A 72,089-nucleotide genomic window follows, 5' to 3' on the forward strand; every position below is an offset into this window, starting at 1 on the left:
ATTTCTTCAAATACGTTCTCAATCTCTTGCTTTCTCTCTTCTCCTTCTGCTACTCCTATGATGTGAATGTTGTTACGCTTGATGTTGTCCCAGAGGTCTCTTAAATTCTCCTCATTTTTTGGATTCTTTTCTCTTTTTGGTGCTCCGATTGGGTGTTTTACTGCTACCTCATCTTCCAAATCGCTGATTTGATCCTCTGCTTCAGCTAGTCTGCTGGTGATATCTTCTAGTGCATTCTTCATTTCAGTTACTGTTTTCACTTTTGACTGGTTCTTTTCTATAGTTTCTGTGTCCTCTTTATGCTTGCTGTCTCTTTGTTGTAGTTCTCACTAAGTTCCTTGAGCATCCTTATACAATTGTTTTGAATTCTGTCTCTGGTAAGTTGCTTTGTTCCATTTTGTTTAGTTTTTTTTTTTTTTTCCTGGAGTTTTCTCCTGTTCTTTCATTTGGGATGTTTTTCTAAGCTTCCTCATTTTGGCTGCCTCTGTGTTCATTTCTATGTATTAGGTATGGCTGCTATGTCTCCCAGTCTTGCAGGGTGGTCTTATGTAGTAGGGTCTTGTGGGGCCCAGTGGCAGTCTCCCTGGTCACCTGCTTTGGGTACTCCAGGAGTGTCACTTGTGTGGATTGTGTGTGCCCTCCCATTATGGTTGAGCCTTGATTGCTATTGGCACATCAGTGGGTAGGATTGACCCTCACCTCTCTCGGGGGAACCTCCATGGTCGAGATATCCCTTCTGATTCTCAACTACCACACAAAGGTTTGGGGCCTGTTCTGCATCTCTGCCTCTCCTACCAGTCTTGATGTGGCTTCTTCTTTATATTTTTAGTTACAGGACTTCTGTTTGGCTAGACTTCAGGTGGCTCTCCAGGTTGATTGTTCTTTTTGTAATTTTTTCTGAGTTGTAATTTTAATGTGTTCATGGAAGGACACTGGCACATTATCTACTCTGCCATCTTGGATCTCTCCTCTCTCCTGCTGGTCTTGAAGAAGCAAAATCCATGTTGTGAGCTACTTTTCAAGAAGGCCATATGGCAGAGAGCTACACTGGCCTCTTGGTCCTGAGGGTGGTCTTCAGCTGATAGCCAGTAAGAAACCAGGGCCCTTGGTTACATAGATACAAAGAAATGAATCCTGTCAACAACTAAATGAACTTAGAAACAGATTCTTCCCAAGTTGTGCCTCTACATGAGCATGCAGCTTGGCTTGCACCTTGATTGCAGCTTTGTTAGACCCTGAGTAGAGAACCCAGTTACACTATGCCCAGACTTTTGACCCATGGCAGCTGTGAGATCATAAATGTGTGTTTTACGCTGCTAAGTTTGTGGTAATTTGTTATACAGCAAGATAAAATGAATATAATCTAGTACAGGTCAAAAAATTAAGGGTATGTCTACAACATATTAATTCTATGGCATTAGTAAAAATTTTTAATAAATCTGTCACTTGAGAGGAATTAAGTGTCCTAGGGGATGACTGAGGTTTTTCTACTCAAATGAATATTTTGCAGTTGTGTAGTCATAGTCCAAGGTTACTCATCTGGATGCCAAAGAGATATTTAGAGTATTGATATAACTAGTCACCATCAAAGTATTTCTGGTATCTGAAGGGAGGCATGGAACCTGTGAGCAGCAAAATTTGGGTGGGGCAACAGTTCACTGAGAAAGGATGGCTTTTAGGGATGGGTAGCAGTTATAATGGGAGACCAGAAACAACCACACAGGAAAGTGTATTAAATACTATCACTTATCTGAAACCAATTCTTTTCTCCACCTAGCATGCACCATCCTGGAAGGCATTCATAGAGTGTTCCGAGTTGTAAGGAGCTCCCTTGGAAAATTAAGTTTTGTTTTTGAAATGTATGAGTAAGATTCTGTTTGAGAATATACAGGAACAGAGTAGTAAGAGCATCAGATATGGAACTACTAAATGCTTTATATAAGACAGAGGAGAACTTGAACTAATACAGTGCAGTGGTTAAAATTACTCATTTTAGGGGAGGTGAAATTGAACCATGAGAGAATTTTTAAAAAGTACTTTATACTATAATTTTAAGACAGTTAAAATATCAGCTAAAACATTTTAAGACTTTGGAAAAGATTCATACTAATATAATTCATAACACTAATGGGAATTTTATTATCCATTATGAAACTATTTGACACCATTACCAATCTAAAGGAAGGAAAAGGTTACTTCTGAAATATAATTAACCTGTTTTCACTTGGGAAGAATAGGATGTTAAAAATAGAGTTATGATCCTCATCAGTATCTTTGAGCAGATTCACCTCATGAATGAATGGAAATTTCATAGAACAATGGAAGCTACCACATTACTAATTTTCTAGTAGAGCTGATGAAATATAGGTGGTCTAAAGTTCTGTTTGAATATAGCACCTATAAGGAAATCTAGAGTCCATGTGTAATTTTAAAGATTTTATTTTGAGTAAACTTCATTAAAGGTATTAAGGTTGAGTTAGTGACAGGGCATAGAGCAAACAATTGATAAACCCTTACTGGGTATGATGACAACAGATAATAAGGAAAAAGTGGATAGGGTGGTTGTTTCCCACCCTGAAATTTGGAGTTACTTGACACATCAGTTTCTATCTTAAGGCCATAGAGGTCTTTTCAAAATCCAAGTTGTTCAATGGAGCCTCCAAATTTAACAATTTAACAACAGCCTCCTGTTGTTAAAGTTCACGTGTCTCAGGGCGGCATGAAGGTCTGTCATCATCTGGTCCCCACCAGCCTCTCTGGCTTCAGAGCCTCCTCTAGCTGCACTGATTCCTCGGTCATCCCTCTGGTCATCTTTAGTTTTCCACTTCCAGCCCTTCATGATGTTGTTGCCTCTCACTGGAATATCTTTTCCATACTTTTTTGCAAAGCTTGCCTCAAATGTTGACTCCTGTAGGAAGCCTATGTAGAATTACAGTCCAATGTAAACATTTTGTTCTGTCTATGCTTCCCTTTGTCACAACACTTATGCTATAAGTAATGCCTGATTGAATATCTGCTTTCCTTATTAGGTTGTGATTTCCCTGAGGGCAGGATTACTCACTCAATTTTGTATTCCCAAGACTAGGATTATTTATTGAGTACTTTCTGTGTGTCAGGTACTATCCCCAAAGGTGCGTATTAACTCTTTTAATCCTTAACATACCCTTGTGAGGTAGGTACAAATTTAATCTCCGTCATATCAATGAGGAAACTGAGTCCCAGAGAAGTTAAGGAACTTAGTCAATGCTGCACAGCTAGTAACAGATGGAGTTAAGATATGAACACCCAGGCAGTGTGACTTTAGAACCTGTCCTCCTTACCACATTCTCTATTGCCTTGCCAGAGCTTGGCGTGTGGTGGGTCCTCAATGTATGATGGGGGAATGAATGACTCAGTGATAGAAGCAGGTGACAATGAGGCAGTGAGACCTGATTGTGAGCTTGCACACAGGTTCAGAGAGCAGTTATATAAGGTTCAATTATAATAGAGACAGTTGGGGCAGAGAGATTAGTTGGGGAAGCCATTATAATCTCTTCCAGATGCATGATATTAGTATCTTGTAGTTCCTCAGGGACTGTCCTTGAGGTCAGGAAAGGCTTCTGATATGTAGAAGGACATGAATGAAACAGTTGCAAGAGGGGAAAGCATGTCATTTCAAGAACTCACTGGTGTTTCAGGTATAGAATATTTTCACTAATTTACACACACACATGCATTTAGGCAGACAACAGGAAAATATTAGACACTTTCTTTGTACCCTGAACTGTTCTAAGTCCTGTGGGAGATGTGCAAAAAGGTGGAGGCAGTTCCTAAGTTTGACTGCAGTGCGTTACAGTGCATAAATAAAATCCTATTTTCACATTGAAAAAACATGTTATAATTGGGTATGTGCTTCATATTCAGCTCTGGGCACCAAAGCATTATAAACATTATTAACAATATGTAGCTACAACTACTATAAACATTTATGATCACTTAAAATAATAAAACTGCTGTAAATTAAAGGGCATAAATGTACCATATACTTTGAATGTAGTTGAGACTCTAATGTAGTATCAAGTATACATATAACACTTAAAAATATAATTCCATTTTATTATAAATTGGATTGAAAACTTATATGCCAGCCTTAATTAACATTAAATATTTAAGTAGCAATAATTTTCTATGCCTTCTTAGGAGTTGAGGCTTTGCTAGAATGATTTGGATTGCTAAAGTTCTTAAAAGCCCTGTCACAGAAAGTTCTGTTAATGCCATTTATTTATTTATTTATTTATTTATTTATTTATTTATTTATTTATTTTTGACTTGAATTTTGCTGAAGCAAGCAGAGTCACTGAAAATAATTCTACTCCTTTAAATTAGTCTCAAAGTACTAGTTACTGAAATGTTGAAAATTTTATGGTAATAAAACTGTGGTTTGTCCCACTGCAAAGCATTTAAGAAAAAGTTAGGGTTAACCTCACATTCTCCTCATCTTCTCTCATTGTTTCTACTCATTCAAAGTAATAAATTCATTTGCTCTGATTCAGACCCAAATAAGGTAATCAACACACAGTGAGTGCCAAGTCCTTCTACTTGACATTTCACTAACACCAATCAGAATATTGCAGGAAATTTTGAACTTCTAGCCTTAACTGCAGACCTAGATTCCACTGTCTGTTGGTTATCTCCACCTGGAGAACTCATAAGCATATTACCCAAACCTGAAATAACTATTTTTCCTTAGAGATCTTTTTTTCTTCTCCTCTTATCTATTCACTTAGCAAGTGAGCATCAAGAGTTAAGTGGATATATGAAAGAAATTAAAAAAAAATTACCAAGTCATTAATATAGACTTAAAAAAAAGAAAGCTGCATGGTATGAATGAGGTCTGACAATTAAGTTTGCGAACTTGCCACTGTGCGCTTACATGGGTAGCCCTGTACAAACAGCTTGGTAAGGTTTCATAACCTTGGTGTATCAGTGTTTCACAGCTGTGTTCGTGTCTACATGTGGCGGTGTCTTGCTGAGTGGAGTTCATTATTGTTGTTGTGTGTTTTTGTGTGCCATCATGAGAATGTCTGCACTTGAATTAGAGCAATGAACAAACGTTAAATTTCTTGTTAAACTTGGCAAGAGTGGAAGTGAAATCAGGGATGTGTTAGTCCAAGTTTATGGAGATAATTCCATGAAGAAAATGGCAGTGTACAAGTGGATTAAACGTTTTTCTGAGGAAAGAGAATGTGTCACTGATGAAGAGAGGTCAGGGCGGCCATTAACAAGCAGAATTGATGAGAACATTGCAAAAATTTATCGAATTGTGCATCAAAATCATCAGCTGACTGTGAGAAGCATAGCAGACCAAGTAAACATCGATAGAGAAACAGTTAGGAAAATCTTAACTGAAAATCTTGGCATGAGAAAGGTGTGTGCTAAAATGGTCTGAAGGAGCTCACCGATGAACAAAAGCAAAGGAGAATCAAAGTTTGCCAAGACCTTTTGGAGAGGCAGGACGATATTTTGGGCCGTGTTATCACTGGTGATGAAACGTGGGTGTACCAATACGACCCTGAAACAAACCGTCAAAGTGCACAATGGAAGTCAGCCAATTCTCATGACCAAAAAATTCCGTCACTTTAAATCAAGAGTCAAAACGATGTTGCTAAACTTTTTTGATATCAAAAGGATTCTTCATTATGAATTTGTACCAACTGGACAAACAGTTAACCAAGTTTACTATTTGGAAGTGCCGAAAAGGCTGCATGAAAAAGCTAGACGACCTGAACTTTTCACCAACAATTCATGGCTCTTGCATCATGACAATGCACAAGCTCACACGGCACTGTCTGTGAGGGAGTTTTTAGCCAGCAAACAAATAACTGTATTGGAACACCCTCCCTACTCACCTGATCTGGCCCTCAATGACTTCTTTCTTTACCCGAAGATAAAAGGAAATATTGAAAGGAAGACATTTTGATGACATTCAAGACATTAATGGTAATATGATGACAGCTCTGATGGCCATTCCAGAAAAAGAGTTCCAAAATTGCTTTGAAGGGTGGACTAGGTGCTGGCATTGGTACAGAGCTTCCCAAGGGGGAGTACTTCGAAGGTGACCGTAGTGATATTCAGCAATGAGGTATGTAGCACTTTTCTAGGATGAGTTCGCAAACTTAATTGTCAGAGCTCACAGCTCATTCAAGAATCACACAATCAGAAAACCTGAGACCCCTTTCCATTACTGTGATTCTGTTGTTCTAGGGATTTTAGGATTATAATCAGAAACACTCACTGATGTTTCAAGTCCTTATCTATAAGTCATTGAGATGTGAATATATGTTTTAAAATTTCTAAATATTGTTCCTGACATTTCTATTTAAAAGGTAAGATTATCTCAATTGAACAAAAGTGGAAACTGTAGCATGTAGGTAAATTTTGAAAATTTGGATATCTGCTTCAAATGTAGAAGTTGTATTTTGTTGCTTCACAGCTACCAAACCATTTGTTCCCCCCTCCCCACCCCCGCGCTCTTCCCCGGATTTCACAAGGGAGTGCCTCAGCAAACTGAGGCCCGATGGAATCATATCTGTCCCTCCCCTTCAATGAATCTCCTGGGGTTGTGCGTGTGTGTGAAGGCAAAGTACAAGCTGGAGCACAATGGGGACTTTCGGAAAGACAGCCAGCAGGCCACGTAACACACAGATCTTGAGATTAACAATCTTTACCTCCTCAGAAGTTAACCAAGAAAAGCTATGCGTTGGCTCGATTTGGGGTTCAGTCCTTGAGGCTTGAGTCCCTTGGCCCCGCTTGTACTCTACTCTTGGCTACTGTCTTTCTTAACCCTGCGCCGCCCATCTAGCTTCCCACAGCTCTTGTCGTGTAGGACGCGACAGTATTTTGTTATTCTGGCAGATGATATTGTAAACATACACTTTTTTCTGAATGAGGCTTCTTGTTTGATACAATGCATTATTTGGGTGAATGATATTTTTTGATCCATTGTAGGCTACTAACAGGACTATTATATTTGTTACACATGATTATATTGATTATATTTAACAGTGTCACAGGAAATTTTAATTTAATTTGTAAAGTGAGGACTGAGTTCAGTATGTGTTTTCTGAAGACTTAGGGTTTTTAAAAAATAGCTATTTGTTTTTAAATGATGGTCCTTTGCAGTTGTAAAGTGACAGGCAATCACTAAGCCGCATAACAATGACCATTCACTTTATTCATCATAATAGCATTAATACAATACCTTTGATTTGTATAATGCTTTATTAGCTTTCAGCATCCACAGAAACCATTACACATCACGTTGGCTGAGAGCCATTCAGCACCTCTACTGACAGATCTCTCTTTTCAGGGAGTGGGGTTTAGGAAAGCTTTCTAAATGCAATGATCCCACAGCAAGAAACAAGTACTTGTAAGACATTTATAAAGAGAAAGGAAGAAAGAAAGGCATGGGGAAAAGGCAAAGTGTTTTACTTCAACAAATAATGAAAATCAGTTTGTTTACATGCTTCTTTACATTCCTAACGGTTTAAAAGGCTTTGTTGCTTAACTGTAATTTCACAGTCAATTAATCTACCCCATACTGTATGCTATTTTCTGTAGGCTGCTCTTCTAAGTACCCAAATCTCACAACTACAAGTTTTTGCTACAGTTTTAGGTTGATTTAAACGTGACTGCTGAGAGTGGATACCACCTGATTTGTAGTGAAAAAACCCCAAACTTTAAAAATGGACCCAAGGAACAGAGAACCTTCTTCCAGAGATGGCTCCACATTCAATGTGGCCAGTCTTTGATTATGGGCTATCAGAATCTGGTATCTGGACCTTAGAGACCAGGTCCTTATTTCCCTTGCGGATGCTTTTATTAAAGTGTAGCATAACTCAGCTGAATTTCAAAGGAAACAGCATAAAAGAGTCACTTGAGTTTCTTTTCATAAAAGAGTCACATGAAAATCAATGGAGAAATAAATGGAACTTCTATTAGTTGATTGGCTTCTGAAGGAGAATAGAGGAAGAGTACTAGACTGTGCTTTGGGGTTCTCATATCCCAGATCCAGGTCTGCTAATGGATGGAGTGACCTTGCGTGAGTTACTTTACCTTCACCTGCGGGCTGTCAACTCCATATGAAAAGTGAGTTGACTGGGCTGCTTGATTGCTATGGCCTCCATGCTTCCTAATTATTATCAGAGAGGAGCCATGAAAATAAACACACTTTCAATTCAAAATATTTTGGAATGTATATGCAACACAGATAAAAACAATTTGGTAAGTAACCCTGGTCTCTAACAAGATTTTCTGCTGGGTTTGTGGACTGGAACTTGTAAAAATATTGATGTGTTGTGTTGGTGGCACTCATGCCTTCTCTAATCACTTTGGCTAAAAAAAAAAATATTTTAGGAAGTCATCATCCAGTGTTTTAGTTATGTCGGAATGAGACTGTAAACTTCACAGGACAGGGATTCTGTCTTTTGTATTTTATATTCTATAAAGTACCATATACATTTACACAGTTCTATAAATTATAAGAATAAAAAATAAGTGCTGATCCAACACATTCATCTATTTAATATTTAGCAGAATTTAGTGATGCCCTCACTATTTTATCCTCAGATATTTTACAGTGTTTGGAGTTTTTTACGGCAGTTTCTCAGAGACAGACTTTAAGTTTAAATTTTGCCTTTTGGAGAGGCATCAATTATGAATGTCCCTTCTGGGGCCCATTCTTTAGCCATTGAAAGACTCACAGCTGACTTAACCTCAGGAGTCTTTTAAAGGCCATTTTCTGTTGCATTAGTGAGCTCCCTTTGGGTGACATCCAGCACTTTTCATTGCTATGTATACTTTTCCAGTTTTACACAATTTATGGGAAGCTCTTTTCAGATGAATCTTCCTAAAACACTGACTTCATTATGTCATTTTCTGGCTTAAAAACTCACAATATTTCTAAAATTAAATCTCAACCTCTAAGCTTGGAATTCAAGGTCTTTCATCAACAGAGAAATATATTCTAGTATTTCCTACTTACAAAGCAAGCAAATATACAATCTAACAACAAATCTTTACCTCCTCAGGTAAAGATTACCTCCTCTGGTTACTTTATAAGCAAACTAACAATCTTTACCTCCTCAGAAGTTAACCAATAAAAGCTATGCGTTGGCTCTGGCTCGATTTGGGGCTCAGTCCTTGAGGCTTGAGTCCCTTAACCCCGCTTGTACTCTACTCTTGGCTACTGTCTTTCTTAACCCTGCGCAGCCCATCTGGCTTCCCACAGCTCTTGTCGTGTAGGACGTGACAGTATTTTATCAACAACAACAAAATACTTCTCTTGAAGTCACGTATCCTTTATCACTCATTGCTTTATCTCTGTTTCCTTTATAACAAGACTTCTTGGAATAGTTGGCTATTCTGATCCTTCTTTCTTGCCTTCTAGTCTCTCTTCACTTCATTTCAATCTGGTTCCTGTATTCATTACTGTACTGAAACTACTTCTTTTCATGGTTACCAACCATCTCCATTTGCCAAATCCAGGGGGCCTTGCTCTGCCCTCTCTAACATGACTTCTCAGCCGTATTCAGCATATTCTTCTGGTTTTCCTTTTGACTTTCTGACTGTTCTTTTTAACCTTTTCTGCTACCTCCTCTACTGGACCTCACATATTGAAATGTTTCAAGGCTCAACCTGGAGTCTTCTTCTCTTTCTTCACTTTTTTTTTTCTCAAAGTAATTGCGGTTTTTGCAATCTTTAAACTTTTAAACCACAATTACTTTTTTAAAAAAACTTTTATTTATTTAAGTGTGTTTCTCCAGGACCCATCAGCTCCAAGTCAAGTTTCAATCTAGTTGTGGAGGGTGTAGCTCACAGTGGCCCATGTGGGGATCGAACCGGCAACCTTGCTGTTAAGAGCACCGCGCTCTAACCAACTGAGCTAACTGGCTGCCCCATCTTTCTTTACTTTTTACTTAACTAATTTTACTCTGTCCTGTGGCTTTACATATCCTCTATAGGCAGATGACTATTTTCTTTTTCCATATTTATAACTACTCTCCTGGATTCCAGAGTCTTATAACCAACTGTCTTCTTTCAATTTGCACTTGGATATTGTGGCTCACACAGCTGGATACCTTCCCAGTACACTTTCCCCAAGAGAACCCTGATATTGTTTGGGGTAGCAATATGCACAGCTGGGAACTACCTTTCTAAACTTCTTTGGAGCTGTGGGAAGTCATAGGAAATGTCAATTCAAAGTCTTCTGGAGATTTCTGGGGAATTTTCAATCTTGATGTAGACATACGCTCTTCCTCATATTGCTCCCTTCCTATTCCTGCCTGAAACATGGACCACTTTCTGCTTTCTCACTGTGCACCGGCCACATTGGTCTTATTTCTGTCATAGAATATGAACATGAACTATTTTTCTCCTCAGGACACATGCTTTTGCTGTTTTCTCTGCCTGATTCCTGCAGGTTGACTCCTCATAATTTAGGTTGCAGCTCAAATACCATCTCCTCAGAGAGGCTTCCCTCGGCATCCTAAAGCAAGTAAGCAGCAGCAACTGATGTGGAATGTCTATCTTTTCATTCACCTCTAAATCAAATCAAGTCTACCTCAAGGCTTACATCTCCAGGAAGCCTTTGTTTGATTACTTCATTCCACAAAGATCTTTCTGTTTCTTGATTCCCATTGTACTTATCTGTACCACCTTTTCTAGAATATGACTGGAGAGTCTTTGCTGTTCACAAGTTGTTTTGGTATGCTTGCTTCATTTTCTCTAAGCAGAATGTAAGCCTTTTGCAAATGACAGATTTTGAATTTCCTTTAATAACTCTAGTGCTTGGCTTATAGCTGAAGCTGAAAAATATAGATTAATTTGATGATGTTCAGATTTTTGGTAAATGGTGCCTTAATCATCTGCTTTTGTCTTTACACTGCAGGGTTTTTTTTTTCAGAAATATTTCCCTGCTTGATTATAAAGAGGATCTCCTAATGTTTTAATTTTATCTTCTTTGTCCGTGGCTAAAATCAAGGTAGGATTCTAGTATATTCGAATATAAAGTATGTTTTGTAATAGTTTTCTTTCGGTTGAATTTAGAAGCTAAAGTAAAGATAGTTATGGTATTAATTGACATTACTCTCCTCTGTGAATGTGCACATATGATGGTGGGTGGGCAAAGCCTCACATGTGACAGTGAACTTTAGCTTTCAGAATTTTTATTTCAGTATAAGAGAAAAGCACATTTGTTTCTACTCAAAATGATGCATTGAATCATTTTTCAGTTGGGCCTGAAGTTCTGGGTTGATTTTTCCAAAAGTGGTTAGTGATTATGGATTTGTGCAGATCCACCCATACATCTTTCTTGGTATCCATGGCAACAAAAAATGATACATCTTCGAGAAGCTTAATGGGGGCAATCAAGGGAGATTTTCTTGGTGCAAAGCAAGCTGGTCCATTTGAGGTTCAAATCCCACTGCTGGTCTCATTAGGACCAGTCATTATCAGGAAATGAATAATTGCTCTGTAAGGATATCATATTCCTACTTTTATTTGAGATTTTGTAAGAGAAGTAATAACTTGCTTAAATTTAGTCAAGATTCAATAAACCTAGAACTAATAATCTCTTCTCAATTTGTTCATTTTTTGGGTCAATTGGGACAGCAATCCCACAGATGGACATTACTCAACCCTATTTAGATTAATCTTTAAATTCAGAAAAGTTCAGCTAAAATTTAAATTAAATCTATAATGAAAAGGATGAATCTTTTAATAATATGAAAGATCAAAACCCAGAGAAATGGAAATTTAAATTGGGGTTATTACAGAACACTCTTTCTCTGGTAGATTTACCATATTTTAAGGGCATTGTAAAATTCTCCATATGTTTATAAGGAGGATATGATGAGCAATAATCTCAAAACAGGCACTCAGGAAACGTTAAGTAAATTTAATGACCTTCCTTACTAGGAAAAATAAAGAAAAGCTTCATAACAATTTGAAAAATATGAAGGGAATATGTCCACACTATATTGTAAATCAGTAGAAACTGCTCTAAAATGATATCATGGTTATATTTCTTATAGAAAAGATATCTTTTAGAAAATATTCTAGTTTGGCATTTTAACTTTAATTGAGGTTGTATGAGAAAAAGAATTTTCTCTGTGGAAAGTATCCATTGATTTGGCATCCTATTTAATCCTGTGAGTTCTGTGTGTCTAGGCAATATTCTTTGCATATAAGTGGAAAAGTCATCTGCTATTAACAGCTCTTTGCCAAACTTCTGCTTATGTTTACTGCTTAGGTAGTAGAAGACTAGCGGATAATGTATTTGAATGTACTGGTGTTGATAGTTTTCCATGAACAGATGGCAAAAAGATAAACTAAAAACGTATGTATTGAATTGTAAACATTTCCTACTGAGTGATTTGGCAGACTGACAATTATTAGACAAGAAAAGTAAGGGTGTTTAGAGCCTTAGGAAAAATTTAACGCTTGAAAATAAAAGGTTATTTGCATGTTTAAAAGCAAAAAAGTAAGTTCTTCCAGTTAAGAGATGTTACTTTTGAACTCAACTGTGGAGGACTGATGATTAGTTTGTGGTTTGGTATCCTCTGTTAATTATAATTACTTGTGAATCTCCTACACAGGTTTCTTTGAGAATTTTGTTAGTTGGCTTATTTTTTCTGTCCTGTCTCAGAAAATTTTGAGTACTTTAATATACACTGCTTTGGGGATTTCCAAAGTAGGCCTTTCTTAAAGGAGCTTTCTGAAGTAGACTCAAGGAGGTGTGGAGAGACCTGGACCCTGCGTGTCATTTTTGTAACAAAAGCTTTCCAAAGGAGCAAAGGAAGGGACAGGTTCTGAAAGTGATTTCTCTGAACAACCAACCAGTCAAAGCAGGGAGGGTCATGTCCCCTGAAGGAAGACTATGACCCCGGTTTCTCTTTAAGTCAGGTCTTCCTCTGGGCAACTGGAGACCCCACCAATTAGTTCTGAGCTCCTTTGCAAGGTATCCTTCTGGGAAGACACTGAACACTTGGTTATCACAATCAGATCATCATTACTTTCCTGAGGACAACTTTGGCCGCCTCCCAGGAAGTTCTGTCTCTTCATGAAGAGCTCCCCGCTAGAGGATGGGTAAGCCATCTGTGTTCCGGGTCTTTTACAAGGCCACCTAGCATCACACAGTGTACAGGGTTCTGGTGACATGGGCATAAGAGTGACCAGTGGGACAGAATGAAAACGAATCCCAAGTAAACAAAATGATGGCCAAGAAGAAAGATAGAGGGTCAAAAACCACATGGGTAGATTCTCATGAGAAATACGATCTTTCTCAATTCTTTGGCACCCCATAATAGCGGTTGGGGGGTTGGGGGTGGTCCAAGTATCCACTTCAAAGTGGAAATGAAAATAATTTTTAAAACATTTATAGGCTGTATTTTATAGAGCAGTTTTAGGTTTACAGAAAATATAAGCAGAAAGTGCAGAAAGTTCCCACATACTCCACCACCTCCCCTGATGTCTCCTATTATTAACATTTTGCATTGGTGTGGCATGTTTGTTATAATTGATGAACCAATCGATGCACTATTAACTAAGATCCATAGTTTACATTAGAGTTCACTCTGTCTTATAAAGTACTATGGATTTTGCCAAATACATGTCATGTAGCCACCATTACAATATCGTACAGAATAGTTTCACTGCCCTAGAAATCCACTGTGCTCTGCCTATTTATTCTTCCTTCCCCTTCCCCTACCACTCCTTGGAAACCACTGATCTTTTAACTATCTCTATAGTTTTGCCTTTTCCAAATGTCATATAGTTGGAGTCATGAAGTACGTAGTCTTTTCAGATTGGCTTTTTTCACTTAGCAATATGTATTTAGGTTTTTTTTTTTTGTGGTTTAATAGCTCTGTTTATTTTTTGTGGTTTGATAGCTCATTTCTTTTTATTACTAAATAATACTTAATTGTATAGATGTACCACAGTTTATCAATTCACTATTGGTGATCAATTGGTTGCTTCTAATTTTTGGCAATTATGAATAAAATTGCTCTAAATATCTGTGTGCAGGTTTTTTGTGGATGCAAGTTTTCAACTCATTTGGGTAAATACCAAGGATTGTGATTGCTGGTGTGGGGACAAAGCCGCCAGAAACAGTTTCCAGGCTCTCGGCCTCACAATAGAAAGGTGCTGGCTCGGGTAGTAAATGGCCATCAACTGTGATCAGATGGCCAGCGGCTGTGGCTAGTTGGCCATCAGCTGTAACCCGTAAGACATTGGCCACTAATATAACGGCTGTGGCTACGCTAGCAGAAAAGGAATGGGGGCTAGCAAGAAGATGGTGGCTGGCAAGCGCGGACTGCTGTTAGGCAGATTATGTAGATCCTGCTTCTTGTGTCTCCAGCCCAGCTGCCAGCGAGAATATATTGGTTTGACTCCCCTATCTATGGCTTCGTGGGTGTTCCTTTTTGGCCTTACCGTGTCCTGCGTTCTTGGGCGGGGAGTGGGAGCTGAGACCCTGCACGACAAATGGCGCAGTGAGCAGGGTCCCCCCGCGCGACACATGGCATAGTCGGCAGGGTACGGTGCTGGAGAGAGCTCTCCGAAGGGCAGTGGAGCAGTTTGTGCGTATGAAAGCTCAGTCTGAGGAAGACCAGGAGGAGCAGCTGCTGGAGAGCTCGATTCCCGTGGAGGGGTGGAAAGACGTGGATGGTTCCCCAACCAGCAGAGGCCGGAGAAAGTGGAGAAAGCGAAGGTTGTTGCCGCCTTGTGGGCTGGGAAGTGCTTGCTGAGGCAGCCTGGATGCGGGACTTGTCCCAGGAGGAAACGCTTGCTGAGTCCTCCTTGGGAGATGAGGGTGAGGTCAAGGTCATCCCTCACCCCCAGGACAGCCCTGGCGAATGACTATGGACTATGAGGAATTGCCTTCTATCCCTGATTTAATGGACGCTTGACTGTTTGGGAACATACCACCATGTAGTGGGACTGGCGGATGTTTGCTTTTGTGTCTTGACTGGCCGCCATTGATAATATGTAAGTACCTTGATGTGAGCCACTGTTGGTCCAGCACAGTACCCCGCGAGGCCCAGAGAGAGAGTGGCAGTGCCCTGAGAAGCCCTGGCTGTGTCCAGGAAGTCTGGCTGTGTCCAGAGAGAGTGGCAGTGCCCTGAGAAACTCTGGCTGTGCCCGGGGAGACTGGTGGTACCCTAAGAAGCCCAGGAAGTCTGGCTGTGTCCAGAGAGAGTGGCAGTGCCCTGAGAAACTCTGGCTGTGCCCGGGGAGACTGGTGGTACCCTAAGAAGCCCAGGAAGTCTGGCTGTGCCCAGAAGTACTGTGGTGGTGCCCTGAGAAAACCTGGCTGTGCCCAGGGAAAACAGGTGGTACCCTAAGAAGCCCAGGATGTCTGGCTGTGCCCAGAAGTACTGGTGGTGCCCTGAGAAACCCTGGCTGTGCTCAGAGAGCCTGGCTGTGTCCAGGATATTGCATTCACCTCCAGGCTCCTCGCACAGGGACCCTTGCGGAAGACACTTGTCGCGTAGATTGTGAGGCGAGACCCTGTAGGGGTGGAGTGTGGGGACAAAGCCCCCAAAAACAGTTTCCAGGCTCTCGGCCTCACAATAGAAAGGTGCTGGCTCGGGTAGTAAATGGCCATCAACTGTGATCAGATCGCCAGCGGCTGTGGCTAGTTGGCCATCAGCTGTAACCCATAAGACATTGGCCACTAATATAACGGCTGTGGCTACGCTAGCAGAAAAGGAATGGGGGCTAGCAAGAAGATGGTGGCTGGCAAGCGCGGACTGCTGTTAGGCAGATTATGTAGATCCTGCTTCCTATGTCTCCAGCCCAGCCGCCAGCGAGAATATATTGGTTTGACTCCCCTATCTATGGCTCCTTGGGTGTTCCTTTTTGGCCTTACCGTGTCCTGCGTTCTTATGTGGGGAGCGGGACCTGAGACCCCGCCTGACACCCTGCACGACAGCTGGATTGCATGGTAAGACTATGTTCAGCTTTGTGGGAAACTGCCAAACAGTCTTCCAAAGTGGCCATACTATAATATTTTGATTTTTCACCAGCAATGAATGAAATTTCCTGTTGCTCCATATCTTTGCCAGCATTTTGTATTGTCAGTGTTTTGGATTTTAGCCATTCTGATAGGTATATAGTGGTAGTTCATTGTTTTAATTGGCATTTAAATTTGCAATTTAATGTTGAGCATCTTTTCAAATGCTTATTTGCCCTCTGTATATCTTCTTTGGTGAGGTATATGCTTGTGTCTTTTGCTCACTTTTTAATTGGGTTGTTTGTTTTCTTATTGTTGGTTTTTAAGAGTTCTTTGAATATTGTAAATATAAGTCCTTTATCAGATATGTGCTTGGAAAATATTTCCTCCAAGTGGATACATTTCTCCCAGTCTATGACTTGTCTTTTTATTCTCTTAACACTCCCTTGGAGCAGAAGTTTTAATTGGAAACACTTTTTGTGTGAGTTTTGCAATACGAGAGGTGCTGGAGTAATTGTGGTTGGTGAGGAAAGTGAAGGAGAGAGGAAACAGAAATTTTAAAAGAGTGTTTCTGCGACCTACATAATCCCTTCAGAATATTTGAGAAGTACAAGTAAAGACGTAGTTTGAACTGACTGTGTTGTTGAATGTGAGAACTCTGAGCATCTAAACTGCATGGGCACAGCTTTTCAGTACTCTGTGTGTGACCCCGGGTGGCTGGGATGAGTATTAATTGGGTAACATGTGAAAGGCATAATGGCAATTAGTGAGGGTATTATAAGTGTTAGTTCTCTTCTGTACAGGAATATTGGGGGTGTGTGTGGCTGCCTGAGAGCAGGTCCGACACAATTAAATATCATCCCAAGAGGCAGCATTGCTGTTCTTGCTCTCACTTTACTACTCTTTGCACTCCTCTGCTTTGGGAAGGAAAGAAAGGGATGACCCTCCTCTGCAATTGTACTACAAAGGCTGGCTTAGTATTTTTCCTCTTGGTAGCATAGTTTTCAAACTTCACAAATTCCACGTACAAGAGAGAATTGTGGTTTGAGGAGTCTGAAAGAGTTTCAGCCACTTAACTGCAATTGTAATTAATTCAGAAGCTACATATTCTACATTTGTGATCACCAAGACAGAATATTTATTGAAGTGCACTATCTGTGATATAAAGGATTTTCTTCTTCTAGGTAAATGAATAGATTAAACATGATTGCAAGAGATAAGATTTTCTCACTTTAGAAAATATAATCCCCACAAGACAATTGATTGGATTCAAATCTTGTCTTTTCCACGTATTGGCCAAGCATCACCCCTTTGAAACTTTCAGCTTCCTCAGCTTAAAACAAGGTCAGTGATACCCATACTTGCAAGGTTGTGATGGATAAGCGAGATGGGCAGGTAAACCTCCGGATATGACTGACACATGGATGAGGCTCAGCACATGTTCTTTCTACTTCCTTCCCTTTGTGCTACAAGTGCTTCTTCTAAACCCTCTGCTGGAAAAACGTTTGAGCTCCTGCCTCTGTAATTTTCCTTCCTTTATTCACTCAATCTTGAATATATTTCCCGCTCCCTTTCAACTGTCCATCTAGAATGGCTTTCCTGATTCTTTTCTAGAAGGCTGGCTGCTTTCACCCTTGTGATATCCTTGGATCATTATGGTATTTAGTTCCTCCTGCAGTGTTCTGCCTTGTGTTGTTTTACCTGCACGTGCCTTTTAATCACCTCGATCGTATCCCTGCAGCATCACTTATTTTGTTGGGTCCTTCACAGTACGTATCTAATGTTAGCAGTTTGAACATAGTAGGGATCACTGAATAATTGATGTTTGGATTACAAATCATCTCTGAGTTTCTTTAAGCAGTTGCCCAAGGACCTTCTTCACCTTGCAATGCTTTCTATCTGAATTCCTTTGCAAGATTTTCATTTCTTTGAAAACATTTTTAATTCTTTTAAAGTATCTTAGAAAAAAGAAAAGAGTTAAATAAATGATCACACAGAGGATGTTTATGAAGATTTTTAATAACCCAGAGAAATGCTTGGGTTGTCATGAAAAATCATGCACATGTCATTTTTACAACTATATAATCACTTAAAAAACTATGAAACTCCTAATAATAAAGAAAATCAGGTCCAAGAATAAGTACTGACTTCTTTTTTTTGAATCAACAACCTTATCATTTTCTTCTAATTTCATATGTAGACAGAGAATGAGTTTGCCCACAAATGCTTGGTGTTTTACTGTGCTTGCAGAACGATTCTGCGTCATCCCACTAGAGGTCACTGTGGTTCTTTAGTTATTTTTTTCCATTTGGCATCTCCGTAGGGGAAAAAGCATTCTGTCATGGTTATTATTTTTAGCAAAGTTAAGAGAAATGTTAAAACGATAGCCTCCTTTTTTAAATACAAAGAAACATTTTCCAGAGCAATTGTATTTCTTTTTCAGATTCCTTATTCCAGACCATAACTATCAGAAACATCTCTATTTTACATTGGCTACCCAAATTTAATTTATTAGTGTGAAACATTATCACTGTACCATTTATCCTGCTATTAAAACAGAATTGCCCCGTACTTTCTATAGTGTGAAAATAATAGAAGACTAACCTTCTCTTTTCCTGGTTCAGTTTTTTTAAAAATGTTGTTTCCCAGCAGTACAGAAATATGGCTTCTAGGAGAACTCAGTAATGAAGTATTAAGATAAATGAATGACATATGAGATGTGCACATATAAGGACCATTGCTAAGGTGACTACAGAGACCCAACAAATTCTACTGATACACTATGGCGTCTTTAAAAGAATTTCTGCCTGATAAATTTAGCAGGTTTATAGACAATGTTTTTCTGTTTGAAAAATGATAAAATATTAAGAATTAGAAAAAGGAAATATAGCCCCAATGGTAATAGGGTGCATGCTGAGTATAACATCATCCAAAATGCTTAACTGATATGATAGTTTAGCTTTCCTTCTAGAGTCTCACATTCATTTGACTATAAACCCAGAAGCTCTAAATTTTATATTGCTCTATTGCTTTGAAAACCTCATCTTTTTCTCTCATCCTCTTTTTACTATTTGCAGCCTTGAAAAGTGGTGTCACAATCACCTCACAAAATCATATTTATTTTTCACAACCTGGGTCGTTTGGTTCCTTGTGTATTCTTATTCCTATAGCATTACTGTTGGATTCACAGAAATTTTCCCCAGCTCAAAATGTATCTCAATGATTCTCAAAGTTGATTATCCATTATTTATCATGGGCCCTAAATTTAGCAGGATTGGAGAGATCAGGGTGTACTGGAAACCCACTGCCCACTCCAGTAATTTACAGTATCCTTAAAAAACGTGTACGATTTTTGCTCCCATCTTCTGACTAATATGGATAGCTCCATTTCCCTAACTTTGCTGAAAGCTCTGCTGAGGCTGTGAGCAGCAGGCAGGGCTGAGTGTAGTGGGCAGTCCTGCTGTGCTATGAAACCTTTCTTTCTCAGATGCATTTCTTTCAAACCCAATCTCCATCCTTGCTTTGGAGGCCACTTTCACAATTGGGTCTCTTTATAGTGGGGCGATGAATGGTTGTCTTGACACAATTAATAAAGAATAGCTGGCTGGCTAAGCCTTTTTTTGAAAAGCACTTTCCTTGTTTTCTTTCAAAGGATGTATTCACCTTCCTGTCTGTAATCCAGAATCCTCCAAAGCTATTTAGAAATATTTTCTTCAGGCTCTCCCCACTTGGGGCTTCCATCATTTAGTTCACTGTTTCTCAAAGTTTTAAATCATACCCTTGGAAATGCATACTTTTGACAGGGAAAGGAGTATGTCATAGTGGTTTTGAAGTCAGAAATAAAATGGATATGAGCTCTAGTTCTACCACTTACTAGCTGTATGACTTTTAAGCCCCATAACCTCCTTGAATTAATCTTGAGATCCTCTTCTTTAAAATGAAGATACTAACAATGGTAAATGAGATAATGCATATAAAATAAATAGTATTCTATCTGGTAAATGGTAAGCACTCAACATGTGCTAGGTACTACTGCTGCCGCTGCTGCTACTGGTAGGAGTAATAGCAATAGCAGTAGTAGAAGTAATAGATATTCCTGGCTGTCAGTATTAAATGTACCACAGTGAAGGTACATTTAATTTGGGAAAGTGGGCCAAAGTTAAAGCCGTGTTCTCTGAAGAAAGCCAGCTCCTGAGGATGACATGTGGTGCAAGCAGACTGATTCGTTCAGGGACTACTTGAGTCCTTATGAGGAGCCAGGCACCATTCTAGGTCTTAGGTTTGCAACGGTGAGAAAGATGAAGTCCTTGTTCTCATGAAGCTGACTTTACAGTGAGGGGAGACAGATGATAATCAAGAAACCTGCAAATAGTGGAAAGTGCCATTTGGAAAATATAACCGGGTGATAAAATTGAGGGGCTGGGAGTATGTGCTTGAGATTGGGTGGTCAGGGGAGGCCTTTTTGAGGAAGTAGCATTTGAACTGGGACCTGGTGATGGTAAGAAGCTGGCCAGGTGAATACTGGAGGTGTGGGAATGTTCCAGACAAAGGGAGCAAATTGTAAGGCTTTGAGAGGAGCAAGCTGGCTATGTGCAAGGAACAGAAGGTTGGTGAGGCTTGAGCCAGAGTCAGGTCAGGTAGGGCCTCGTATGGCATGGTGAATAGGAATGGAAGTACCCCTGTAAGGTGTTCCCTGTCCTCTAATGGGAGCACGTGGCTTTCGTCTCTGAGTGTGCCTGTCATGATTGGTGAAGCATGGTGCTGACATTTTTCCAGCCAAACTGGACTTTGATTCCTCTCACATCTTTTTCCTTCTCTTCCCTTCACCTCACCAGCCACTTTCCAAATTTCGCCAAACCTAGCTTATCAGTGTCCCTTGACCACGACCTCGTTCCACATTCTTCCCTCATCTTCCGTCAGGTTCCCATACTGGGCCTGGCCAGTAGCTGTGAGCTGGTTCCCTGGCTCTCTGTCACCTGTTTCCTCTGGTCTATACACTGCTGTATAGACCAGTGTATATTAGCTGTATATCTGCAGCACACTCTCCCCTGCAAACCACATCTGAGTAAGCCACCTCTCTGTCTCATGCCTCCTTATGGCTCCCTCTTGTCAGAGGAATACCAGATTAAATCTTTGTCCTTGCTTTCTCTATTCCTCACCCAATTTTCCAGCCACGACTTCTACTTCACATTCCTTCAGCTTAACTGAACTACTCCTAATTCCATAATGATGCTGTGAGATTTGTTATTATTATTATTTTTGTTATTATTATTATTATTTGTTGTTCTCTTGGATGGCAGGTCCTGCTCTCCAAACCTACTATTTGTTGAAGACCCGCCCAGCTCATCTGTCACCTTCTTCATGAATCTTTCCCTGACCCCCAAACCTGACAGAACATCTCTCTCTGAACTCTGGAGGCACTTTGTGCCTTTCCCATGGTGTTTATCTCCAAAACTTCTGGTAATTACCTATGTACGTATCCCAGTGTTCTTTATTTCTAACTGCAGACTCCTCCAGATCTGGAAGTAACATTTACTCAGGCTAGTTTCCTTCAAGTGTTCAGCCACTACCTAGTACATACTTCATATTGACATAAGAATAAAGAATTAAATAATAAGTGTCAGAGGAGTATTACCAATAGGAGAAAAAAAAGGCAGCAGGAGTTCTCCTTGGGGTGGTCAGTGTAGACAGTTTCATGGAAGGAATGAAGCAGGGGTGATTCATGGGGAAAAGTTGTATCGGCCAACTCCTGGACCTGGTTAGAATGCAGTGCCAGGAAATGAGCAAGGTTTTCCAGTTTTTTGACCTGGGGTAAAATTCCAGCTGTTACTTAGTAGTTTGATCTTATTAACTTATTAATCATGAGATTATTAAGAGGATTAAAGAAAATAGCCTATGTAAATTAGCTAATATTAAGCAAACTTTGAGCACTGAGCTCATCTAATACTCATAATGACTCAGTGAGATAATCATCCTTCCCCTCAGTGTGACTGAGATAAGGCACGCATGGCCTTTGGCTTTGTGCCTGGTCTGTGAGACTGGTCAACAAATGGCAGCAATTATTTTCTTGTTGATATTTATTAAAAGGCAGCCAGCAATTAGCATGCAAATGTTGTCTCAAGGAGATTGAATAGCATTTGCCTTCCAGCCATATGATAAAGCCACAGAATAAATGGGGAGCATCAACTTGTACGTGTATATGTAGGACTGATGGGGCAGCGGGTAAGTTTGAATTTCTGTTCTCATAAATGTTTTGGGATAGAATGTACAAGAAAGCCTACTAAATCTACCTTTTTTGTGTTGGCCGATTTTGTCCTTTCTTGACAACTCAAAGAGTACATGACTGGAAAATTGGTACATATTATTTTTGTGTTATCAGGAAACTTTTGGCTATTAGAGAATTGGTTACATCAAAATGAACCAGACATTCTGTTTTGGGAGAACATATGCTAACTTTATTGGTCCCGAGGGTGAGTGCAAACTTTCCAGGACTGAGGCTCTAAATTGGCCTTTGCAAAATCCCACAGCTAGTCATTGAAAAATGAGTTTTGTCACCTTATGAACTGGTGTTTTTGAACTTCTAATTATTCCAAATAAAAACAAAATAAAATAAAAAAACCAATTGTGTCCCACATATCAGTATGACTTCTTGTCAGAGTTGCATTGGATCAAATATTTTGTTTATGCGTGGAGAAAAATGAAAATATAGACAATTAATTTTGTCTAGATTTAAATAAGTAATTTGACATATTAAAGTTTCTTGAAAATTTGAAAATAGACATATTATGGATTAGACAGTAGAATCCACATCTATGTTTAAGATTTTAATAAATGTTAAATTAAACTTTGGACTTATTCCATTTTAGGCTACTCTCCCAGGCCCTGGAGGGTGGGGTTTCATCTTTTTTTTTTTTTTTTTTAAGTGAACCATTTTAGAAATAATAAATCTTAAGTGTTAAGATGTTATTAGCTCTTAACACCTTATCTTTTTTTTTACATTTTATTTTATTTTATTTTTACTTAGGCTTTTATCATTTATATCCCTCACACTGTGTGAACCCCCTCCCCCCATCCAGTATCCCTCTGACATTGCACAGAGCTATTTAACACCTTATCTTGTATCAACCTTATCAGTTTTACAGCACAGAGAATGGGAATAGAGAGGCACAGACTGACTGGGCTTGGCTGGAGGGAACATGGGGATTGGTCAATCCTGAGAAGACAGGGCTCTTCTGTGGAGGTACTGGGAAACGAGCATCAGCAAAAGAATGGCCAGGGACTCAGGATTTGCTTTGCAGGTTTTCCCTGTGCTCATCATATCATCCTTCACCTAAGACAGGCCCTCACATAACTGCAGGGTGAAATGGGCTCATATTCATTTCCCCCCACTCTTCTTTCCTCTTCTTCTCATGATGTCTTCTTCCCACCACTATGATTTCATGAGGCTGGTTGCTCCAGGATTAGGCACTGGATGTAGGTCTACTATTTAATAGATTCTTAAAGGTCTTTGGATGCCACATGGTCCAACCTCCTTGTTTTCTACATCTTTCCAAACTAAGCCATCAGAGCCATCTTCATGACTGTGTGACCTGTACAGTTGCACAGGGCTCTGCATTTAGAAGGGCCCCACATTTGACATTTGGCTTTAATGCTCTGCTGTCACAATCTTGAAATCCTAAATTTTTGAACAAGGGGTTCTACATTTTCATTTCATATTGGACCCCATTATGTATGTTGCTGATGTGCTTGTGACTTAATGAATCTTAAGACAACTGGATTTTAAGAAGAGTCTTAGGTGGTGTGAAAAGGATGAGTGATGGAGGAGTTTGAGAACTCCCTAAAAGCCAGCAAGAGAGATAAATTTGTGGGGCAGCAGGAGCTTTCCTGGGAATCTTCAAAACACCACATGTACCATGGATTTGTCCCACTTGCAGATTACACTAGTTCTGTCTTAAGATAGTAATTTATTCCTTCTCTATTTGGAATCTCCATGTTTCCTCTTAAAACCTAGTCCCTTTTGTTCTATTCTTCCCGCAGTTGCCAACAACTAACCATTATCTTCTATGTACTTTCAGGCCATTATAGTCACCCCTCAACACTTTTCTAGGCTAAGAGGTCCTAATTCTTTTATCCATCAGCTTGAACTTTTTTTTTTTTTAATTGATGCATCTTTGAAGAAGTACAGCTAGCTAGTTCAGGTAGCATTGTTAGAATCAGGGCACAATTAATTTCACATCTAGCTACAATATTGTTAAGGAATAAAACAAAGAGATGGCACCAATGAAAATTACTTTTTGGAATTAAGCTAAAATTAGCTAAACATTTTGTGATTACAAAGTAATCTGAAAATCAAGTAGACGAAAACATTGGTCAAGAAAAGGATGATGGTAAAGGAAAGAACAGAAAAAAAATCAATGGAAACAACCTCCTCTACAGATCAGAGGGAGTTTTTGAGAGAAAGTAGATTGCTGCTAATAGAAATACCAAAGGCCATTACTTAGGCAAAGTCTTTGAGGACAGAAAACGTGGCCTTGCAAAGATAAGAGGACTAAATTCTATCCAGTGAAGGATACATCTGTGCCTGTGTGTGAACACTTTCCATACACATCTCCACAAGGAGATGTAAAGAGATCTATTATATTTTATATTCCAGTTATAGTGTTCAAATACTGAATACAAATAGGCAATATGATTGGATAAACAAAAAGGGAAAGAACAACAAAGCAGTAACAAAAGGAATGGGGACTTGATTTGGTGTAATATCATGTATTCCTCTAGTAATTCACTTGAGAGAGACAGTGATTTAATTTCCATAAAATGGTGGCCTGAATACATTCAAGGTAGATGCATCAGGAAGGCTTTATTATTTTTTTTCCTAAAAGAGTACTTTCATTTTTATATATCTCTGAGGTTGACAGTCAGTGGAGATTGAGTGAAATAAAGGTAAACAAACCCCTCCTGGAGATGCTGATGGGGACCCTGGTGTCAGGTAGAGTGAGGATTTCACACTCACTAGGGTGAGATGTAGGAATTACTTGTCAAATCCTAGGTGTTCACTCCTGGGCAGATTATCTAACTTCTCTGTATCTTGACTTTCTTGTATACAAAAAGCAGTGACAATACTGACCTATCTGAGCATTGTTGTGAAAATAAAATGAATTAACAGATGAAAAAGTGCTTTAAGAAATTATGTCTAACTTATTTCACCCTACACAATACCCTCCAGGTCCATCCATGCTGTTGCAGATGGCAAGATTTCATTCTTTTTCATGGCAGAGTAATATTCCATTGTGTATATGTACCACTTCGTCTTTGTCCATTCATCCCTTGGCAGACACCCAGGCTGCCTCCACAACTTGGCCATTGCAAATAATGCTGCAATGAACACATGGATGCGCACGTCCCTTTGAAGTACTCTTTTAGGTTTCTTCGGACAAATACCCAGAAGTAGGATTACTGCCATATGATTTCACTTACATGTGGAATCTAAACAACAAAACAAACAAAACAGCAACAAACTCATAGATACAGAGAACATTTTCATAGTTGCCAGCTGGGAGGGGGTGAGGGCGGGGTGAAAAAAGTGAAGGGATTAAGAAATACAAATTGGCAGTTACAAAATAGTCACAGGGATGTAGCGCATAACATAGGGAATATAGTCCATAATACTGTAATAACTATGTATGCTGTCTGATGGGTAGTAGACTTACTGGGATGATCCCTTTATAAGTTATATAAATGTCTAATCACTATGTTGTACACCTAAAACTAATATAATATTGCATGTTAATTGTAGTTGAAAAACAAAACAATCATTTAAAAAAAAGTTATAATGTAGTATTTTTATACATTTAAAAAGTCCATTAATAAACAAAAATTAAGGAAAAAACCAACCACTTTATTGAGGAGATGGGCATTTACTGTGCTCTCTGCCGTGGAGATACAAAGGAGAATTGGATTGGGGTTTGACTTCAGAGAACTTCCAGTCTGTTTAAGGAACAAACATGATATCGATAGTGGCCAGCTCTTCCATTTGCATAGCGTTTTATATACCTGAAACTTGGACTGACTGTACATATTCAAGAAGAGCATATCAGAAGCTCTGTCTAGGTTTGAATCCTAGTTTACAGATAAGAAACTTGAGGGTTAAGGGGGTCAAGTATCTCACCTCAGCTTTCTTATCTGTAGACTAAGATACCAATAGCATCTCATAGCGTTGTGGTGAGGATTAATTGGAACAACATGAAGTTATGACTGGCACACACCTTCAATAGTTGTTAACTGTTATTGCTAAATGTGTAGACATACATCCTCCAAACTTATGTCACTTTACAGGCTTTTTGTTTGAGGGGCAATCTTAAAAGACTATTGTTCCTTGGAACATTCTTTGGGAAAGGAACTGTCGGCAATAAATACATTATAAATTCAGAGAATGGAGTGAGCACTCAGGGCTGGATCATTGGAAAAGTTTTCATGGAGGTGAGGGGATTTGAACTGGTACTTAAAATAGTATAAAATTTGGCCAGGCAGAAGAAATGCAAAAGCCATGGTTGGGCATATAGGGAGTGGAACACTCCAGATTGCCTTAAGGTGTGTGGGAAATAAAGCTGGAAAAATAGAACTAGAAGATAAGTGAATTCCTGGACAAGGCACTTGAATGTTATCTCATAGTTGGAAGGGAGCCATTAGTGGGATTTAAGAAAGGATAATGTGCTGTTTATATCCACGGTGAATGAATATTAAAAGGTGTTGAAAGTGTCTGGAGGTAGGGACTGTGGGGGCAGAGTCCCAGAGAGCAGTTTCCAGGCTCTCAGCCTCTCTTGGGAAGGTGCTGGCACGGTTATTAGATGGCCATCAACTTTAATCAGATGGCCATCCGCTGTGGCTGGGTGGCCATCAGTTATAACCAGTCAGCTGTTAGCCACTAGTATGGCTGCCGTGGCTACATTGGGGGATTGGTTGGCAGAGAAGCAGACGGCGGATTGCAGATAGCATGTGAGTTGGTTGGCAGAGAAGCGGATGGCAGATTGCGGCTCCTGCTCCCTGTGTCTCGACCAGCCGCCAGTGAGAATATAGTGGTTGGACTCCCCTATGTGTGGTTCTGTTGGTGTTCCTTTTCGGCCTCACTATATCCTGTGTTCTTGTGTGGGGAGTGGGACCAGAGTCCCAGCATGACAGGGACACTGGCTGGGAAGTTAATTGAATGAGATTCAAGGCCCAGACTGGATTGATGGAATGGAGATATCAACCAGGAAAGATGTGAGGGATTAAAGTAATAAGCAAAACTTGGTTGTTGATTAGGGGATTTGAAGGGAGGGGCAACAATGACCCTCATGTTCCACATTGTGGTAATTTGAGGAATCAGGTCCCTTAATATTGCTTTATTCTTTCAGTGATTCACTTACCAAATACTTTTTGAGTGCTTACTATGTTTGTGACACTACGTAGGTACTGAGGTTGTTTTTTTTATTTAAAAAGAGTGCGACCTGGTCTCTGTTCTCAAAATGTTCATTTGTTTCAATTTGTAGCACCTATAATAGTGTGTGTTGAGTGTTATAACATAGGCATGAAAAAAATAGAAGAATTTATGGAGGAAATAGCATGAGCAGCATCTTCCTCATGACGAGATATTCAAGGAGGCAAGGGAAAGTACCACTTCAAAAATAAAGAAATCAAGAAAGTTAAGTTGGTGGAAGTTGGGGAAGACGTGAATTCTGTTTTAGATGGGCTAAGTACAAAGTGATGATGGAACACCAGCATGGAAATGACTGGCAGCCACCAGGAAAGAAAGAACTGGGAGGGAATCTTGATAACAAATCTGCCAAATGGTTAATTAGCCGTAGCTTGCACACTTCATGTGACAGAGCTCTCCTGACTTCACATTGCAGCTCATTGTATTGCCAAACAATTCCAACGCCAGAGTTTGAACTTGGTCCTTAAGTGGGTTGCAAGCTATTAGAGGTGTTCAAGCAGGGGATAACTTGATTAAAGGGCTGTTGATTAAAGGGAAATTCTGTGAATCCTGTGCAGGATGGATCTGAGAGGAGAGCTGGCAGCTGGGACACTGGCCAGCTCTAATCATTAAACATTTTTCTAAATCTGCATTGAGTCAAAGTCTTCCTCATTGTTACTTCCATCTGTAAGGCCTAGTTTAACTTGATTGGAAAAAACATAAAATAAATCTGCTCTTTCTTCCACACGACAAGTTCTATATTCTTTTAGGATTTTTGTTTTTTTAAAAAGAATCTTGTTCTGATTCTTTATGCACCATGGGATACCATTTGTAGATTTTCAACATCCTGATCCATTCACTCAAATATTGGTCAAAGCTTATGTGTAAATATTGTGTTGGGGTGTACGATCTAGGGAGCAGAAGTGAGGGATCGGGGAAGCCATACAGGGAAAGAGAGTCAATAAAAGATGCATTTTCACATTGGCTGCTGCTTTGGGAACAGGGTGCTCCATTCCATGGCAGGGCCCAAGAAGCCATATGAGATGTATCTCAGGACCATCTGTCCAAGGAAAACATTTACGCATTGTCTCCCATCTCCTATTGATCAGAGTTTTACCCAGTGGGGCGTTAACTCTTCCTCACTCTCAGGTTGCAAATGCATGAGCAGGAATGTTCTCCCCAACCTCACCTCCTCAGCAGAGAACACCTGAGGAGGAAACGAAAGGCAGGAGGCTGGCTCTGAGGCAAGTGCTGACAGGTATATTTGTGGGATGTTGATCTGGTCCTGTGGCAGTGGCTGGAATTAAGGAAAAATAGGATCAGAAGATATTAGATGCATCTGCTATCCACCAGGATCTCTGTTGGACTCTTGATGTGCTCCAGTCTCTCTACATTCCTTCGAAGCTGGTGCTCAGAATTAAATAAGCCCTCTAAATATAGTCTGTCTAGAGAAGATTTTAGGTCAGAGAGGATGGGGAGAGTGAGGGCTGTGGAAAAATGATTTAAGATGAATATATCACAAATACTTGACACATGCTCCTTAAATCTCCAAACATACCTACGTAGCCACTCATGGAATTCAGCAACAAACACCCAGGATTTGGTAGGCACTGTGCTGGGTGCTGGAAGGTGGGAACGTCCTGATTAGTAAGGTATCATCTTGACCTTTAGGAGGGCTCAGCTTAGTTGGGAAGGCTGAAGAAGTAGCCAAATAATTATAATAGAACAAGGTGAGATGGGGCTATGATGAATGGAGAAATGGTTGAGAGAAGAGTGTAATTAACTTTCTGTCATATGGGCAGGTCAGAGAAGGCTTCAGAAGATTTTGGGGTGGTCTGGTTCATCATCACAGGCGCCAAGAGGAAAAGGTGGAGCATACAGGGCTCCACCGTGGGCAGGCCGAGGTGTAACCTGAAAACTGCTGGCAAAATTTAACAGTCCTAGGAGTCCTGGTTTCAGGACAGCTGTGAAACCGCAAGATACTCCTTATGTTAGAAGCTACATTCAGTGCATTTCATTTTAAACAGATATTCCTAGCTTTAAAAAGTGCAGACTTTTACTTATGTGTGTATTTGAGTATTTCGAGCCACTGTTCTATCTCTTAGGAATCATATCTTTCCCATGTGAATCACTGTTTCATATTTTTGTAGTGTATTAAAAGAGACCTTGACTGTAAAAGGTTAAATTGGAGATGAAGTAGGTATTTTCCCCTCTTTTTCCCTTGGCAAGAACACCACAGAGGCTTTGTAAACAAAAGCCAGGATGCACACGGTCTAGGAGCAGTTTCGGCTGAAAAAAATATAATTTTTTTTTCTCAACGTGGTGAATCGAAGAATAGCTCAGGAAAATAAGGAGCAGGTGGCTGCTGCAGCCTGAAGGGCAGAAGGCCTGGTATGAGGACAAAGAGCACTTGAGGCTTGTCACGTGTTCCCACATATCACTTTAGCTCTTAGACAGAGGGCAGCTCTGAGCCTTCTGTCCTCTGTCCGCCCCCCCATCCTGGACCCCTCAACAAACATATGGGAAGGATTTAGAGACAAGGGAAAAGCTCAGAAATCAAACGTGGAGGGGAATTATGTGGGTAACAGCTGGAATTCATGAAGTTCCATATTAAGGGAAGGATTGATAGCAAGAAATTCAAAACACCCTTTCCCAAAAGAAAGACAAATTAATAGCTTGAGGACAAAAAAGATTTCTCAAGATTCTTGGCTTCTCTTTAAATATAACAGTAATGCTTATATTTGTTTTTAAAAGGGGTAGCTATGGTTATTTTTGTCATAAACTTAGAATGATTGAATTCAAGGATGAATATGGTGAAACACGTGAACTAAGTGCCAAAAATGAATCTAAAATTGGACTGCATGCCCATTTTACTATAGTCTTTCTTATTGAGGTGTGTTAATATTAAGTGAAATCATTTTTTGTGACGATTTTCTTTCACCTATTATCTTATTTAGTCCTCCCCCTACATATCAAGAAATAAGTATTTTATACCATCCTTCTGCTTAAGAGAAAAATCAATGCTTATGAGATTCATTTGCCCAAGATCACGCAGTAACAGACAAAAACTGAAACCTAGGTCTTCTGCTCCCAATGTCCAGGGGTGTATCTATCCATTGCACTGGGAATCCTAGGTCTGGGTGAGTTTCCCCATTAGTCTTGGAGCTGTTTAAATTTACTGATTCCTGGAGTGGGCTCTACAATCTATATGCTTAAGAATCTCTGAAGTGATTCTGATCAACCTGGTTTGGGACTCCCTGTATGAAGATAAATGAAACATCATTCTCTCACCAGTCAGCATGAATTCTTTACTTTGGGGATGTAGGTGAGTGAATATTTGGAAGGTCGGCGGAGACACACCTGGGAAGCATTAGAAGCCACTGGACCATGCAGCCTGCAACAATTTTTGGTGAGCTGGTTGTTTGATTACTAGTGTCTGGAAGAGCATGATGAGGGGAAGCTAGATCATAACAGCATAAAGTTCTGTTTCCCAACCTTTTCCTGGGCAATGATACACCTGTAAAAGTGCTAGGATACACCAGGGGGCTGCCAGTATCAAAGATGCAGAGCCACAGGTTGGGACCATTTGGACGAAACCCAAATCGGAAGAGTCAGATAGTCTACGGTCAAAATACAATATGCTTACTCTTTCAGTTTCTGGGAAATGTTGAGAAGTACAATGATTATGGAAAACAGCCAGGCTCCTATCTGACAAGTAGCAAGGTTAATTCTTCTTTAATATTTGTGAACATGGGGAGGTGATGTACCTGCTTTGAATTTGGTGGGTGTAGTTTTGAATCCCATCTGTCTCACTGAGTGACCTTCAGTAACCACTTACCTTCTTGAGCCTCAATTTCCCTATACGTGTTTGGAGGGTATTGATACTTTAATCATAGAGTATTTAAAGACTTGAATGAAGTACTGGATATTAAGTCATTAATCCATGCCTGTAAACAGCAAGCATCATGTAAATTGCAGTGTTATTTCTGTCTCTTATATCCAAGGGATCTTAAAATTTAATCAGTAAAGGATATAAATGCTTTAATAATACCTTAAGCAAACCAGGTTTCAAATGCAGAAAAATTCACTGTCGTAAAAAGCAAGAAAGATGCTATAATGCATGAAGTCCTATCTTAATCAAGTCCTGCTTCCAGCTACTGGATACATGTGGGACAAGGGGCAAGCATTTGAATATCAGACACGATCTTCACGGGAGAGCAAAAGCGAAGTACACCCAAGAATTTGGAATAAATGTGCCCTCTGCATCTAGGACAAAAACGTGAAAGTCACTTTTGAAAATGACTTTAAATGGAGTCAGCAAGACTGGCCTGTAGCCTTTTTCAATATGTTAACATATCTAAAGACAGAACATCATTCAGAACCGCAGTTGGCCAGCAATGGAAGAACAGGAAATGGAAAGTCAGAGAGGCAAATGTTGGCCAGTGCCCTCCTAGAACTACCTAGGGGAGAAGTCTTAGCTGAGGGACTTCAAATTTTTCTTTTCCATTGGCAAGACCATCGTCGCGGTGAGATATGTATCATAAGCTGTCTTAGCCCAATGCCATGACATAGTCAAAGCATGTTAATTCATTTATTTTGTTTGGATTCTATACTTGTCACAAAATAGTATGATTATAAAATTTATCTCCTTGTATAGTTTGCTATAGAGAAAAAGAACACACCAGACTGACGATGCTAATAACCTTCTGCTGCTCACATTTATCGTTGTAAAATAATACGTTTGTTTTTCTGATTTATACTTCAGTTCTTCGTAAACTTATTAAGCCTGCATCAGCCTCCCTGAGTCTGAGCATCTCTGGACCTGGGTTTTGGAATGCGCAAGGTTCATGCCAGGACCTTGGGCAATGATGAGTTGAGCAAGACAATGTGTGCTACCTGATAGTGCCCCCTGCTGGCGGCAGTGCGGCCTCCCTGGCTTCCTGTGACTTGGCTGCACACCTTCTACTCTCCGGGGGAAAGAGGAAAATCTAGGAAGAGCAGCCACACGTTGGGTTACAAATGAATGGGAGGATGGGAGGAGTTTTGACCCGACTGAATCATGAATCAGCTTTAAGTGATAATTTTTTCAGAGGACATACGCATTTTCCCCCTTTGCTGAAGTCTGGATTTTCTGAGATACCAGTTTAAAAGCTCTATTTACTCTAACAATAATTTCAAAATACCACAGGCTCTGCTAACATTTTTCCTCATCATTAATAGTTCCTACTTGTCTGTCTGTGAGCTGCTATAATCATGTGTCTCATATCAACCCAAGGGGCACGGACACCCAAACACCTGAAACCACCCACTAAGGAGACCTGGAGTTAGACTTTTTTCTAGAGAGGAAGATTTTCTTGTGCCACTTTGCAAAGTAACTATTAATTGCTTTCTAATTGGTCCCTGCTCCTCTCCTTAGTTCCCGCACTGCGGGATCTTTCTAAAGTGCCTATCTAAATACATCACACTCAAGCTTGAAATCCTTTGGTGGCTGCCTATTGCTCCAAGTTCAAGTCCCAGCTCATCAGCATGTTTTAATGGGCCTTGTGGGCCTGTCCATTGCTAACTGCTCCAGTATCTTTCCTCATCACTCACCCATCTCATTCCAATGAAATCTATTGATCTACTTTATTAAAAACATTCTATTCACTAGCCTCTTGGCCTTTGCACATACATTTTCTTCTCCTTTTTCTAGTTGTCTAGAAAGTCCTTAAGTTTTTTGTTGAGATGCCAATCCCTTTGGGAAACATGAAATTAATTCATTAAAAAATATTTCTTAAGCATCTTCAATGTACCAGACACTATTCTAGGTGCTTGAGATATATCAGAGAACAAAACAGGGAGAGATCTACACACCTTATTGGATACTAATGGCCTATTTTCTTATCCTGTGTCTTTAATCTGCAAGCTCCCTGAAGCCAGAACACGTGCTTTATTCAGCACTGTATTCCCAAAGCTTAGAAGAATGCTTTGATATACAGCAAATACTTAATAAGAAAATTGACAAGCTCTTAGAGAAAGGACAGTAAACTGCTTCTGCAAAGGAAACATTTTCTGTAAAGTAAATATTTTAGAATTTTTTTGGTCCATATGGTCTCTGTCATGGCTATTCACTTCTCCTGTTGTAACACAAGCAGTCAGAGACAACATGTAAGCAAATGGGCATAGACGTGTCCCAATCAAACTTAGACGATCCCTAAAGTTTCTTCCAGGTTCAAAATTCTCTAACTATCTTTTCTGTTTTGTTTATTGCTATATCTTATCTGTTTTGTTTGTTGCTCTATCCCCATGTCTGGAGAAGAGCAGATGCATATTATATATTTGTTGAATGGAGGGATTAAAGTGGATTTAGACAGAGTTTGGCTTTGAATCCAAGCCTTTCTGACTTCTACATCCATGATCTTTGTATAACATTCTTTCTTTGCTGGTTGTTTAATTGAATGGATAATGGGGATCAGAATTCTCAAGTCACTGGGAACCACAATTCTGGTCAGTTAATCTAAAGTCATTATGTCTTTTCTAATCTTGAGATATCTTGCCTAATCAGATCCTTGCCAAAATTTGTTTGTCAGCCCTAAACAATGATAAATCCCTCTTAATAGCATATGAGGTAGTGGGCAGGGGGATAGTACCAGCTGGTAAACCATTAGTACAAATAGACATATGCAAAGGGGGAAATACCTTTAGGATAGGGAGGTGGTATAGAGAAGGGTGCAATTTACTTTATAGCAAGTGGAAGTGTCCGAGAAGTCTTTAGAAATGTGGGAAGGCCTCGAAAAGGATCCTAAGATGGTTCACATTCCTTTACATGTGTCCAAAATGGGGAGTCAGAGTACATGAGGGATCTGCTTAGACTGAATTAGAACCTGAATTGCAGGCAGGATTAGAGCCAGAATTCCTAATTCCCAGTCATCCATGAAACCACTTGACATGACTTATATTAGAAGCTATATTTTAATGAATTCATTTTAAACAAATATTCCTAGCTTAACCATTGCAGCTTTTTATTTATGTGTGTATTTGAGTATTTTAGGTCATTGTTCTCTCTCTTCAGAATCATGTTTTTCCATGAATCACTTTTTTGTGTTCTAGTATGCTAAAAAATACCTGGATTTTAAGAGGTTAAATGGAAGATGAAATAGAGTAAACCAACTGACTTTTTGCTTTGTGAGCTCTGTGGAAGTGTGGAGTCAGCTGCTTGAACTGTTATGTGGAACTGGCAGAACCTGTTGCTTTGCAACCTGAATTCATTCTCAGTGTCTTTGGTTCCATATTGGTTTATGACCAATCACATGGATTGTGATTGGCTTCACCCATGAGTCATTAAACCCATTCTGCACATTCCTGTTTCCCTAGTTTTCTTGGAATTCATCCTTGTGTCTAATGGTCCAATGCTCTAGCTAAGTATTCTGATGACTGAGTGAATAAAAATGGCAATAAAAATGTATATGTGATATAACAATTCAAAAGGCAATTCTCTTTAGAGAAGGCTTCCTAGCAAATCAAATTCCTCCCAAACCATTTTGAAACCTTTGAAATTTTTGAAGCTTTCAGTTTCCTTTGTACCTTCATGAGAGGTCAACAAATAGAGCAAGAGTATCTTTCTGCTAGCTCTGCACATACTTTATAGGGTAGCTCTATTTTCTAATACTCTTAATTAACTGCACTTAGGGAAGAAAGCAAAACCATGGATAATCTCATATAAATAGCAGCTGATGAATATGCATGTGTTTGATGTCCTAGAAAACTAGTATTTTAAATGAAACAGTGAAGTGCCACTGATAGCTAAACTTATGATACGACAAGATGTCCAACTTCTTGACTGCTGCTCAGTTCCCTGAAATCCATATCATTTTAAGAGCAGTTGTTTTCACAGAAAGAGCCAAGCATGGCCTGATAACTATGAAAGGATGACAAACTAACTGGAAGGGAATACACTTGGGATGGAGAAGGAAGAAGATATAAATAAGATATGTGACTATCCTATTTGCAGGAGTCGCGCAGTCACTGGGGGTGGGGTGTGGGGAGGAAATAGATTTAGCTGCTAACGTTGGCTGGCATTTGGCTTTCTCCATTCAATCATAAGCTCCAAAGGGTATAGCCTAGGTGGGAAGTCCCTCTGCAGCTGAAGAAACTGATGAGTATTCCATAAGCAAGCAGATAGAGCACAGTGATAGAGAATCCTAACAGATGTGACGTTTAGGAACTCAGGCAGGAAAGGTGCACTCCTTCTCTTCTGGAGGGACAGTAGGGAGAGGGGGCTAGCCTGCATGGCTAGGGGTGACGTTGAGTAGGATAGAGTAGGATATCAGGTTGGAGGATAGTAAGTCATATCAGAGTTCAAACTGGTCACAAAGAGAAACTCTCAATGCCGATGTTGAGAACCTGGATGTGAATCCAGGAGAATCATAGAACCAAATATATGAGAGAAAAGAGCCTTGGGTCCAGATGGGAGGGTGGTCCTGGTGTATACCTGACATAGAGAATGTGGCCCAGCTGACATTTACATGCTTTCTTTGGAGTGACATCTGGGGTCTCCAGCTACAATTAAAGGGTGGGAGACATGGATAGACAAGTGATTGTCGCCGACAAAATCTGTTTCAAGTTGCCAGGTGCTATCCAGTATATCTAAGTGCTACTGTGTAAGTTAAATTTCCAGCTGCCAGAAGGATTTTGCTCTGGGTGGATTTTCTCAGTTGGCATGAAAAGGTCATGGATTGCGATTGGCTAGTCATTATTTTGATCTCTTCTCTTTCCCTCAGTATCAGATGTGGAAGAGTAATGGTGACGCCAAAGGCAATGACTACGATGGAGGAAAGGGCCAGAGGAGAATGACTGGGAAGACTATTGGATAGGCAAATTTTATCTACTTCTTTTCAGTGATTGAGGTAAGTGATATGCTTCAAAAAGTATTGGTGATGGAAGGAGAACTGACTCTGCGTGGTGAACACACAATGGGATTTATAGATGATGTAATACAGAATTGTACACCTGAAATCTATGTAAGTTCACTAACAATTGTCACCCAATAAATGAAAAAAAAAAGTATTCCATTCCAATGTAAAAGTAATTGAGTAACTAAATTGTCACGTAACTGTAGATTTCCTAGAAAACGACACTAAAAAATTTAGCTTTCAACATTTATTGACATGTAAAACAGTACTTAAAACTGCATCACACTTCTTTCTGGAATCTTAAACCCCTCAGTATTTACTTAATGAAACTCAGCCCTCAAATATTTTCTCCCTACTTTTCAAGTAGAAAATAAAATAATAGAGTTTTATATATCATAACTCTATTTCCAAAACGGGCTGCAGGGTTGCTCTTGGGGAGGCTTGGTTAAGAGAACCTCTGTTTTATAACTTTGGGGCCACAAGGCCTCAAAATTAATTGGTGAGATTTATTTTAAATGGATGACAATGTTAATGCAAGAGAGTGTAGGCATCACTTACTGACTGACATCCACCATTGGGAGAAATTAGCCTCAGGTCTTAAAGGTAAAGTGGGATAATGATGAAGAGGAATATAAACAGAGTCTATCTTTTGAGCTTGGATGTATCTGAATGATTACAGTCATGAGAACGTGAGGTTATGGTTAAGATTTGGTCAGTTAACTGCGGATATGTTTCTTGTACGATTTCAAAAAGTCAGGTCACTGTTGTTTAGTCATGCTCAGTCATCTTGAGCTTCTGTTGACACATGATGAAACCATTGATTCACTATTTACCCAAAGTTTTCTCTTTGTGATTTCTCACTAGCACACTGCACTAACTCCTGCTGTCAAAAATCTGTTTCCCCAAAAATAAGACCTAGCCAGACAATCAGCTCTACTGCATCTTTTGGAGCAAAAATTAATGTAAGACCATTCTTATATTATATTATGTTAGATAAGATCCAGTCTTATAATAAAATAAGACTGGGTCTTATATTAATTTTCGCTCCAAAAGACACATTAGAGCTGATTGTCTGGCTATGTCTTATTTTCAGGAAACACAGTAGTTTCACAAGTGTCCAAGCAAATCAGTCTTGGGTATTGATTATTCAGTGACTACTAATTGCTGTAGCTTAGAATTTGATTCATAAGTGAAAAAAAAGAGGTCTACTTGTTTTATCTTTGTTATATATGTTTTTGCAAGAAGGTGCTTGCTTTTGCTATATTAGCTATTCATTTTTAAATGTAAAATAAGCAGGGAAAAACTTGTAAAAATGTTATAATTTGTTGGCATTAAAGCAGAGGTTGCCTTTAGGCTGCATTAACTTATGTATCTTCTTTTACTTAGTTCCTCTGTTTTGTTTTAATTTATCAGCTGCCTCTGTGCAAGACACAAGGCCTATTTTTCAAACAAGATTGACTGTTCTGCTACTAGGCAACTCATCTTATTCTCTCCAGAGCACCTTTTCATAGGAATAAAAGGATATATATATATATATATATATATATATATATATATATATATATACAAATGCAAAGGAAGTGTGTAAAAGGAAGGACAGGAAATGGATTTGTTGATGCAGATTTCTATGACAAAATCTTATCATTGATGGTTAATCTTTTACCAATATAAATATGAAAGTGATTTCAGGGGTAGAAAAGATGTATTTTCCTTGGCAATTTACAGGATTGGCCTTTGTTGGATGCCCACTGAGACAAGGGATGACAGTTCAGTTGCAATAATTTGTCCTCTGGTGCAAAGGCAACTTTGTGGCCAACTTATTCACATGAACACAGAATTGCAATAAGGGCGGGGGGTGGGGGATATTTGCTCGGGAGAGGCCAATCTTGAATGCATAAGAGCTGGGGATTTTCAAGTGCAGATTTATGGGGCCAGATTTGTGATCTTTTGAACCAAAAGTGGTTTTTTTCTCCAGAATTTGGTCATATCCCCTTCTCTATGATAGGGTCATGTCCTGACTTTCTGGAATGTGCAGAGGATACCAGCTTGGGCACTTCTTCTGGAACAATTATTACATGTGGTGTCCTCAATAACTGATAATGGATACTAGTTATCAAATATGGATTAAAGTATTAGCTTTATACAAGGAAAACTGAGTGAGAGGATAGTGGATTAGCCTCTTATCACATACCCCAGTTGAAACCTGCTAGCAGTCCTGAGTAGAGAAGCTAGAGATTATTGGATCTCTTGGTGAAGGAAAGATACTGTTTTAGGGAGGAGGCAGAGAAGTAGAGAGCACCTAGCATGAGGCGCCTCATATGAGCCAAGACAGCAAGATAGCAAGAGCCTTGGCTAATGCAATTTTTGATGCTGTGACCTTACCCTTGGTAAACAGGGTCCTGTGGATTTCAGATGCTCCTTGCCTTACCCATCAGGTAAATGACTCCTTTCCCAATTGGGAGGAGTAAATGAGTGAGTGAGTGACTTTGTGAGTGACTGAGGGACTGAGTGACTGAGTGAGCCAGTAGAGAGAGGGAACCTAAGTGTTTGTTCCTGTACCCTCCTTCCTTGCAATTAGAGCAGAAGTTTCTTTTCTCTATGGCATGTGAGGGAGAAATAAGCAATCCCCATATTCCACAGTGTAGAAGTTAAATAATAATATCATAGACTATCAGAGCTGACAGGACCTGACATTTTATCTGGTCAGACACTGTCATATAGATGAGGAAACAGATCCATAAAAATGAAGTAACAGAGACTGGAGGAAACTTCCCCATAGTGTCTCCTGCATATTAACACCACTGAAAATAAATGGGGAGAAAAGCAGGCTTCTAATTTGATATAACTCATGCTTTAGTAAAAAGGTTGCATTGTGTTTTTGACTTTTAAGTATTTGTAAATTTTAAAATGTAATTGACAATAAGACTGAAAATCTGGCATAAGAAAGAATTAAAAAAAATAAAAATAAATAAATAAAAGAAAGAATTTACACTTTGGTTTGGCACATTCAGTGTGGGTTTACATGCAACAGCAGAACTAATCCAATTGAAAGATTTAATATTTTCATTTCACTGCCATAAATTCACACAGACTTTGAGCAACAGACCCCCAGGAAGAAGGGTGTCTGGGATTCAGACAGCACTATTCTTATAGAGATAATTGGGCCCAATGAATATTTTAGCCAGTCTCTGTGTGTTAGACAAACTACCTGCTGGGATCAATATAAAAATCACTAATATGAAGCCCAGTTGCTAGTAAAAAGTTTAACTTAAGGAATTAAAAATAAATACATCTCCAAACATGAGTTTCAAAATTTAAAGATGGTATACACATGGCTAGCAAGTAGAGTGATTAATGGCACATGCCTCTGTACTTCTGCTTCAGTTTATGTCTTTGTCTAATATAACAGTTATCATACTGAATTGTAATAGTTTGTTTACATGCTCTTTTACTCACTAAACACATATGGAGCGTTTAGTGAGTCAGGCATCAGGCTGGGCCCTGGGGAAAAGTGATGATTTGCATTTCATTTGTTGGCCTATAGGAACGATTTTTAGTCAAGCTGATTGCAATCTTTGTGTCTCCTCAGTTTTCTCATCTGTAAAATAGAGAGTGAGGATGAGATCTTCTTTAATATCCCTTCAAGTCCTACGATATATGTAAAATAGATGTTTTTGAGGTTTTAGAGGAAGCATGAAAAGTTTATCCTATCAAATAGCTTGGGCTCCTCCTCCCCACTGCCCCAAATCCACAGTATCTTAAGCAGAGAAGTGTATTTCTCTGTGATGCAAAGGAAGTAGGGAATAAACAGTTGAGGCTTTAATGACAGTTCCACAAGTTACCAAGCTCCCAGACTCAGTCATCCCTCTTCCTCAGCCTGAACCTCTGAGCACAGAACTTCTGGTTAAGATGGCTGCTGGAACAGGGATGGCCACACCCAGTTGCAGGGAGGGCTGGAACACATAATCTTTTAACTGGGAATATTGTTGATCTCAATAAAATACGGAAGATGGGGATAGTGGATTATGGGATATTCAACTATTGTTTGTAAAAGAAAAATTGCACTGGGTCAATTAAACAGGGAAAAAAGACTTTATTCAAAACTATTGCAATAGGAGAGAGAGAGAGCGTCAAGTCTGCTGAAACAAAAGGTGGAAGGATTTTTAAACACATCCACCTTTTGATGAGCTAATGCAAAGTACTGGAGGATGTTAAGGGAGAGACTGGTCAATGTGATTAGGGCTAACTAATTGTCATTGTTTATTAATTGTAATTGTTTATTAATTGTCATTTATGGAAATTAGGCTCCTACCCTCCCACAGAAACTGGGACATAGGGGTGCTATCTTTCTTGATGATTACATTTAAAGGGATGACTTCCAGGTCCTTGAGAAAGACATGTCTGGGTTGCAGAAGATTTACATCTTAAAGAGTCAGAGAAATAATTTAAAATTCCATTTTTTCTAAAATAAATGCGCTAGGGAAAGGGAATGGTCAGGGGCCTATAACCAGGAAGAAACCTGTCTAAGATTAAGTCAAGCTGAGAAGGACCTTAAAGGCTATTGTGGTCTTGCTGGTGCCATGAAATGTATTCATTTTGCTGTGATTTTGTTTACAATGCTAATATCTTAGAAATCTTTTCTTCATATGTAAGGTAAGTTTCAGCTCAAATTACTTTCTGAAGTGTCCAAAATTCTTAGTTCGTGGACTCTGAGTAGATGAGGTTTTTCACTGCCTAGGGGTAGGGGAGAGCCAAGAATGTAGTTCACTGCCGGGTAACCACCACAAGCCATGATGTTGTGAACAAAGTCTGTGGGGCTTTATGACTCCAGAGTCAGGTGATAGAGTTTAAGTTTCCAAGAGCAATTAGAAGTCATTCCTGTTGTGTGTGAAAAACCTCATTCCTGGCTGTGCCTAAGAACAGGCTGCCACGCACGCACTCTTACTTCTGGTTACTCTCCGTTGATGATTGAGTCTGTTTTCTTTCCCTCTAAAGGTGACAAACTCTAATTTTATTTTATTCTTTGTAAACTTGAAAATGAAAGGTCCTGCATGGACTGTGTGGGAGATGCAGTGTGTGCCTTTGCATTCAAGGCAAGTGACACATAAATGTTTTCTTAATGTGTTTCAGACACGTTCAGAGGCATAAAGAAAGGAATAGACCTGGCAGGTTAGTGAGCCCATCTCCCTTCCTTTGCATTGATTGAAACCGCCTTACTGGAGCATGCCTTTTGGAATTTTGAGCAAACTAATTTTCTATGTCCCCAGGAGCTGATAGTTGTCACAATTCAATTTCAGAATGTTTTTTCTAACATTGCAGGCCTCATTGTCAAGATATTTCCCTGCATCAGTTTCTATCTCATTTTTTCTTGGCTAGCCAGGCCAATCCATGAGATCAGACCCCACCATACAACTGAAGTGCAAAAACAAAACCCCCCAAATAACTGTGTTTACATTAGAATTTTACTCTGTGAAGTTACATTTCAAGAGATGTGATTTAACACATGTCTCCAAATCCATGTAATAAGAAGTTAAATTATATTTTTGACTACATTTATTAATATTTTTACTATTTCATGTATCTAGTATTTCTCCATGTATTGAATATTTTGATTACTTTCTTTTACACTCTATATTATTTTCCACATTTCCCAAACATTTCAATTTAATTAAATTCACATATGTGAAAGATACTATTAAGTACTATGAAGTTCCTGCTTTCAAAGGGTTGATGATGGAAGAATATTCTAGCTTAATTTAATAAGGCACAAAAAGGCACAATAGATTACAGGATAAATTTTTACCAAAAGGCTGAATGGTAGAACGAAAACACTCAAATATCAATACTGAAGCAGTTATACAGTCAACCTTCTGAGCAGCTAATTCAGGGGGAGTGAATGTTTAATGGAACTGCAGAGAAAGTGATAAGGTGACTATGTTTTCATCCAACAGGAGAAACTGTTTTCTGCTCAGAAAAAAGCACCTGAATATGAAATCTCATTCTTTTGCTATGGCATGAAAATATACGCTAGAGAGAGAGAGAGAGAGAGAGAGAGAGAAAGAGAGAGAGAGAGAGCGCGCGCAAGCGAGGACAGTACAATGACAACATGAAACAGAAACAAAAACAATTCCTAGAGAAATAAATTAAGGACACAGTCGGCATTTGGGAAATTAGTTAATGAAATAATCTCTTTTTACAAGTGCCGTTGCTACAGACTCCATTTATAGTGCACACTGAGCGAGTGCATTAGGAGAAACTTTTTCTATTATTGGTAACATAGGCTCTGAAGTACTAAGAAGCAAATATTCTTGACCAGAACAATGTGAAACATACAGAAAAGGGTCAGCAAAAACTGAGAAGGGAAAGTGTTTAACTAAAAGGGAGGCTATCTTTTACCTTCTTCTATTGACGCCTTTCCCCCCCTACTATATCCAATTTGAGGAGTTAGAAATTAATTTCATTAATACTTCAGAAACAGTAATCCACTGTTTCTATAATTGTTTAACTGAAAGGTAAAGTTTTCATTTCATTTTAATATTCCTTTATCTACTTATTTATTAATTTTTTTCATTCATTCACTTGTGCACATATTCGTGTATTCGTTGAATAAATAAAACATAAGGTGAGTCCAGTCATTCTCCACCTATCATGTCATTGTTTTCACAGAAGCACAAAGTTTTTTTTCTCTTTTTTAAAAATATTTTTTCTTTATAGCTCTATACATGGCTGACCAAACTTGATTATTCTAGTGAAGACTCTGATACTCAAAAGTTAGCAAACTAGGAAGACAGCACCTCTTCCAGAATTTTGACTTAACAAACAAGTTCTACATGGTACACTGGCAAAGTCTCAAGCAAACATAGACTTCAAATACTTTATTTAATTTTAATGACCATATCTACAGCCAATAAGAAGCATGATAATGATGGCTGATTCTGAAAAACAGTAACTACCGTGTTTCCCTGAAAATAAGACCTAGCCGTACAATCAGCTCTAATGCGTCCTTTGGAGCAAACATTAACATAAGACCCGATCTTATATTATATTGTATTATATAAGACCCGGTTTTATATTATAGTAAAATAAGACCGGGTCGTGTATTAATGTTTGCTCCAAAAGACGCATTAGAGTTGATTGTCTGGCTAGGTCTTATTTTTGGGTAAACACGGTAAACACTACCATTTTAAAAACACAGATATCATGAAACATAAGGCAAAGTTTTTATTGTAAGGAATTAAATTTAGTGTATTATCATCCCTTTAACCCAAAAGAGAGCATGAGAAATTTGCAACAGGCACAGACCTGAAAAGTGTTTACCTGAATAAAAATGACAGTATAGATTTTATCTATGGAGAGAGAGATGTGCATGTTCAGTCAGATATATGTGAAAACACTAAACAACTTGTTAATTGTTTCAGTCACTCTATCTGAACAATTTTAACACAGAGTTCCTTGGCATATTTTATTAGGCAGAACTCTAATAAGTAGCTGTTCAGTATGATGTAAGAATCACATCCTCACAATGTGCTAAAAAATGAATCAGTCAATTCAGTAAATTTTAAATTTGATGTGGAGCAGATCACTTAATTAGTGGGCTCTTCCACTTTCCCATCATATTTTGATTCAGCTCTTTCGGCTGCTGGCACAGAGAGCTGTTCAAGTTGCCCCTGGGAAAAGGAGAATTTGTCACAGAGATACCCAGGGAGCTGTCAGGAGCCCTGTGATTCTGGCTCTCACTACTGACTGACTTCTCTTCCCATACTTCCAGCTCCAATAATCCCAGAGAGGGAATCTACTTGCTCAAGCTCACCTTTTCCGACCAGGCCATAAGCAAGCCGGTGGACTGGCTGACCTTGGATAAGCCACTCCGGCCGGAGAGTTGAGGAGGGAGGGGAGATAGTAAGTGTCAAAGCAGAGCAAGGATCCTTTAGAGGGACTGTGGATGGAGCAATTTGCCTTGGAAGGGGCAGTCTGAGCTTGTGCAGTGTGGTCCCCACCAGCATATAGTTGACATGGCAACAATGGGAAAATTTATTAATACAGTCTTTAGGTATGTCAAAACAGACTCCATTGTCTAGTTAGTATTTTTTTCTATATTTTGTAACTATATTTATCACTTTTATAATTATAAAATTAAAACATCTTTATTGACGTCAATTTGGAAACTAAAGAAAAGAGAAAGAAGAAACCCTTATTGGATTTCTTATTGGGTCTTAATGAAAAAGTTTAATCCATTCATATTTATTACTTCAAGTGATAGGTTTGGTTCACTGTAATTTTACTTTAGACTTTTTGGGTGTTTGTTCTTCCTTTAAGAATTCTTTTTTCTTGACATATGGCATATTTTTCTTTGCTACTCCAATAATTTTAAAAGTTTTTATCTTTTTTCATTCAATATAACTAATGTATATGTCATTAATTATAATATATTTAAATCAGTTATTCACTCATTTGGCATTTTTTATTTCCCTCTTCTAGGTTTCCTTGTTATGATCTGGTATGTTAGATGCAGATTTTTAGTTTACATATTTATATTATGGTTATTTTATTTAAGGACTTATTTTAAAAATTAAATTACATTTTATGACACTGTATCTACAATTATTTAGATGGTTTTATTACTGATTAGAATTTTTTAAACTTTTTTTTGGGGGGAATATAGGGGAACAGTGTGTTTCTCCAGGGCCCATCAGCTCCAAGTCATTGTCCTTCAGTCTAGTTGTGGAGGGCGCAGCTCAGCTCCAAGTCCAGTCACCATTTTCAATCTTTAGTTGCAGGGGGTGCAGCCCACCATCCCATGCGGGAATTAAACCAGCAACCTTGTTGAGAGCTTGGCTCTAACCAACTGAGCCATCTGGCTGCCCCTCTGGCTGCCCCACTGGCAGCTTGTTGTCTTCAATCCAGTTGTTTAGGGCGCAGCTCACTGGCCCACGTGGGAATCGAACCAGCAACCCTGCTGTTCAGAGCTCACCCTTTAATCAACTGAGCCATCGGGCCACCTCAATTAGAATTTTTTAAATACCACTACAACTTGCCAATTTTTGAGTTTCTTATTTTTATTTTTGAAGTAATTATTTTTGGAAAGTGTGCATGGGTGTTATACATTCTACCCTTTTTATGTCTGAGAATGTCTGTTATTCTGGTTGTAACTACATTCTTTGGATAAGATGTTTTTCCCTACAAAACTCTGCACACTTTTTTTCCAGTGAAAACTTCTGGTGCGTAACAATGTATGTGAAAAACCTAAATTAGCTTGATTTTATTGTTTTTGTTACTTTTTTTTTCTGCTCTGATAATGTCATTTAAAAAAACAACAACAACAAAAACTTAAATAAAAAAGAAATGACCAGGACACATCTTGGTTTTGGTATCTGTTATGACCTGAGTTGTGTCCCCTCTCCCCCAATTCAGGTGTTGAAACCATAACCCCTAGTACCTCAGAATGTGACTATATTTGGAGATAGGAACTTTAAAGATGGCATTAAGTTAAAATGAGACTGTGAGGTGGCCCTTATCCAGTCTGACTGGTGTCCCAATACAAAGAGGATATTTGGACACATAAAGAAGCACCAGACATGTGAATGCATAGAGGAAAGTCCATATGAGGACACAGCTACATGAGTGCAAGCTGAGGAAACAGGTCTCAGAAGAAAGCAAACCTGCCAACACCTTGATCTTGGGCTTATAGCCTCCAGAACTGTGAGAAATAAATTTCTGTTGTTGAAGTCACCCAGTCTGTAGAATTTTGTTATGATGGCCCTAGCAAAGTAATACAACATCCTTTAACAAATTATGCCTGCTACTTGGTAAAATGTTTTAATGTGAATACTCGGTCTATTCTTCAGCTCCAGAAAGTTCTATTATTTCTTGATTTTTGTTTCTTCTCTGTTCTCTCCTTCTGGAGTTCTTACTATAATGAATTGAATCTCTAGGATCTGTCTTCCTTGCCTCTTACCTCTTAATCTCTCTTTTTCCACGTTTACTTTTTTGAAATAGCAGATCTATTGTTCATGTTTCCACTGTAGTATTTAATTTGGACTTTATGGTTTTCATTATATGAGGTCTCTTATTATTTTAGAAACCCCTTTCGAATGGCTACCTGTCCTAGTTTTTTGAATGCAACGTTTCTTTGATTATTGTTAATACAAATGATAGATTTGTAAAGTTTTCCTAGTTCATTGGAGGACATTGCTTTGGTTTCTTAGCATGATGCCCTTCTTCTGAACTATTACATATATCCTGTGATTTTTCTCTGAGTATCTTTATGGAAGGTGGTTTATACATTTCAGATTTAGGGCTTCTCGTGGACACATCTCCAGTTACATTCCTGGCCAACAATTTCTTCTCACACAAGGAGTTGTGGGTTAGGTTGGTGCTTGCACCAATCTGGTTTTGTCTGCACAATATCCAGCAGAAATTTCCCGATGTTTCTGTCATGTGGATACAATGTTCTTTAGTTTCTAGCAATTATGCAGAATTTCCCCTAGTTTGGTATCCTGTTGGAATTTTTGGAAGGTGGGGAATTAAAAGTATGGTATAAATGGAATGTTCCCCTAGTTAAGAAGACAACTGAAGTTGGATGTTTGCTCGGGGTGAAAGTGGAGGTGGTGGGGGCCAGTGTTTTGTTAGCCACACTCCAGCTATTTCAAAACTTGCTTCAAAACATTCTGTAGAGATGATCTGTTTATATGTATCTCCCTGCCACTGGGCTATTCTTAGCTGCCTGTGACATAGTAGGTGCTCAAAAATGTTTGCTGGATTTGCACGGAAGTCCTCCATGTGCCCAAAGCCTCGGTTTCTAGGACTCCAATGACTGAGGTTCATCAAGAGTATGGCAGTAGTGGGGAAGAGGCCTGACTCTTAAGTTCTTTGCTTAGGAGTTTGGAAATTGTTCAGTACTTGTTTTAGTGTCTTTCTGAGGATCAAAATAAGCTGACAGGTTTTTACCCTTTTTGACAGTCCTGTTGAACTTTAATAGCTGGACATTTAATAGCCTCATTTTACTTGTTGGAAATGTTACATATGTTCTGGGAAGTGTAAATGGTTGTCTCACTGATACTCTAAATACTCTGGGATGTGCTTTGTTAGGCTTTGCTTTTTTGGAAACTTAGAGCTTTTAAAGTTATTCCCTTATCAATCAGTTGCATTTGTATATACCAATGATAAAATAGCAGAAGGAGAAATTAAAAAAACAATTCCATTTACAATTGCTCCAAAGACTATAAAATATCTGGGAATAAATCTAACCAAAGATGTAAAGGATCTGTACTCAGAAAATTATACAACACTGAAGAAAGAAATGAAAGAAGACATAAATAGATGGAAACACATTCCATGTTCATGGATAGGAAGAATTAATATAATTAAAATGTCCATACTGCCTAAGGCAATATACATATTCAACGCAATTCCTATCAAACTACCAACGACGTTTTTCACAGAAATAGAACATATAATCCTAAAATTTATATGGGACCATAAAAGACCCCGGATAGCCTCAGCAATCTTGAGAAATAAGAACAAAGTGGGAGGTATAACGATACCTGATTTCAAACTATACTACAAGGCTACAGTAATCAAAACAACATGGTACTGGCATAAAAAATAGATACATAGATCAATGGAACAGAATAGAGAGTCCAGACATAAATCCATGCCTATATGCCCATCTAATCTACGACAATGGAAGCAAGAATGTACGATGGGGTAAAGATAGTCTGTTCAATAAGTGGTGTTGGGAAACCTGGACGGACACATGCAAGAAAATGAAGCTGGACCACCTCCTTACACCATATACAAAAACAAATTCAAAATGGCTTAAAGACTTAAATGTAAGATCTGAAACCATAAAATATCTAGAAGAAAATATAGGAAGAAACTTCATGGACATTACCCGGAGTAAGATTTTCACTGATATATCCCCTCGCGCGAGCGAAGTAAGAGAAAAAATAAACATGTGGGATTACATCAAACTAAAAAGTTTTTTCACAGCAAAGGAAACCATCAATAAAACAAAAAGGGATCCTACTGTATGGGAAAAGATATTTGCCAATGATATATCTGATAAGGGATTAATATCACAAATCTATAAAAAACTTACTCAACTCAACTCCAAAAAAACAAACAACCCAATTAAAAAATGGGCAGAGGACTTGGGGAGACATTTCTCTAAGAAGGACATACAGAAGGCAAGAAGACATATGAAGAAATGCTCAACCTCACTAACCATCAGAGAAATGCAAATAAAAACCACAATGAGATACCACCTCACTCCAGTCAAAATGGCTATTATCAATAAATCAACAAACAACAAATGCTGGCGCGGATGTGGAGAAAAGGGAACGCTAGTGCACTGTTGGTGGGACTGCAGATTAGTGCAGCCACTATGGAAAACAGTATGGAGGTATCTCAGGAATCTGAAAATGGAACTACCCTATGATCCAGTAATTCCACTCCTAGGCATCTACCCGGAGAAATCCAAAACTCCAATTCAAAAATCTGTATGCACTCCTATGTTTATTGCAGCACTTTACACAATAGCCAAGATATGGAAACAACCAAAATGCCCATCGGTAGATGACTGGATTAAGAAGCTGTGGTACATTTATACAATGGAGTATTACGCAGCCATAAAGAAGAAAGAAATCTTATCATTTGCAGCAACATGGATGGATCTAGAGAACATTATGTTAAGTGAAATAAGTCAGAAAGAGAAAGACAAGTACCATATGATCTCACTTATATATGGAATCTAAAGAAAAGACTATGTGAATGAACTAATCAGAGTCAGTTTTGGGGACGCAGAGAAAAAACCGAGAGTGGTTAGATGGGTGTGTGGGAGGGGGTTGGGGATAAGGGGAAAGGTGAAGGGATTTGGAAGCAGCTGGTAACCACAAGATGGCCTCAGGGTTTTTCTTTTGAAAATTAATTTGGGGAAGGTATTCTATAATGTTGTAAAGATTTTGTTGGGTATCCGATGGACATGCGTCCTATTTGGGAGACCACCTCAGGGATACTGTGGATACCTGATCATGGCATTGTACATCAGAAGCTAAACATTAATGAATGCCAACTATAATTTTATATATATAATGTGATGGTTCAGTGTGAGGTCGGAGGGATAGTGGATGGGGGGAGGGGGGTTCACAGTATGAGGGATATAAATGATGAACGTCTAAGTATTACCTTGTTTTGTACACCTGAAACTAATAAATAAATTAATTAATAAAAAAAAAATAAAAATAAAAATAAATAAATAAAAAAAAATATCAAAATCATGTTATTTTCACATATGATCTTAGTCAAAAGAATAAACATTCTCCACCTTAAAAAAAAAAAAAAAAAAAAAAAAAAATAAAGTTATTCCCTTATCTCTCGCCTTGTATTTCTGCAACCACTCAAGTGAATTTATCCTGCCTTATATTAACCAACTATTTACATCTCCTTCATTCGATTGTAAGTTACTTGGAAGGCAGGGACTATGTATTACCTGTTCTGTATCACCCTACTCGTTAGTGTCTCTCACACTGTTTTGCTAAGCTTAAGTATTTTCCCAATAAATGAAAACAACGTCTTAAATTGCTCCTTTCCTATCTTGCTTCTTTCTATGTATAGTGGACGTTTGCTTATTATTGGCCAGCCACCGTTTTCCTCTTCTGGCCAGTACTCCTCCTTTTATTTGGTTATCTACCCTTCCCCTTGTGGCTTGTATACATCCTGGAAAGGTCATCCCTTTGTAAGCTTCTGAAGTGGGTCCTTAATCGGTTGGACAATCAACACTCTCTATAATCTGACTGCAATGTTTGGCTTCAGAACCAATGTGAGACCCAGTCTGGACCAATTGCAGTGAATCTCAGGCCTTTTTTATTGAAGGCTGAACTAGAGATGCCATTTCTTTCATGTTGGATGTGGACAAAACAGCATGTAGCCCTGGAATTTGTTGGCAGCCATATTGCAACCAAGATGGTTGTAGCTTTAGGATGAGCTAGACATTATGGAAGACAGAGTATAGAGACAGAGAGAGGTTGGGTTTCCTTGTGGACATTTTTGTGCTACTGGCTCAAATCAAACCTCCAACCCACTTTCCAGGGATAAGAACTAATACATTTCTTTATTTTAGCTGGTTTGTGCTGGGTTTCTTTTATTTGCAACCAAAATCCTTATGACTAATGCACTGTGTTTTTAGCCTATTTAATCGTATAAGCATTTAACAGCCTGCTTCATAGATTTTTCTCCTTGCCTAATTCCTTACCCTATTTCAGTTTCTTTTTTTAAAATTTTTCTTTAGGTTTCTAGTTCCTATTTGTTAGTGATGATCAATTGTTTATAGCCTCATAGAATCACAAAGTGACCAGAGATCAGTTATTCTTCGTCCCTTATTTTTAGATAATAAAACTGAACACTAATGAGGCTAAGTGATGCACCCAAGATCATTATAGTTTTAATATTTTGTTCATGACTTAGAGTGATCATCATCAACATTAATTGTTAGGTTGTCCTGTATACAGAGGGTGGATTGCTAACTGTAGACTATTCACCCCTTATGAATGGAGGTCTTTTTCTAGATAGTTTTCCACCTATCTTTTTTAGTTACTTGTCACTTTTTTTATTGCTGCTTTTGGAGTTCTTTGATCATTCTTGTTGCCTCTAATCTTATGTCTACTGTATAATAGAAAAAGGATGAGGGTCAGTAAGACTAATAATCATGCTTGATAAGCTGATAACCTCAATCAATTTTACACACATTTTTAAATCAATAGTCACCCGAGGGTGGCAATAACTATTATATAACATAGATGACCATTGAAATTGTTTTCACTTATGCTCTTTAAATCTTTTTCACTTGCTTCTGGTTTTTGGCCACATAACTAGTTTGACAGTAGAAAAGAGGAGATGAGGAAGTATTAGTTCTCTTGTAATTCTTAAAGGTTGTTTTATGTTAAGCATGCTGATGCTTATTTAAAATGCAAAAGAGATAAGTGCAAGTTAGATGATATATTTGGGAAATTGTGTTCTAGTTAATTGAATTTTCCAGCTTACTGAAGTGGTATTCTGAAAATCCTTCCTGTTAAGATCTTTCCTTAATACATGAATCCATTTAACTTTCCTAATATATCTATCATACAGAAGAAATAATTTTATTCTCCTTGCAATGCCTTGTCTGAATAACACTAAGTAAAGACATGGAGGGCAATGGCCCTGAACTAGTTTTCACACTGCTAGTTGACATATGTCAGTCATGATTCCTGTCCATCACTATCTTATTCCCTGGACGGATTGTACTTTTTACCACTTTAAGATTAGACTTGGCTGTGTACTTTCTTTGGCTAATGAGATAGAAACAGAATTGCCAGGCTTGCATATCTAGTTTACTCTTCTCCTTCCACGGTAATAATCGGAGCAAGTGTCAACATGAGGCCTCTGCAGCCTGCATAGGTAAGACATAAAACTTTGCTATCTTAAGCGGCTGAGATTTTGGGATTTCTCGATACCACAGCATATCCCAGACTTATCTGACTGATCCATAAGGTAGAAGTGGGCAGAGGTCTGAAACTAACTCCTTCTCCCCAACCCCACATGCCTCCCCTTAATTGCAATAATTCCTCTCCTTTAGTTTTGTTTGGAAAAAAAACAAACAACTTTTCTATTTCTGAAAAAAATTGATTAAGAACCATTGATGTAGGTATTTGGCCTTAATGTGTGTGGAACCCTAGGATTTAATGGATTTTAAAATGTTTGCTCCTTGAGGTTTCATGTGATTGGCTTCTCTCATAAAAGTAGAGCACAGCAAAGTTTTGTTAATTGAGGGTTTCAGTGTATTCTGCTTTTCTCTAATGGTATACTCAAGCTGTGCTTATAAATTGACATGTCTGATGATTGTTTGTGGTTTATAAAATGAGGATCTTTTGTTGATAATACATATTATAAATCAGGCAGCGACATATTAAATGCACAATAGATAGGATTACTGAATGATATCTAATTTGACAACCACAGCTTATCATTTCATATTATTTATCATTTAAGATCTCAATCAATGCTCTGCTTTTCATTTAAGGCTGACATTTAGTATGCTGATGGAATTTGGAGTGAACAATGTTATTTGAGGGTTTATGGAGATTCTTCAAGGATGGACTGAGTCACACTTTTATGAAATAGATTCTGAAAGGAAATTATATTGGATTTGGAACTTATTGGAAACACCTTTTGAGAGTTTTTCTCTCTGGGACTTGAGCTCAAAATTTCTGAAAACGGAACCCTTTCATATATTAACTATTTGTTTAAAATTGTGTAAGTTCATTTTTGGATGCAGACAATTTTTGATTACTTAAATGAAGGGGAAGAGACACATAGATTATACCAAAGAATGGATAATTTCCAAATCACTTATAAAGTAACGCAACGATCAATAAAAATGCTGCAAGAGTGAACTCTTGGTTAATTAAAAGTTTTGCTTGCCAAGAGATTAAAAAAACAGCTGTTTTTAATTTGAAAGTTTTAAACATGCTTCATCATTTAGCGAATAGAGTTTCATGACAATATTTAATCTTTTTTTAAAGATTGAAGATCTTGCAACACTTTGGATATCATTAATCTGAACATAAATGGTCAATGTGAAAATAGAGAATGTGTAGAAAATTGGGCCCAAGGTGCATAGATCCAAGAATGTACTCCCTGATTTGTTGTTTTTTAAAATTACATTCTTTCTATGAGTGTATTTACCACTTTTGTGCTTAAAGTGATTGTTGAAGTGGACTGCGGGATCAGGAAGTAGAAAAAAAATAAATGGTAAGAGAGGAAGTATCCAGCTGAGCTTTAGTTAGTTGAAGTTTTATATTATGTGTCTCTGTGATGCAGATGCAAACATCTCCCCTGCTCTTTCCTCACTTCTGATCCCAAGCAGTGGTCAGTTTGTCCCTTATGTAGGGAGCGTGGGCTGGGGCAGTGGCAGGGAGGGACGTTTATTGGCTAGTACACAATTTTATGTTTTTAATTATATGTGGTCTATTGTCCAGGTGAAATCCTTATAAAATCAGGAACTCTGCCTGAGCTCCTCTACCCCAGCATAAGCTGGGCTATTTGGGAAGACACCGTTCCTCCTGGGCATTTCCAGGGCAAGTGTGGTGGGCCAGATCTTATGTTTCAGTTTCCCAAAGCAAAGCTCCATGAAATGATATGGTGAAGGATTCTAAAATAAGTAATCAATTTTTTTCTATTATGTTCACATTAATGCTCATAGGCTTGAATTATAATTCTGACTCGCTTCCATCATTATTATGGTTCCCAAGCATTTGTATTTGAAGAACACCTGACAAAGAGTTATTCTGTAGTCATATTGCCTTACTGAGCCCAGTGTAGTCTGGCTTGACACATTTTCTTGTCTATCAGTTTCATATAACTGTGACTATTGTCCTAGTTTCCTGGTCTTGCGTATTACTAACACATTTCTTGAATGGATTCACTGGTTCTCACAGGATCCATATCTTTGATCTATATCTATATCTATATCTATATCTATATCTATATCTATATCTATATCTATATCTATATCTATATCTATATCTGTATCCATATCCATATCTATATTTATCTATATCTAATCATCTATCTATCTATCTATCTATCTATCTATCTATATACACATGACATTAAATCTGACTGTGGGAAATGTTATCATCTTGTTACAATTATTGTATTGACAAGCAAATTTCCCCGAGTAGTCAGTCATGGAAATGGAGAGAGTGCTTACAATCTAAGATGCATGGTAGTTATGAGTAGGGCAGTATAGGCTAATGAAAAGAGCACTAGATAGATGACCATGATTGCTATTATGACAGAAATTCATTAATTAAATGCCTTTTTACATGTGTTACCTTGCTAACCTTCACACAGAGGGAAATACTTAGGTTATTCTTTCTTTATTAATATCCAAACTAGGATCTACTGATACAGATACAAATATTTATAGATATCAGGAAAAATGCTATTAAATTCACGTGTGGTATCTAAAAATACTATAACTGCACATAGCTCAAGGAGTTTTGTTTGGGAAAGGTGAGAAATGATGGGGTAAGAAATAGAGGGAGACAAAGTGAAAATGTATTTTAGAAGAAACCTAAAAGAGCAGCCATTGGAATTCTGTGTTCCTGCTAGATAAGTTGTCAGGAAGCAGCCAGGCCATTTTCTGGTTAATGCAGAAGACTTGGATTTTTGAAACTTATTAATGAAAGGGACTGAAGGATGTGACAGGAAACATGTACTTAGTACATTTTTTATGACTTCTGTTCCATTCAGCATTAGGTATTTATGTGGCTCTTCTACTAACAATCAGACCTGAATTCAGAACAAACGAAAAGAGATATTCCATGGATTCAGTGATTCAGGTCTTTGTGGCTGATATGAGGTTCGGGGGCCTGGAGTTAGGAGGAGAAGCCCAGAAGTTTCCATTGGGAAGAGATGGCTGTCTTTGATTTGGAGCAGGTGGATGGGGCAGAAGAGTAAAAAATACATTTTCAAGTTATCAAATAGCAGAGTGTCAATGCAGGGCTGGGTACCCTTCTATCATATATTGTTAAAAATTAATGAAAGTACCCCCCTGGGTACTTGTGACAAGGATTGGAAGAGGTCTGCATAGTACTTCAGGAATAAGCCTCAGTGAACACAGAAGTGCTTCCACAATGAAGTGAGCATGGAATTGAGGTCTTTGTTCTACAGAAAAGATGAAACTAAGATTGGACTAAGGTCTACAGTGATTAAAATTAATTTACATTAGTATGCTAAGCATATAAGCTATACCTTGGTTATTTTGTTTCGTTAAACCTTCATTCAAATATTGTGCTCTCATGATGTTAGTAAGTAGTAGATAAGAGTAGTTTTCTATCAATATAGATTATCATTAGATATGAATTATGCTTAAAGTAGTAGTAATAACAGAAGTGTCTCCTAGCTGACACTGGTGCCCTACAAATAGTTGCTTGGTCCTGGTTCTTGTTAAGGGCATACGAGCTGGAAACTTGACCTAGGGTTTCATGAAGGCATGAACCCCAGAGAGGAGAAGAGGAGAAGGGAACCTTTACGGCAGATGGCACTGCGTGACTCTCTTGTGTCTTAGAATGCATGAGTGGGATGCAATGGAGGATACAGAGCCTCTTGCCTCAAACAAAGGAGTGGGATATAAATTTTCAAGTTTAACACGGACAGAGGGAAGGGTTCCCTCCTTAGTTTAAAAAAATGTCTAGAACTTAAAAAAAATAGTCTAGAAAAATTTTCAATAGCTCTTGTTTTCTGATTACCTTTCAAGTAGGTCACACCATTTTTTTTTTTCTGAAATAGTAGCTGTGTTCCTAGGGAAATGGAGTTCAGAAATATTGATGAAAGATGATTCTTTGGGCTCCTCTCTTTCAGGCATAGGGGACTTAAGATGTGTCTCTGGGTAAAACTTCATGTCACCTCTATGGCCAGCCTCTTCCTTTCCTGTCCTTTTTATGGGGTTATCTCACCATGTTTTGGGTCATGGATGTCAGGGAATTAAATTTATAATCACTGCAGATAAGTAATCTGCAGGTTGGAAATTCTCACAGGGTAGAATCTATAAAGGGCAGACCAGTGTCCGTCATATGAATAGGGGGCTGAGGTTGCCACTGCCCACCTACCATCTCCACCATCTTACCCCACTTTCACTCAGATGCTGGCCATTTTTCCTTCAGACTAAGTTAACACTAAACTCTGGTGGAGGGTTAAGAATGTTTCATGTGGTTATCCCAGAACAGTACAGTGCCAAATGTGAAAATTGTCTTTCTTTAGACAACTAATTTCCTTGTCCAAACAAGGGGACAAAATGTCACCATCTCCCTTGTTCCTTGACTCTATCAAGGTTTTCTGGAAGGCTTATCTTCCAGCTTGTTCTTTTCTGGTATCTTTGTGCCCCATTTGCCCCCTTTTCATAGTATACTTCCCGTCTTCACAGGATAACATAATCCTGTCCGCATTTTCTTTTGGTGTCCTGTAAACTCTGTCTCCTTAAGTTTTAACTAGGTAGAAATGGAATAATTTGATTATGTTTTTATTATTATAGTTTTGTGTTATTGTTGTTCCACAGAGAAAAGGGAAGAAATGTTGGGCTTGTAGTTGAGAGGGATAATAAGTAGTTAATGCTTTAACCCTGGTTAAATATTCACCCATGATATTGTGGGTCTTCACTTACCTAAAGCTAAACACATAACACAGTGAGAATTAATTTTCTTCTGAAGACTACATAGGTCCATCTAAGAAGGCATAAATATTCCTCCTATGTCTTTGACCCTTCTTCCAAAATAAAAAGTCTGACCCTATTAAATTAAAGCAGATTTGCCTCTTCCTGACCTGGTTTTCATTAGAAAGGCTCCCCGTAGATTTTACAGAAAATGTCTCAGCAGGAGCCATATAAGAACATGAGAGGCTCTCACATCAGGTTTCTCTCTGACACCCAAGTTTCTTCAGGTTTCTCTCTGACACCCAAGTTTCTCCTCCATTATCAGAGAGGGGGATTTTATTCTATCCCAGCACATATAAAAGTCCATAAATCCTCAGTCATGGAGTGATCAGATCTTTATAACATGTTCTTATTGTTTCCTGATTGTGTGTTTAGGGTACATTTTTAGGGTAGTTCTTCCTTTGCTGACAAAGAGAAATTGAGACTAAAGCAGTGACATAAACTGTTAAGACCAAAGGAAGAACTTGTATGAATGTCTTCAACTCATCATTTCTTTTCAGCTGGATCACAGAGGAAATAGGAATGGTGGGATACTAGATTGGAGTTATAAATTGTGCAATTAACTTTATAAAAGATTGATACTGTGAATATACACTCATCAAAAATGTTAGAAAGTCAAAGACTAAGAAAAATATAAATATTTTGACTGGATCTTTAATAACTAACGGCCAGTATTATAGCTAGCTTCCTTCTATCTCTATAGCTGGTTTATTCATGTTTCATTTTAAAGCTAAGGTAGTGACTTGTTCAGATCAGCTCCACAGAATCCAAGGAACGGGAGTACACACACACACACACACACACACACACACACACTCCACTATCCAAACTGCTTGCTTTCCTTTGAGTTCTTGTTTTATACATTTTTATCTTGCTTATGTAATCCAAAGGGAAATAGGCTATATATGAACAAATGCTGAAATGACTAAAATCTGACTTCACAAACATATGCAAAGTTATTTCTGGTGCCAACTGAAATAGAGGCCCTATTGATGAGACTAAATTGACTTTAATTTTTGTGTGATGAATGAATCTTAAACTGGGCTATGTAGTCAATTTGGTTAAATTCTATTGCTTTAGTTAAATTTCCAAAGAGGAAAACTTAAGCATGCAGGTCACTCAAGAGGCTTTGTATTTGTATATATATTAGAGGGTAGGAATTTATTTCTCCCTGCTTATATAGAAGGAAGAATCATCAATTACTCCTGATTATATTTATGAAATCAGAGTGCTGGTTACTAGCCAAGGTTTCTTTTCAAAACTTCAGAGAAGGCTTGTGCTGAATGAAAGCCAAACCTTCTGAAAAGGGCATTGGATATGTCTCTTTCTATGAATAAGAATAAAAGATGATTTCCCCCTAAGCCTGTGTGACCAAAGATAATGCATCTCATTCCAGTGAATAGGATTTCTCCCTCCCTCCCTCCCACCTTCCCTCCCACCCTCCTTCCTTTCCTCCCTTTCTTTCTTTCTTTCTTTCTTTCTTTCTTTCTTTCTTTCTTTCTTTCTTTCTTTCTTTCTTCTTTCTCTCTTTCTCTCTTTCTCTCTTTCTCTCTTTCTCTCTTTCTCTCTTTCTCTCTTTCTCTCTTTCTCTCTTTCTCTCTTTCTCTCTTTCTCTCTTTCTCTCTTTCTCTCTTTCTCTCTTTCTCTCTTTCTCTCTTTCTCTCTTTCTCTCTTTCTCTCTTTCTCTCTTTCTCTCTTTCTCTCTCTCTCTCTCTCTCTCTCTCTCTCTCTCTCTCTCTCTCTCTCTCTCTCTCTCTCTCTCTCTCTCTCTCTTTCTTTCTTTTTTTTCCTTTCCTTCATCCTTTCTCCCACTATATCAACAACAACAAAAAAACAGTTTGGAAGAATTCAACTTCAAATATAATTAACACCTTGAGCAATTAATTTCCTGTATGTGGGGACAGAGTCCCAGAGAGCAGTTTCCAGGCTCTCGGCCTCACATGGAAAGATGCTGGCTTGGGTAGTAGATGGCCATCAGCTGTAATCAGATGGCCATCTGATTACATTAGCTGTTACTGGTTAGCCATTAGCCATTAATATAACTGCCGTGGCTACGCTAGGGGGTGGGTTGGTTGGCAGAGACGCAGACGGCAGATTGCGCATCCTGTGGAGTCTGCTTCTTATATCTCCAACCCAGCTGCCAGCAAGACTATAGTGGTATGAACCCCCTATCCATGGCTCCATTGGTGTTCCCTTTTGACCTCACCATATTCTGTGTTCTTGTGCAGGGAGCAGGAGCTGAGTCCCTGCATGACAATGCACTTTGTTAATTCAGCTAAATTTGGGCTCTCATAAAAAAATGACCTTTAGATTATTTTCATTCAATAACTATCTATTGATAGTTATGCACAGCTTGATGATTGGTAGGGTCACACAGGAAATTCAAGGTAAGGAGCTCACTGAAGAAGAGAGCCTTAGTATGGTACAAAAATAATTACAGAGAGACATGGAAGTTGCTATGATTGAGACATGGATTAGGCGCTATGGGGCTCCAGAAGGAAAGCCAGGAAGCAAGTGGTATAGTAGAGAGGGTGTAAGCACTGAAGTTAGTGGACTTTTGTTTGAATACCAACTGTGTTCCTGTTTAACCAGAGGTCTGAGTCTCTTTTCCATTTTATGAAATGAAGGTTAAAATTCCCATTTTGGGGTTGATAACATTACTGGAAATGTGCTTAATGTGCCTAAACTAGTCCCTGGGACACGATGGGTTTTCAATAATTAGCAGTTATATCATCATCATTAATGTTATGGGTTTTATAGAGGAGATGACATATAAGAAGACCCTGCTGCCTTGGTAAAATCTGGACATTCACCATTTGGATGCAAGGTCATTTATGACAGAGGGATCAGGTTAGTAAAAGCAGTTTGAGGAAAAACGTGGAGAATGTAAAGGGACAACAAGCATCTTAAATGGAACTTGGAATTGATGAATTTTACTTTATTTTTGGTTTTGCCCCAATCTATTTTAAGAATACATCTGACTGTAGGAAATCAAACCAGAATGCCTTCATTCAGCATTGTGGTTCCAATCTACACTATGGTCCATGATTTTACCAAGCCTACATCATTATTGGCTCCACTTTTTATTTGAAATGGCTTCTTTCCAAATTCTATCTATTCTATGAAGTCCTTCACAAGTCACCAAGCCTTCTATAACTTTCCCAGGAAAATTAATCTGTTGCTTCTTTGATTCCCATAATATTGGAGCTGCGCTTCCTCTCTGATACCATCTTTATTCAGCCTCATTGATGTGTCAGGTCCTCTGCTAGGGATGGGGAATCCCAACTGAAAAAAAGTGTAACAGTCTAATCATGGTCACAAAATGAACAGATAACCGTAACACAGAGTGGTACAAAAGGAGCAAATAAAAGTGCCATGGGATCACTTGGGAGGGGCACTGAGCTTAGTCAAGGATGGCCTCCTAGAGGAAATGGTGATTAATTTGAAACCTGAATTGTGAGTAGCTAACCATTCAAACCAGGTGAAACACAATACATAGAGGGAAGCTATTCCTGGCAGAAGGTAAGAGCATAATGATGAGAAATGCAGCTCCACTAGCAGTGTCTTCCATACATTAAGCATTCAGTAGACATTTGTTGAATGAATGGGTTCTTATGGAAAAAAGCTAAGGCTGGTAGCTAGCTGTCAGATAGCATTTTTTCCTTTGATAGCATGTTTCCTCGAAAATAAGACCTAACCGGACAATCAGCTCTAATATGCCTTTTTAGAGTAAAAATTAATATAAGACCTGGTCTTATTTTACTATAATATAAGACCAGGTCTTATATAATATAACATAAGACCCGGTATAATATAATATAATTTAAGACCCGGTATAATATAATATAATATAATATACCAGGTATAATATAATATAGTACCGACCAGGTCTTATATTAATTTTTGCTCCAAAAGATTCATCAGAGCTGATGGTCTGGCTAGGTCTTATTTTCAGGGAAATACAGTATAAGGTGGTGGTTGCTGAAAGGATGGAAAGAGTATAGACAGGGAATAAAAGAAACTTACGATTAACTTCACCTACTTCACAGGCACATTATCAAAGTGAATTCATAGCTTTGCATAAAGCTTGCTCTAGAAAGAGTGATGTATAAATAAATACTGTATTTATTTTTAAACATTATTTAAGGGTCCATTATCAACTAAACATAATTCCTATGAAAATAGAGAATAAAACTTATCCTTTGTATCTAGATTTAGATATCCTAGGGCTATGTTTGTGAAACTATTAGAAAGAAAGGAAGAGAGAAGAAAATAAAACAGCAAATGCTAAAGCTAGAAGAGGAAATAATTTAAGATATTTTAGGGAAGTAAAAAATTAGAAAGTAGAAAGTTCCTTCCCATACTTACAAATACAAACAAAATGTAAAATTTGTGCTTATTTTAAGATTATATACCCTGAGAATTGAAAAAAAAAACACACACTAGTTCTCAGATGACACAACTGTCCTGAATATACAATGCTCATTATTTAATGTAATTGTTTTTAATTAGTGGTTAAATTAATATTATAAAACAGTTGGAATCCATTGAAAAATACTATCTGCCTACTTTCTGGATTCTCTGTATCTGTAAAAAGGAAAATATAGAAATGGTGCATTTAGGAACATCTGTGGGAAGAAAAGCAGTTGAGAGTTTTCTTTAGTACATGGCAAGACAGTAACAAAGGTCAATCAATTTAATACATTTGATAAAATGTTTAGCTGTATCTTTCACATCCCCAAGAACTGTAAACCATTAAAACAACTCCATTATGCCCTTAGGAGCCACTAGCATTCTAATTGATAATACCCTAAGTCGAAGCAAATTACAATATCAAAGTAGATTTTTTGACCAAATAACATGAAGAATCTTCCTGTTTCTGAAATGAGAATAGAAAGCCTATGACATGACTTCTACTGAGTCACAAGGAAGGATTCTTGGAATCCCCATTTCCTGCACCCCCTTAAACCAGGCATATCAGGAATGACTGAATAATTAAGTGTTTGTAGCGCTTAAAAATATAGTTGAAATAGCATTACCTAAGTACTGAAGAAATCTCTCTCTCTTTTTTTTTTTTGCATTATTCACCAGTGGAAAGAGTTCTCATTAAAATTTGCATCTAGTACATTGTCAGTCACGTTTTTACATTTTTCACAAAATGCACACACATTATTGATTATTTTTAATAAAAGAAATGTTTCTACATCCATGAATTTCCAGCAGCACCAATTTGTACAGTTGAGTGATTTTTCTCAATCACCACAAGGTAAGAGTGGAGAAGAAAAATAGGTGGATCTATTCAGGTTTGGGGATTTGCTAGGTATTTGCTATGGAAGAAAATGGAACATGGTACTGAAGGTAGTGGCAAGCCACTGGGTGAAGTGATGCGCCATAGCTTCTAAGTGGAATATAGAAGGTTGTGCATCTAAGAGGAAGTTAACACACAGACAAGAAGAAGGGGAGTCAGGGTCTGGAGGATTATATGAAGTCAAGTAACTAAGAGACAGAAGAACGGGAGGTTTTAGTAGGAGGTATTTGGGTTGAAGATTTCAGAGGAAGACAGATATATGTACTAATTTTCTCATGTTGTGTAACAAATGAACCACAAATTTAGTGACTTAAAACAACACACAATTTATTATTTCTTTCATACTTTTTTATTAGTTTCAGGTGCACAAGACAAAGTAATACTTAGACATTTATCTTTTATATCCCTCACATTGTGTGAACCCCTCTCCCCCCATCCACTATCCCTCTGACATCGCACCGAGCCGTTACATTTCCACTGTCTCTATTCCTAATGCTGTACTCCGCTTCTTGTAAGTACATACCTTACACATATATACATATACATACATATATATATATACATATACACACAAACTTGTAGTGGACATTCATTATTGTTCAGCTTCAGCTTCAGGTGTACAGTGCAGTGATCAGGCATCTACATCATCCCTGAGGTGGTCTCCCTAATGAGACAAGTGTCCATCGGATACCCTACAAAATCTTTACAACATTATTGATTACGTTCCCCAAATTAATTTTCAGAACCCTGTGGCCATCTTGTGGTTACTGACTATTTTCTAATCTCCTCACCTTCCTTTTTATCTCCACCCCCCTCCCATCTAGCAACCCTCAGTTTTTTCTCTATGTCTCCAAAACTGTTTCTGATTAGTTCATTCACTTATTCTTTTCTTTAGATTCCACATATAAGTGAGATCATATGGTATTTGTCTTTCTCTGTCTTACTTATTTCACTTAACATAATGTTCTATAGGTCCATCCATGTTGTTGCAAACGGTAAGATTTCTTTCTTCTTTATGGCTGCGTAATACTCCATTGTATAAATGTACCACAGTTTCTTAATCCAGTCGTCTACCGATGGGCATTTTGGTTGTTTCCATGTCTTGGTTATTGTATATAGTGCTGCAATAAACATAGGAGTGCATAAAGTTTTTTGAATTAGAGTTTTGGATTTCTCTGGATAGGTACCTAGGAGTGGAATTGCTGGATCATAAGGTAGTTCCACTTTCAGATTTTTGAGATACCTCCATACTGTTTTCCATAGTGGCTCCACCAATCTGCAATCCCACCAATAGTGCACAAGCGTTCCCTTTTCTCCACATCCGCGCCAGCACTTGTTGTTTGTTGATTTATTGATGATAGCCATTTTGACTGGGGTGAGGTGGTATCTCATTGTGGTTTTTATTTGCATTTCTCTGATGGTTAGTGAGGTTGAGCATTTTGTCATATGTCTGTTTGCCATCTGTATGTCCTTTTTAGAAAAATGTCTCTTCATGTCCTCTGCCCATTTTTTAATTGGGTTGTTTGTATTTTTGGAGTTGAGTTTTTTATAAATTTGTGATATTAATCCCTTATCAGATATATCATTGGCAAATATCTTTTCCCATTCAGTAGGGTCCCTTGTTGTTTTATTGATGGTTTCCTTTGCTGTGAAAAAAACTTTTTAGTTTGATGTAATCCCACATGTTTATTTTTTCTCTTACTTCCCTTGCGTGAGGAAATATATCAGTAAAAATCTTACTCCGGGTAATGTCTATGAAGTTTCTTCCTATATTTTCTTCTAGGAATTTTATGGTTTCAGATCTTACATTTAAGTCATTTTAAGTCATTTAAGCCATTTTGAATTTATTTTTGTATATGGTGTAAGGAGGTGGTCCAGATTCATTTTTTTGCATGTGTCTGTCCAGGTCTCCCAGCACCATTTATTCAATAGACTGTCTTTACGCCATCATACATTCTTGCTTCCATTGTCGTAGATTAAATGGCCATATAGGCATGGATTTATTGCTGGACTCTCTATTCTGTTCCATTGATCTATGTGTCTGTTTTTATGCCAGTACCATGCTGTTTTGATTACTGTAGCCTTGCAGTATAATTTTATGTCAGGTTTTGTTATACCTCCCACTTTGTTCTTATTTCTTAAGATTGCTGAGGCTATCCGGGGTCTTTTATGGTCCCATATAAATTTCAGGATTATATGTTCTATTTCTGTGAAAAATGTCGTTGGTAGTTTGATAGGAATTGCGTTGGATATGTATATTGCCTTATGCAGTATGGACATTTTAACTATATTAATTCTTCCTATCATGAACATAGTATATGTTTCCATCTATTTGTATCTTCTTTCATTTCTTTCTTCAGTGTCTTATAATTTCCTGAGTACAGATCTTTTACTTCTTTGGTTAAATTTATTCCCAGGTATTTTATAGTCTTTGAAGCAATTGTAAATGGGATTGTTTTTTAAATTTCTCCTTGTGATGTTTTATTATTGGTATATACAAATGCAACTGATTTCTGAATATTAATTTTGTATCCTGCTACTTTATTAAATTCATCTATCAGCTCTAATAGTTTCTTGGTGGAATCTTTAGGGTTCTCTATATATAGTATCATGTCATCTGCATATAATGACAATTTTACTTCCTCCTTACCAATTTGGATGCCTTTTATTTCTTTTTCTTGTCTGAATGCTGTGGCTAGAACTTCCAGCACTATGTTCAATAGAAGTGGAGAAAGTGGGCAAACTTGCCTTGTTCCTGATCTTAGGGAGAATGGTTTTAGCTTTATCCCATTGAGTATGATGTTAGCTGTGGGTATGTCATTATCATATATGGCCTTTATTATTTTGAGATATGATCCCTCTATTCCCACTTTCTTAAGGGTTTTTATCACAAATGGCTGCTGGATTTTATCAAATGCTTTTTCTGTATCTATCGATATGATCATGTGATTTTTATTTTTCAATTTGTTAATGTGGTGTATCACATTAGTCGATTTGGGGATGTTGAACCATTCTTACATACCAGGGATGAATCCCACTTGATCATGGTGTATGATCTTTTTAATGTATTGCTGAATTCTGTTCACTAATATTTTGTTGACGATTTTTGTATCTATGTTCATTAGAGATATCGGCCTGTAGTTTTTCTTTTTTTTTTTTGTGTGGTGTCTTTGTCTAATTTTGGGATCAGGGTGATAGTGGCTTCGTAAAAAGTGTTTGGGAGTCTTCCCTCCTTCTGGATTTTTTGGAAGAGCTTGAGGAGAATAGGTGATAATTCTTTTTCAAACATTTTGTAAAATTCACCTGTAAAGCCATTTGGTCCAGGGCTTTTGTTTGTTGGGAGATTGTTGATTACTGATTCAATTTCCCTGGTGGTAATCAGTTTATTCAGGTTTTCTGTTTCTTCCTGAGTTAGCCTTGGAAGGTTGTATGCCTCTAGAAAATTGTCCATTTCTTCCAGATTGTCAAATTTGTTTGGCATATAGCTGCTCATAGTAATTTCTTAAAATTATTTGTATTTCTGTGGTGTCTGTTGTCACTTCTCCTCTTTCATTTCTGATTTTATTGATTTAGGTCCTCTCTTTTTAAAAATGAGTCTGGCTAAAGGTTTGCCAATTTTGTTTATCTTATTTAAGAACCAACTCTTGGATTCATTGATCTTTTATATTGTTTTTCTGGTTTCTATTTCATTTATTTCTGCTCTGATCTTTATTATCTCCTTTCTTGTGCTCCCTTTGGGCTTATTTTGCTGTTCTTTTTCCAGATCCCTTAAGTGTGAAGATAAACTGTTGATTAGTGATGTTTCTTGTTTCTTTAGGTAGGCCTACAATGCTATGAATTTCCCTCTTAGGACTGCTTTCACGACATCCCATAGATTTTGGGTCGTCGTGTTTTCATTTTCGTTTGTCTTGAGATAACTTTTGATTTCTTTTATGATCTCCTGCTTGACCCATTCATTATTTAGTAATAAGTTATTCAGCCTCCATGAATTGCTGTGTCTTCCAGTTCTTTTCCTGTAGTTCATTTCTAATTTCGTAGCACTATGGTCAGAGAAGACAATTGGTATGATTTCAATTTTCTTAAATTTATCAAGACTTGATTTGTGGCCTAACATATGGTCTATCTTGAAAAATGTTTCATGTGCGCTTGAGAAAAACGTGTATTTTGCAGCACTGGGGTGAAATACTCTGAAAATATCGATTAAATCCAAGTGGTCCAATGTATCATTTAAGGCTGTTGTTTCCATATTGATTTTCTGTCTGGAAGACCTGTACCTTGTTGTCAGAGGTATGTTGAAGTCCCCTACAATGATAGTGTTACTATTGATCTCTGTCTTTATGTCAGTCAGTATCTGTTTTATATATTTAGGTGCTCCTATGTTGGGTGCATAGATGTTTACTGGGGTTATGTCCTCTTGTTGGATCGATCCCTTTATTATTATATAGTGCCCATCTTTATCTTTTAATATGTTCTTCATTTTAAAGTCTATTTTGTCAGATATAAGTATTGCAACTCCAGCTTTTTTTCTCATTTCCATTTGCATGAAATATCTTACTCCAACCCTTCACTTTCAGCCTGTGTGTTTCTCTTGATCTGAGGTGAGTCTCTTGTATACAGCATATACAAGGGTCTTGCTTCCTTATCCACTCAGCCACCCTATGTCTCTTGATTGGAGCGTTTAATCCATTTACATTTAAAGTGATTATTGATAGGTACATAGTTATTGCCATTTTTAAATTTGTAGTAAATTGTTTTCATCTTTCTTCTATTTACAGAAGTCCTTTTAGTATTTCTTGCAATGCTGGCTTGGTTGTAATAAATTCTTTCAGTTTGTTCTTTTCTGGGAAGCTCTTTATCTCTCCATCAACTTTAAATGATAGCCTTGATGGATAAAACAATCTAGGTTGTAGGCCTTTGTGTTCCATCACTTTGAGTATCTCCTGCCACTCCCTCCTGGCCTTCAATGTTTCTGTAGAAAAGTCATTTGATAGTCTTATGGGAGTTCCCTTGTATGTAACCTTCTGCCTTTCTCTTGCTGCTTTCAAGATTCTCTCTTTGTCTTTAAGCTTTGCCATTTTAACTATAATGTGTCTTGGTGTGGGCCTGTTTGGGTTTATGCTGGTTGGAACTCTCTGCACTTCCTGGGCTTGTATGTTGGTTTCCTTCATCAGGTTAGGGAAGTTTTCGGACATTATTACCTCAAATATGTTCTCAATCCCTTGCTTCTTCTCTTCGCCTTCTGGTATTCCCATGATGTGCATGTTATTGCGCTTGATGTTATCCCAGAGGTCTCTTAACCCATCTTCATTGTTTTTTATTCTTTTTTCTTTCTGTTGTTCAGTTTGAGTGATCTCTGCTAACTTGTCTTCTAAGTCGCTGATTCGATCCTCTGCTTCATCTAACCTGCTGGTCATTCCTTCAAGTGAGTTCTTAATTTCGGTAATTGTGTTCTTTAGTTCTAGCTGGTTGTTCGTTAAGATTTCTACATCCTTTTTTAGTTCTAACTGGTTGTTCTTTATGATTTCTATAGCCTTCTTTATGTCTTCTCTAAGCTCCTTAAACATTCTTATCACCAGTGTTCTGAACTCTGTCTCTGACATGTTGGTTACCTCTGATTCATTTGGTTCCAGTTGTGGAGGTTTCTTCTGTTCTTTTATTTGGGACATGTTTCTTTGTCTCCCCATTCTGACTGACTCTCTGTGTTTGCTTTGATGTAGTAGGAAGATCCCCTAGAGCTCTTAGTTCTTGTTGGGTTATCTTATGTAGTATGTGTCCTTTGTATTTGACTTGGACTACTTTGTTCTTCTCCTCTGCATGTGCTCCACAGGTGGTTCGTGTGTTTAGTATATTGTCCTGTTCAAGAAGAACTTTAATTGCTTTTTGCTTGTGAGTAGGTGGGTGTAACTCCTAGGCCGTCTAGTTGTGAAACTTGGCTCTGCCCACCGCAGGGTGTTCTGCTGGGTGAGGGTTGGCCACTTAAATGAGATTTGGCCTCTATGGGCCCTTGTGACTTCAGAGAATTCCCTCTGGGTGTGGTGTGTGACTTGTAGGTCAAACCCGGTAGTACTCTGGTTTGGTCCAGAGTTGGCTTCTGGATATGTTGAATCTTGTGCCTCTTAAGCTGGGCCCTGTTAGGGCAGTTTCAGTACAAATCAAGTTACCAAGTACAACAACAACAACAACAACAAAGAAAACAAATCAAGTACATTCACATGTAAAATACAACCGACAATCCCCACTCAACATAGGCAAAGATATCAAAGAAATAAAGACAGAACAAAGCAAATCACAAAAAGCAGAAAGAAAAAAAAAAAACACTAAGCAAAGCAAAACAGAAAGCAGCACCAGTCTTGGCTTAAGCCCACCAAGTAATCTCCAGGTTTTCCTCTGCTCTTCCCAAGAGTCCCCTGCATATTGTGCAGGCAGAGCCGGTCACCTGGTTCCCAAAGTGACTTTGGGACTGCAGATTTAGATGCGTGGGGCTGAGGGGTCTGGGTGATAGTTTCTACAAAGTCAGTGCAGTTGCTGCCCTTGCCTATACCTATGTACACTGAGAGTAGCACCACTAGCCCTGTGTCCAGTTCTCCTGAGTCTTAGGGCACTTCTTCCATGTGTGTGTGTGGCAGGTGGGAGATTTCTGAGCTGCTGAAAGCCCAGAGCTGCATCTGTTGCCTACTGCCGATCCCTGGGTGTGCCTCTGCAGTTGTAATTGCCCTGCCCTAGGCAGGCCAGAAAGGGTGGGGGCCGGGGATGGAGGGGTCTTCTCTCTACCAGCCCAGCCATGTCACACTTCTCCCGCAGGTAGCTGGGGGTGGAGGAGTCTCTTCTCTCCTAGCCCAGCAAAAATCACACTCTTCCCAGCCTCTTCCCTGGGTCAGAGCTGCAAGCCAGTCTTCCCAGAGCCTGAACACTAAGGCTCCTCTGTAATCTGACACTACTCCTCAGTTCAGGGGCCAGTTTAAATCTCTGGAAGGGAGGGGGTAAGATTGGAAGAGGGGGGGAAAGGGCCTAGGTATGGAGTTTGTGTCTTTTGTCTGACCTAGGGCCCAACTGGCTGCCCCCTCGGCAGGAGAGAACAGCTGTGGGATGCAGGGAAAGAACCACCTCCTGGCTTTTGTGTTCTCTGTTCTGTCCTGGGATCCCTTGCTTCTTTGCAGCTGCAGATTTTGGCTGCGTTTCCTCCGCTGCAGATTTGGGTGTGTTTCCACAGCCGAAGATGCAGGCCACGTCTCCACAGCCGAAAGTTCGGACAGCTTTTCCGCAGCCGCAGATGCGGATTGCGTCTCCACTCTGCTCCCTTCCCTCTTTCCCTGCTCGACCAATTTGTCCACATTCAAATAATCCTTGCACGAGTCCCTTAGCTGTTCTGCATGCTGAGCAGAGAGTCCTTTGATGGGTTATAGATGTCCTGGTTGTGATAAGATCTGGAGAAGAACTCAGGAAGTGTGCCCCGCTGCTGCCATTCCTATGATGTTACCCCCCAACACACAATTATAATCTTTCAATTTCTGTGGATTAGGAGTCTGGACATGGCTTAACTAGGTCCACTTCTTAGGGTCCTATGAGGCTGTAATAAAGGTGTCAGCCAGACTAGCTTTTCACCTGGAGGCATAATTGGGGAAGAAAAGACTTCCAAGCTCACTGGGGTTGTTGATAGAATTCACTTCCTTGCATTGGTAGGACAGAAGGACCAGCTTCTTGATGACTATCAGCTGGAGGCTATCTTCAGTTCCTAGAGGTGGCCCGTCATTCCTAGAGGTCCTCCCATCTGGGCTTTCCAATATGGCTACTTAATTCATCAGATAATCAAGGTGAATTTCTAGAGTGAGTCTGCTGACAAGATGGAGTCTTATATAATTTAATGTAACCAGGGCAGAAACATTCCATCACCTTTGCCATATTCTATTGGTCAGAAGCAGAAGAGATTACACAAAAGCATGAATATCAGGAGATGGAAATAATGGGGGGTTACCTTAGAATCTGTCTGCCAAAATATATAACAATGCCAAAAAATCAAATGATTGCTTTACCCTTGTGCAGCAACAAGATATGGCTTATCCTTATGGGCTGAAGTATCATGTTAATTGTTAATACATGGGTATTGGCAGGATTTCAAGAGACAGAAAGAGAATGGAGAGAGCTGGAGAAGAAATAGGGGGAAGAAATGCTAGTAAGTTAGAAACTAGTGTTGCTGGAGTGGAGTTAATTAAGTTTTGTTGAAAAGGAGCATAAATTCATAAACCCTTAACCCTATATCCCTGACTTGCTATTTTAGGTAAGTTCCACCGTAAATGAAAAAAAAGTGTGTGAAGTTTCCCCCTCTGTTACTGAGAGGATTACTTAGAAAAGGTGATTTGAATAGAACATAACATGTTTATTTTTATAATCTTGTTTTTAATTGCATAATAAAATACATGCATAGTTATATGGCAAGCTTTTAGAATCTAACTCTATACACTGAATTTTATGGTTGAAAGGAGCAATGCAGATCTGAAAAAACACATAATAAAGTTTGAAATGCAGGTCCTCTGTTTTTAACATTCTTTCATTCCCAAAGGCTGAAATAGTCTCAAATCTATTTGCAGGCTATTTGCCTCCCCGTCCCCCCCACCCCCAAATGGTTGTCCCTTATAGAAGTAGGCTACTTAATTGTTAGTTATCCTTTCTTTTTTTCCCAGTATTAAAGTGCAACATGCCTTGCGGAACCTAAAAAAATTGAGTTTTAATTCATGTTTACATTTTTATCAAGTATTAAAATAAATCTGGTAAAATTCCTCAGAGTTTTATTCTTATGTTTGTTCCCTCTGTTATACTTTGAGAGCATGATTCTTCCACCCTTGGGTACAATCCTTGCTCCTCATGAAATGAGAGGAAGACACTGAACTGTGGTTAAAAGCTATGAGTCTGGTCAGAACTACTAACCTCTTACCGCTGCATGACACTGAGCAAGCTACTTAAACCCTTGGGCCTTAGGCTCCTCACCTGTAAAATGGGTTCTTGTGAATATAAAATGCCATGAGAAGTATTAACAGAGCCGGGTCTATAATAAATGTTCAGTTAATATTAGCTATTATAATAATATATTTAGGGTTAATTATTCTCTGCTCATTTACTTGTGATCAACTAAAATTCTGATTATTCCCCTATAGGTAGTGAAAATGTAGGCATTCTGGTTCTCAGGCCTTCAGATTTGGACTGAACTACACCACTGTTTTCCCTGAATTTCTAGTTTGCAGATGGCAGATTGTAGGGTTTAGCTTCCATCGTTGTGTGAACCAATTCCTCATAATATCATAAATCTCTATCAATAGATAAATATAGATATAGATATAGATAGATATAGATTTCTTTCAGTTATGTTTCTCAGGAGAACCCTGACTAATACACACTATTGATTTGAAAACTATGTTTCTAGATTTCACACATACCCTCTTGGCAATTGGATATAGTCATCCGAAACTAATCAATTGTTGAGGTCTTTGAATTGCTCCATACCTCCACCCTGCTTATTTTCTTAACTTCTGTTTGTTTGAGAAATAAGTTGGAAATTTGATTATCTCAAATAATGAGACTTACAGTCTGAAATATGATGCTCAGAAGAAGTAATTGGCTTTTAATGCTCTTCCTCATGATCTCTAAGGCTTTATTTGGATTCAGTGGAAATGCCAGAGGCTCTTGGAAATTGGTCTCTTAAAAAATTTAATAATGATTGACTTTATTCAGAAAAATCATTCACTAACCTCCAATTTATTACCTATGTTGAATATTGAAATATAAAGTCATTTCCTGTTACTCATATAGCAAACTGGGCCACATACAAGCTGTTTCAGCTACAGTAACTTCTGCAGGGTCAAGTAGTTCTAAATGAAATTGAATAAACATGGGGTATTCAGACACCATGGATTGTATTTAAATCATAGACCTTACAATTTACATGGATTTGAGAAGTCATTTATTGAAAATAACATAGCAGGAAGACTTTCTCCTTCAATACCCTCAAAGTTAATATTTTAGAATTTCATGATACAGGGTTGACTAGTTTCTGAAAAGAAAAGAAAGAATAAACCTATAATAGTAGTTTATCATTCTTGACATTTTCCTTTCCATTTAATTACTGCAGAACAGCAGAAGTGACACTTAATAAAAGTAAGAAGTATTTTAAAATCCTCATAGAAAATCCCCGCTTTAGAGAA

This window comes from Rhinolophus hipposideros, assembly GCF_964194185.1.
Source record: "Rhinolophus hipposideros genome assembly, chromosome: 9".
In the NCBI taxonomy this organism is placed as follows: Eukaryota; Metazoa; Chordata; class Mammalia; order Chiroptera; family Rhinolophidae; genus Rhinolophus; species Rhinolophus hipposideros.